This window comes from Oxyura jamaicensis, chromosome 14 (assembly GCF_011077185.1).
Source record: "Oxyura jamaicensis isolate SHBP4307 breed ruddy duck chromosome 14, BPBGC_Ojam_1.0, whole genome shotgun sequence".
NCBI lineage: Eukaryota > Metazoa > Chordata > Aves > Anseriformes > Anatidae > Oxyura > Oxyura jamaicensis.
In genome coordinates, this window is record NC_048906.1 from 12383419 (window position 1) to 12452659 (window position 69241).

Sequence of the window (69241 nt, forward strand, 5' to 3'; positions counted from 1 at the left end):
GGAAAAGGAAGGGTTTTGCTCCCATGGCTATGGAGAAAACCTGAAAACATGATGCTAACATGGTCTGAAGGCTCAGAAACTTTAAGGCATTAAGAAGGAAAAAACCTGAAGAGTCCCGGACTGATTGTACATTCTGGCTTCTTTTTCTTTTTCTTTTTCTTTTTGTTTTTCCTTTTCCTTTTCCTTTTCTTTTCTTTTCTTTTCTTTCCTTTTCTTTTCTTTTCTTTTCTTTTCTTTTCTTTTCTTTTCTTTTCTTTTCTTTTCTTTTCTTTTCTTTTCTTTTCTTTTCTTTTCTTTTCTTTTCTTTTCTTTTCTTTTCTTTTATTCCCTGCACATACAAAGTGTTCATTTGCCACAAACAAGTGTTGCAGAAAGGAACCTCACCTTGGGGTTTGGGTGCCTGGGGTTCCCAGTCCTGGTCCAGGGCTGTGTCAGGGCTGGCTGAAGGAGCTGGATGTGCCTCTGCACCTGTGTGCCCTTAGCGTCAATTTGCCTGTGTACACCTCCTTTTTATTTTTTATTTTTTGGGAAGGAATAATTTCAATCCCCTGCGTTAAAAAGCAAAGAAACAACATTTAAACATGCTAGGAAACCATGTACTTTGGATATCGCTTGATGAGAGATTTAGGTGTATTTCTCAGTCCTGCATCCTGTTTAGAGGAAAACAAGGCTTTCTGAGGAGGAGATATTCAGTTCCTGGTGTTGTAGCATTGGGGAGACTTCTGGATGAAAGATGTGTTTGACCTAGACAACTCCACACGAATATCCCACTGTTAGCAAACCTGTAAAAATCTTGGTAATCCCCTTGATCTGAAACAAATGGGCTCTGCTGCCTAGCGCTGATTTTATTATCAGACACTGCTTAGTATCATCACACGGCTTGGACTCATGCCTAAGACTCCACGTCAAGTCAATCGTGTACTGGCTGGCAAAGGTCTCCGCCTCAGTCTGGATCGGTTCTGGTCCTTGGCACCTCTGTTGCCCCGGGTCTTGCACTGACCGAGGCACAGAGAGCTTGGGCCCAACTCCCTTGTTGTCCCTGCCCCCCTGGGAGCTGGGACCCAAGGTGAGCCTTGGGCATCTGCAGACTGGCCTGACCCTTTGGGCACCTCTGCGTGCTGGAGGCCAGACAGATGCCCGGCTTCCTGCCCGCAGCGTGCACCACAGCCCTGCCAGCAGCACCCCCGAGCCCGTGCTCCCTCCTCAGTCCCTGCAGCAGCTGAACGTAAGATTAGAGCCCCCGGAGACCCCTGGTCCACCACACCAGCCCCAGACGGTTTTGTTTTGATTATACATTTGTTTCCTCCCCCCTGGGAGGGTCTGACACAGCTTTTACCTCTCCGCGCGTCAACGCTTGGCTCCCCCCCGCCACCGCGGATTAGCCCTGACCCCTGCTGAACTCCACCGCCAGCAGAAGTGTCAGCTCCTTTCACTTTCCAGGAGCTTTCCAGCCCCAAACACTGCACAGGGAAGGAGTGTCCTCAGGTCACAAACCTCCCACATCACTTTTTCCGACTTCTTGCTCTCACAAGGAGGCACAGTGGCACGCAGGCAGCCCCTTCTGCCCCGCTCAGCCCCGCTCCAGCACGGCCCCTGCCCGGTCAGCGTGGGTGTGAGCAGGAAAAAAGGCATCTTTAAGGAGGGTTTGCTTAAAAGTTGGGAGAATAGGTGACAATGAGGGGCTGACTGTGACACAGCGTGTCACAGGGGCCAAGGAAAGGAGCCTTCGTGCCAGTACAGAGGGGTTTGCAGCTGCGCTGGTGTGCAGCTTTCCATGGGAGCTGCGCAGCTCCACTCTGGGCAGCAGCTCTGCAGGAGCTCTGAAATTCATGGAAAACCGGTGCACAAAAAAAAAGGAAGATGCGAGGAAAGAGAACGAGCTGGTGCTCATGTGCAGCGTTAACGCCTGTGGGGTTTTCTGCTGCCGCGGGGTGCCGCAGAGGGGCCGTGGCTGAGAGCAGGGAGGGTAAATGCAGCGGCACGCTGACACAGAGAGGGAATGGCACACGCTGAATAGCTGCAGATGTTTGGACGTTGGCAGGGGTTTAGGTGGAGCTGCTGGTACACAGCTCGGTTTGCAGCCGTGAAGGGTGCTGAGGAAAGGCTGCCCCATGTTCACGTGGGGACGGTGGAGGTGGGGGGAACCCTCAGCACAGGTGAGACAAACAGTGGGTGCAGTTCTGTCCTGCCTGGCTGGTGCTGGAGGTGTCACCAGCCTGCTGGGGTCTCACTTGGGCAGCAGCAGATGTTGTGCTTCAGAGCAAAGTTGTGCCAAAATAAGGAGCAGCATCTCTGCGTGCGTCAGCTCAGTGGGCTGTTTGGTCACTGCCTCCGGTCCCAGGTCCTAGGAGCTGCCCGGCTTCTTCCCTAAACTGCAGAGATATTGGGGCTAAGCAGGGTGAATCCAGGCTGAAACGCTCTTAGGGCTGTACTGACCTCACATTTCACCTCGTCCCCACCGGAGGTAGGGCAGGGCCTGGCCAGGCTGCTCAGGCATCCCTGGCTGCAGGGCAGTGGGGTCCTTTGCTGCTGTCCCCAGGGGAGGCACAGGGGCGGTGGGCACAGGGGGGGATAAGGAGGTCTGAACCTGGAGCCTTGGCTCTGCTCTGTGCTTCCAGGTTGGTCTCGCTCCTTCCTGGGTGCCAGCTCTCCAGGACGGGCACAGGTCCCCTGCTTGCTGACGGACACCCCAGACGAGAACTTTGGGACCCACTCTGTGCAGGTTTTGGATTGCTTTGCACCTGCAGGCGTGGGGCTTGCTGCAGGGGCTGCCCAGCAGTGCCCTGCTGCTGCTGTGGCTCCTCGGCCCCGCTGCTTTTGGCCTTTGCCAATGGCACATCCAGCAGCGCCGTGACCATGGCCCACTCTGACGTTTCCCTTTCCCTGTGTTTTTGAGAGACGTATTCATTTCTTTGTTCGGGAGGGAGAAACAAAGGTCACCCCTCGCTAGCAACTCATCAAAGTGAAACAATGGGAAGAGCAGCGACCGGACGGCCGAGGCACTGGCTCTGGGGCCAGCTCCTTGGGGCATGTGTGACGCTGCCTTTGTGGGCGCAGGAGCGGGGCGGCCACCGGTGGGGGGGCATTGCAGGGAGTCCCCCTCCCACAAACGGGTTCAAGGCATCGCTGGAGGACCTCAGTGTGTGTTAGGGCTTTTGTTTGTTTGTTTTGTGAGAGTGTGTGTGTGCACAATGCACATTAGCCCCACTGTCATTAGAAAAAAAAAAAAAAAAAAAGTACTTCATGAAAATTTTCTCCTTGTCCCCTCCCGAGCTTCCCGGCTTTGACCAGTTCTGTTTCCTTCATGTGGGAGGCAGCTGCATTTGTCTCAATAATTGCATTTCCCTGCTGCTATGTACTGCTGAGGACTTGGTGACACAATGAAGATGTGAAGCGTTCCTCTTTCCCAGGCCTGGCACTGGAGGTTTGGCTTCTGGGGACATCCTGGCCTCCCTTCTCTCCAGGATGCCCGTGTGGGGTTTGAAGTCCATCTGGCATTTGCAAGGGAGAAACGCTGCTGGGAGCTGATGGTCGCGCTCGGGACTGATGTGGGGAAGGAGCTGCTGCTCCATGTCTGCGAGGCATCACTTGCCTTGCTGGAGTCCGCTGCCTGTCCCAGTAGGAGGAGGTAATGGGCACCATGTGCACGGGGGACATCTTGTCTGTGCACAGGGGTGCCTGGTGCCTCTACACGACCTTCCTGCTAGGCCTGTTGGCCTCCGGACACCCACACAACCCCGACTGTCCCTGTGCCAAATGCCATCTATCCGGGCTGCCCTTGGGGAGTCACGGTGCTGCACACGGGGGGAGCAGGCAGATGCTGCTGCGGGCCACCATGCAGGTTCCTCACAGGTCCCTGACCATCTTGGCCATGTCCCCAGGGGGCCCTGCCACCTCGCAGCACCCTGGTACCGGACACAAGCATGAGTGGGAGCAGGAGCAGGGGCCCCGAGGGGCTCATCACGGGGGTGGGTGACACCCAGCCGGGGCCTGCAAGGCTTTCGTTATTCCTTAATGATGCATCTGTAAGGAGCTGGCAAAGCCTCTCGAGGCGGATTAGGGCTTTTGCCTGGGAAGGCTGCGCGGCTCCCGGGGCCTGGGCAGCTCCCGGGGCCGGGCAGCTCCCGGCCGCTCTCCCGGGGCCCCGGGGCCGCGCTGCGCTTCCCCGGAGCGCGGGGAGGTGGCAGCAGAGGCCCTGCGAGAGCGGCGAGGGGCACCGGGGGGCTGCCGGGTCCCGGTCCCGGTCCCCTCCGGGGGGCGCCCGGGACGCCCCTGCCCCCGCTGCAGGCGCTTTCGAGGCACCGGAGGCGCTTTTAGGACCGGGCCGGGTTCAGCATCTCGCCCCCTTTGCTTGGCCCGGGGCTGCCTCCCCGGGGCCGGGAGCGGGGAGCGCAGCCCGTGGGGCTGTCAGAGCTGAAGCTGAACCCTGATCCCGGCCTGGCCCGGTGCCCGCAGCCCAGCCAGACCTAAACTGGGTCTGTGCGCTGCCCATGTTTAATGAGGTATTGTGTACGGATGTGTCTGAGTGTGTGTACGCACACGTCCTGGGCTCCGGGTGTCTCACTCAGTGTTTGCATCTGTCTGTTAGCGAGTTCAGGCATCTGGGGCTGTTCCCCGTGCCTGATTGAATATCTGCTCGGGAGCGTGTTTGTGTATCTGGGGAGCTTATCGCCTGCGTCTGTCCGCACGTGGAGGTGTTTGCAGCTGACGGCATTTGCACGCTTGCCGTATTTACACGGTGCCCGTGGGTCACGCTGGGAGCCGCTTTGTCCACCGTGGGGACACGATGATGAGCGACGGGGAGGGGTCCAGCCCCTGCAGCTGGGAGAGGGCCGGCAGGCGGGGAAGGGCCGGCGGCAGGAGGATGGCAGCCACCCGCACATGTGCTGCCCACCCTGTCATCGCCTCCGTGAGGCACGGCTGGAGCTGGCCAGGGGATGTGCCCCCAGCCCTCTCCCTCTGTCATGGAGAGCCAAGCCTGCATGCCGGGAAAATCACCCAGTGGTGGAAACCACCCCCGCTGGAGCACGGCACTCCCTGCTCTGCGCTGTGGCCGCGGGGGTGTTTGGCTGCAGATATTTACCGAGCAATTTGCATTCAATTACAGAAGCCGGAAGGACTGGGAGGATTTTCCTTCTGGTTTTCTCTCAACCGAAGCCAACTTGTCCGAATTACAACCTAGGAAGCATCTCATTAGTGGGAAGTGAGGTCTCCAAAACACAGAGCTCGCGGAAAACTTTCCCCCGAGGGGCAGGGATGCGGGCTGGCCGGAGTACCCGAGGATGAGGGCTCATCTGCATGCCGCTGTCTCTCACCCGTGGTAGTCTTCCCAAGCCAAGCCCTCTCCCATGGCACCTGAGCAGAGAGGAGAGAGGCTTTTTCAGGCTGCCAGCCCATCACGTCACGTCTCCATCTGGCTCAATGGGTACTCTGAAAAAAGTACCCAAAAGTTCTGCCGGGCTGAGGTCTGGCTGTCCCTCCTCCTCCTCCTCCTCCTCCTCCTCCTCCTGCCCACACCTCAACCCAGGCCAGGAGGTGAAGGTCGAGCACGGTGCTGGGGAAGGTGCTGAAAGCGATGCCTTCAGCCTTGTTGACAGCAGGGCTGGAGCTCGGTGAGAGCTGTCATCCCTGGCGGGGGGATTCCCTCACCCAGCCTCTGGGAGGTCTGCATCCCACCGGGACCCACACCCATGGGGGCCGAAGCCTCTGTGTCTGCCTCCCCCAGGGGCTGCCGGGCACCTACGTGGGGCTGGTGGGGCCGTGCCAGAGCTGGGGACCTTGTCGCCATGTCCCCGCAAGGAGACAAAGAGGGGATGGGATGGATGGCAGAGGTGTCTTCTTCCCTGGTTTGAGAACGGGAGAGCTGGCAGCTGTGCCTGGGTTTACTTGGCTGCAAGGCAACTTTCATGCCAATAATGAAATGCCCTTCCAAAAATACTTTCCTGGATAGAACTCATGTGCAATCTGCTGAGCCAGCTTCTTCCAGGGGCTGAGCTTGAGCCGTGGGGGGAGGCACAAATCCATCATCCTCCCACTGACCGTGGTGCTCAGGGGGGCACGTGCTGGCTGATGTGGCTGTTGCTGGCCGTGCCTGTGGGGCACGGAGTGTGCTGACCCTGCTCGCCTGGCCACTGCCTCGTCCTGGCAGACCCCATGGGGCACTGTGGGGACCTGTGCCACCGTGCTGGCTGCTGGTGTCGTGCCCAGGCGCCTGCTGTCCCCCTCCAACCGCCCCACCTGTTCCTGCGCTGCAGCTGGCCCCAAGACCCCCAGTGCTGCCCAGCTGGGCCCCCCCACCAGGCACCGGGAAGGGGCTCCCCCCTTGCTGGGGTCGGAACCGGGCAGCCCTGGACCCCGCAGCATGCAGGGGCTGGGTGACAGCGGCGCCTGGGACAGTGCTGCAGCCCGTCCCAGCTCCTTGCTCCATTTCCTGATGGCTGGAAGGCTGTAGCTGCCATTTCAAGGTTGAGTTTGATGAGTTTCAGCTTCCCAATGGGCAATCTCATGATGACTTTGTCTGCAGATGAGCCCCGCTCCTGCCTCCCACAGCTGTTCCCGGTGCAAGAACCAGGCATGGCACCAGCTCCCCTGAACACTGGCTGAAGGAAAGGCTCAGACGGGGAAAACCAAGCCACCTACACCGGCACAGCTGCCCTGTGCCCCCAGCCCTGGTGGCAGAGGAGCATCTGGGTGCCTGTGCAGCTCTCCTGCTCTTTTCCCTTGACAACACCCAGGAAGGCTGCCTCGGAGCCCCCAGCTCCCCGTGAGGACCCATTCCTCCTGCACACCCGGGGGGGGGGCTTCACAGTGCGGGGACGTGGGGCACGGCTCTCCGCCCCTCAGTAGGATGGAGGGGTCCTGGGGTGCCCGACCCGCTGGGAAGGGAGATGGGACAGCCCCGCGGCTCCCCTCCCCGGCCCCGCCATCCCGTTCGTCACCCCAGCCATTCATCGGGCCAGACAGATGCCCCCAAATAAAGGCCGCCGTGATTGATACCCAAAGACAATAGGGTGGGAGGGGCCAGGCGGGTTCCTCGTGAATAAACATGAGGGTCTTTGGACACAGCTTCCTCTCTTCACAAAATGGGACTGATTGTGTGGCAGGCATTTAAAATTCAGCTGTGGTCGGCCCGTCTTCCAGTGCCCCCCAAACCGCTGAGGTGCTTCATTTATTTAATAATTTCCCCTCCTCCCCCTTTGCGCTCAGTCAGTGACAGACCTGGCTCCTTTCACGCTTTGTCCTCCCTCTTTCTTTCGTTCTTGCTCGCGCTCCCTCTCTCTCTCTTTTTTATCTTCCTTCCTTTTCCTACTCCTTGTTTCTTTCTCTCCCTGGCTTTTGTGCAGGGGGCCGTGACGAATGGCTCAGAAAAGAGGGTGCTGTGAGAAACTGGAGCTGCGCTGGCGGAGTGGGTGGTGAGGACTTGGTGCTGGGGGCGAGGGGGGTCTGCCTGGAGCGGGGCTGGGGGCGGCGGTGGGGGCCAGGGGCTGCGCCGGGGCCTTTCCCTCTGTGCCTTTTGGAAGCCAGGCACCCGGGGCCGAGGGCAGCATGCGGTGGTGCCGGGATGGGGATGTCCCTGTGCCACCCAGCACTGCCACTGGCTCTGTGAGGCTGCTGAGGGGCTGCCCCGCCGTGTCACCTAACGCGGCCTGAAGCAGCGCCAGGGCTGGCACAGCTCCCGAAAATTGGGAGATGCAGGCGGAGTGAGGTTGTGGTGGTTTTGGTGAAGGGCAAAGGATCCGGGACTTGGGCCCTCAGTGTGCTGGGATGGCCTGGCCGAGCAGTGCCGGTGTTCAGAACCTGCACAGGTGGCTTGCTGCAGTCCGTGACAACGTCCCCATGGCTGGCTGCAGCCCTGAGTGGCTGCACACCTCTGAGGGAGCCCCAGGGAGTCTGGGGCTGGTGGCACCACGGGTCCTCCTCCCCGCTGGTGCTCGGGGAGCTGCATGCCGCGTGCTGGGACCACCGTGCCACACACCCCCGGGAGGGCCCGAATGCACGAGGGCGGGGTGTGGGACCCTCCGCACGCCGTGGCACCTTGTACCTGCTCTTGGCACCGTGGCTGGGGTGCTCGTGGACCTGCAGGAGGACCCCTGGCACCGGTCCTGTGCCATGCCCACCGCATCTCAGCTTATCAAGCCATGCCCCAAACACTGAGCGATGCTGAAAGCCCTCAGGGCAGCTCCACCAGCAGCTCCTTGCTGCCCCGCTCCCCTGCCCCGAACCCCCGGCCCCCTGAGCCCGGCACCCACCGCGGCCTGGCCCTGGGATGGTTCCCCCCATCCCGCTGCCCGCGGCGGGGCCTGGCCGGCTGGCAGCCCGCAGGGGCCGGGCCTGGCAGGCTCCAGCAGCGGGAGGGCTCCTGCATTACAATCCGGTACAATCTGTCCCCCTTCCCGCTGCCCAGCGGTAGGGGAGACGGTTACTGTTTAATCCCATTTGACAGCTCTTTCATCATCTGCCTGCCTCCCTCCAGCTTCCCCGTGGTTCCTCCAAGGCTCCTTTGTGGCTGTAATCAAAGCCTGGTGAGTGATGGCTGTTCGGGGGGGAGGGAAGGAAGGGACAGCGGAGGGTGGCTCGCCCGCCCTGAGAGCTGCTGGGGTGGCGGTGGCAGGACCGCAGGGCGCAGGGTGCCTGTGGGTGCTGGCGGTGGGTGCTGGAGCACCCCCAGCGCTGGGAGGCTGGCGGGACGCAGCATCCCCAGCACTGGCAGCTGGGCACCGTTGCCATGCTACTGATGGACCCACACGGCTCCGCAGGGGCTGAGGGAAACGCACTGCTGCTGTATTCGTGCCTCAGAGCCAGGGAATCCCCATCACCACCCGCCTGGCCAGACCCTTCATAAAACCACTGCAGTTTTTGTCGTGGGTTTCAACAGGCATTGCACAGTAGTGCCCCACCTTTGCCTAATTAAACCACTGGGGGGTTTTATTCCCCCACCTGCCACCAGGCATGGCGTCCAGGAGGATGGCCTGGTGCACGCTTCGGGTGCCTCCGGGCCTGCCTGGGCAAACCACGGGGTCTGTACCGAGGCGTCTCCCTGCTCAGGAGCAGCAGAGCTGGGCAGCGTGGGAACGCCCCCCCAAAACGCGCCCCAAGCCCCGACGGACGAGGGAGAGCCGGAGGCAGGGCCCTGCACTTCCCAGGGAGGGAGGCTGCACGCCCGTGGGTTATCGCCTGCATCAGGGCTCGGTGACTGTGCTTCCCAAGAACACATGTTCCCTCGTAAACCCGGGATCCGCTTATCTCAAAGGGCACATCCGACAATTAGCTTATCTGCTGTGAAAGTGAGGAACAGCTTTGGTTATCTGCCTGGCTTCCGCAAGCTGGAAAAAAAAAAAGAAAAGGGGAAAGAGCCCCTGGAAGGACGAGGCACATACGCGGCATCCTATAAATAAAGTGACTGCGCCGTGAGTGTGCTGCAGACGGACTCCATGTGCTTGCAGCGGGGAGCTGGAGATGCCCCCAGGTTTTAAGGACTCTTGGTGCTTCCTGGTGTCAGATCCTGCCTTTGGCTGCTGGCAGCTCTGCCAAACCATTCTCGGGCTGGGTGGCAATTTTTTTTTTTTCAGGGTGGGTTGTGGCCTCCGGTTAAACTCCGGGGGAAAATTTCAGCGAGGGAGGCAGGCTGCTTCCAAGAGTGAGGGCACGGGAAAACAAAGCATTTGTCCTTATTTTGTTTTAAAATTCTGCCTTTGAAGCAAGAGCTTGAAATTTGGCAAGTGGGGAAGGGAGAGAGGCTGAGATTTGTCTTGTGTCCCTGGAATATACTCAAATTTGACCAAGTCAGAACACTTTATTTGGGAAAAAATGCACTTAGTGCAAGCTGGCCGTCGGAGCAGCCCCCGCCCAGAGGTGCGGGTTCCCCTCTGCCAGCTCCCGTGCCGGTGACACCAGGGGACATCAGCCATGGCACGGCCGCTCGCTCGGCTCCTGGCCAGGCTCCTTCACCCCACAGCGTCAGGGCAGCAGTGGCAGGGCTGTTTTGATTCCTTCCCAGATCAATCCTCACCCGCTGGCCTGGCTGAGTGGCACAGGTGCCTCTGGAAAGGGGCTGCCCTCGCCGAGCACCTGGGGCACCAAGCGCAGCCTGCGGCACGGGGATCAGTGACACCGTGGTTTATCAAGGCCCTGATGGGGTCTGCGGGCAGGTGAGCTTCTCTGTGCTCAGCTTCGTTTGGGGTGACCAACGCTGTTTTTCTCTTGTCCCCCAGAAATCCAGCTTGAATCACACGAAGCACAGAGTGTGAGCAGCCCAGCACCACGGTGAAGCCATCCTCCAAGCCGCCAGGCACCGGCGGTGCTGTGCCAGCAGCCCGGCCACCGTGCGGGAGCAGAGCCCTGGCTGTGGGGTGCCGGGGTGCCCCGGGGAGACCCGCGTCGCAGCGCATGGTTGCTACCCCCCAGCACGTTGTCCCCTTCATCCCCATCGGCTGCCACGTGCACGGTGGTGCTGGCAGGGAACGGGGCTTCTCTCCAATGGAGAGGTTGGAGAGGAAGCTGCCGAAAATGCTGGCCACAATTCAGAGCCTGCCTACGGGCTTGGGCGACCACCTGGGCAGTAGCACCCACCTCCCTCCCAGCCCCGCCACCTCCTTCTTGTGCCCTCCTGGTGAGGCTGGCGTGGGGGCGGTGGGCACCTTCCTGCCCATGGTGCCTGCCCAGACACTGCGTCCCTCACCCCGGGGGAAAACGAAGCATTGCCTGAGCTCATCTGCCGCAGTTTATCATCTGAGGAGCTGGTGACCAGATGAGTTGGTGGAGATCCCAGCTTCTCTCCGTCAGGCTCCTTCCTCCTGGAGGCTGGTGCCTGGCTTGGAGGAAGGCTCTTGGTGGCTCTTGGGGCAACTGCTGCCCAGTCACGGCTGCTGCCTGCTCCTCCTGCCCCAGCCCTTTCTCCCCGCTCTCCCCAAAATCTTCATGAAGAAACAAGTATCTTGTTTGCAAGCAAAAACTAGAAATGATTTATATGTTTATAAGCCCAGCTCTGGCTCTCTTTATTTTGGCAAAGGAATTGTTTGCATCTTTTCAGAATTCCTTCACCCAAACCACTCATTAGATATGAATTTCAAAACAGCCAGAGGGAGCGGGTGACTCAGGGGAATTAGCAAATGGCTTCCCAAAGCCTTTTACGTCAAGGCCAGCAGCTCCCTTCCAGACCTTGATGCCAGCGGCCCAGAAGACACACGCTGTCATCCAGCGCTGGGTCAGTGACCCCAAGCCAGTGGGTGCATCTGAGGACCTTGGCCTTCGGTCCCCAGCTGGCAGGTGCCTTCATCACGAGGAACCTTCAGGGAGCAGCCTGAAGAAGAGGGACTGGAAGTGACAGCTCCGTCCCAAAGGTTTCGGCAACCACAAGGACCTCGGCTGCAGGTGCTGGCCGTGGAGCTGGGACATGCCCCCCAGTGTGGGTGCCCAGGGGCACTGGGAGGACATCCGAGGGTCCCCGATGGTGCCAGATCACCGTGGTGCCCGCCTGGCAGCAGGGAAGAAGGCGGCACGTGGTGACAACAGCGGCGATCGCCTGCCTCCGTGTGGCTGTGCCACTCGCGGGTGGCACGGGCACATCCGTGGTGCCCTGGGGGCGCAGGGCACCTGGGGGACACCGGGCAGCTGGGGGTCTGCAGGTCACCTGGGGGGGCTCAGGGACAACCCCATGCAGAGGCAGCCTGGTGCTCGTGGTGTTCCTCCATCCCGTGGTGCCGGGGGGCTCCTGCAGCCGTGGTCCTGGTCCCTGCGCTGCGGGAACCTCTCCTGCTCCCCGGGCTCCGCAGTCCTGCCCCAGCAAACCCGCGCCCTTGTCTTGCAGGCAGAGATGAAAATAAACTCCAGTGAAGGGTCCTTTAACTTTCTCTACTCGAGTGAAAATAAATGCGATTTCCCCGCCACCCGGCCTTGTAAATTCCCCTCACTGTGAAATATCTTCCAGATATAGTAAAGAGACGGCTTTTGGCTATTTTTTTAAACATCTTTAACTGCTGTATATATTTCCAGGGAGACGTAATAAGCGCTACAGCTAATTTATCTGCATGTACTGTAAATATTTTCAGGAGATAGCAGAAAGGATTTCAAACACATGGCTTGGAGGATTGGCACACAGCATATGCTGGGTGGGAAGGACACCTTTAACCCTTCACCTGCCGCTCCCCTTCCCTCCGAGGATGGCCGGCCACCTCCGTGCCCCCTGCGGCGAGGCTCCCTGTGCTGCGCCCTGCTGCACCCGCGGGGCATGGGACTGTCCTCGGGGCAGGGCTGGGGGGGCAGCGGGGAGCTGCTCAGAGCCGTGTCCTCGTGCGAGCCTGTGCCTGGTGTCAGCAGGGAGCTTTGCAAAGCACACATCTCGGTTCAGTGCCTGCTAAGAAGCAATCCCAGCCCTGTGGCACACACAGCCTGTACCGGAGCCGCGGGTCACCGCAGCGGGACAGTCACCCCGTGGAGCTGTTACTGGCTGGCTGGGCAGGCAAACCCACCGTGGGCACCCCTTGCTGCTGCTGCCTGTCCCCAGGAGTGACTTGGGCCAGCCCCGTGGCCCCACAGCCTCCGTCCTGGTGGCTGCAGGTCCCCTTCTGCATCCCCCGACCCCTGCTCCCGTGCACCTGCCTGGTGTGGCTGCGGGGGTGACCTGCGGCTTTCTGCTTGAAACAAAGGAGTTTTTTTTTCCTTAGGCTTGTGATTTGCTCCCAAGCCTCTTTTCTTCATGATGTAATTTAACACAGAGCAAGGACACGGAGTACCTATTGGCTTGGAGCCCACCCTAAAAACCATAAAAAGGAGATAAAAGCCTTTAAATGCTAAGCCCGTCCGAGGAGACAATAAAAGGCAAATGTCTTCCCAGTTTTATGTCTACGTCTTTAGCGTGATTTATGGAGTTTTTGCCATATTCCTTCATGGTTTGTGACTCTTCAAGCTGTTTGACTGTCGTAAAAGGACCATGGAGGCAAACTGCACCCGCTGGAGGCTGCTTGGTCTCCGAGTCCATCCCTGGCCCAAGCTGATCCCACCATGGGGCTGCCGTGCCCTGGCGGGCATGGGGAGAGATTCACCGCCTGCGGAGGGCGACGAGGAAGAGGAGGGCGAAGAGAAAGGGCCCGAATATTTCCATTCAGCCTCCTCGTGATCAGCACGGTTTTGGGGAGAGAACAGCAAAGAGGATCCAGATGGGGAAACCGCAGCTGCTCCCTGCAAGAAGCGCTGTGCTTCCTTTGGGGAAGGGCAAGGGGCAGCTCGGGGCTGCGCGAGGGGCACGGGGCCGGGGGGACCGAGGCCATCGTGCAGCCAGAGCGTGCGGATCTGGAGATCATCAGCCCAGAGGCAGGATGCATGCATGCCTGGTGGGGCAGGGATGTGAAAGCAATAGCTCTCAATAAAACAATGCTTCCCTCCTCTGTTTCTTTCGGAAGCGGAGCTGTGAGCCCGAATGTCCTCGGCTGACTCTGGTGGTATGCCGGCCTCCTCCGAGGGGCGGCACCGTGGGAGCCTTGGGGCCCGGAGCAGCCACGGAGGTCTCGGCTGGGGTGGGAGGACCTGCACCTGACACCCCAGGGTGCTGTGTGACACCGGCTCGGCTCCGTGGGCCTTGCAAGGCACACGTGTCCCCTCCCTGGTGCCACCGTGCGCTGCTGCATGCCACAGGACGCATGCTCAGCACTCGGCTGCATCTCCATTTACTTCACCCAGCAAGAAGAAGGTGTTGGCGCACACCAATAGCACTCCTTTTGTGCCCAGTTCTGAAACCTCTGAGCTCCCAGGTCCAACTTCTGCAGCTCCAAGCAGTGACTTGGGGTCTTCCCAGCTGGTCTGTGGCCGGGACCCCCAGCTCGCCATCAGCCACCTCTCACACCTGCGGCCAGCTGGGAAAACACGCAAGGTGTGACCGCCCGTTTAGGGGGTGCTGGGGGAGCAACGTGGGGGAGTAGAACTCGGGTTGTCCTTAAAAGTCTCTAAAAATATATATTCTTGCCTGTAAAAAAATTAGTAATTTTAAACCGCAGGCAAATGCTTCACATTCCTGAGCAATGCTGCCCTCTGTTTACTGCCCTTATTGTTCTCAATGAGCTGGAACCGTGGAAATGAATATTCGCTCCGACCCCATCCTTCGCCCTGAGAAAGAAAGGAAGAAAGAAAGAAAAGGGGAAAAGAGCTAAAACTGCTGAAGGAAAACAGAGTCATTCTCCCCATGATTGAGTGAAAGAATAACATGGGACCGTGGAAACAGAGCTGCCAGGGCGCAGCAATTGATTTAAAGCGAGCTCTGAATGCTGTCACTGTGGTGCTGCGCACGGCTCGGCCCAGCCGGGGGTGGCTGCTGGGGTCTCCCAGCACGGAGGGGACATGGGGGGTGAGCCACTCGGGGTCACTGGCTGGGGGATCGCAGAGGGAGGAAGATTTAAAGCCCAGCCCGGGGCTTCCTGTTCTTAGGTTATCTCAGGCTGGGGCATTGCTGCAGACCACACAGGCACATGCCGAAATAATTTTTACTGGTTCCGCAATATAACGTGCAGCACATGGGGCCCGGAGCCATGCTGTGCTGACAGGCTGCCTCAGCACGCCAGCACGCCACGGGGCTGCCAGGGCACGGGGCTGCGTGGGGCTGGGCCTGGGCACGCAGGGAGGGCGCGCATCGGGATGCAGCGGGACCTGCAGCGGGATGAGGTGTGGATGTGCATCGGGATTGCGTTAGGATGCACTGGGGATGTGCGTCAGGTGCACTGGGATGCAGCGAGGGCGTGCAGGCTTTGGAACCTTGTCCTGCAGTGGACCAAAGGTTCCCAGGCTGCTGGAGGCCAGGGAGCCAGGAGCCTGCAGGACTCCTCACCTGGTTTTCTCTCCCCAGGTCATGAACCCACTGCCTGAGGGCTGGGAGGAGCACAGAAACCGAAGCTTTGCCCCAGACAGATGGCCCCATTAACCCACGTCCCTGTAGGGACAGGACCAGGCACTGTGGGCACTGGGGGGGGGGTACCAGGGACAGAACAGGGACCCGAGCACGGGACAGGCAGAAAGTGCCTCCCACAGCCCCAGCCCTGCCATGCTGGCACCCCGGGCTGTGGGGTCTTTGTGGGGAGCCCCACGGCCCCAGTGCCCGCTGCCGGCCCCGGCGTGGAGCTTGCTGTGGGGGCAGAGCCGGGGGGCCCTGGGGGTGGGCCCCACGTCACCTGCGCCTTGGGACGAGGGCCACGTGCTGCTGGCAGGGAGATGTCCCCGTCCCCACCGCGCTGCCCCCGTTAATCATCACGTCGAGTAATTGGGTGAGGGACCGAGCCGGCCTGCAGGTGTGGTGAGAGCCGGGGGCCCCACGGCCGTGGGCCGGTGCAGAAAGCTTTCAACTGGAATAGGGTTACCGGCAGGCAGCCCAGCAATGCCAGGGATGCGAGGAATCCCCTACCTGCTTCAAAAGGATGCATTCTTTATCGGCTAATTAAAAAAAGGGCAGTGGGGGGGGGATGAGGACACCGGTGTGCACCTGCTTGGGCAAACACCCGGCCAAGGCGGGGGGCAAGGGAGTGGGCTGGGAGAGACCCAGAGCACAGAGCACCCACACTGGGGATTTATCGGCAGGATTTGTTGTTAAACCCTAGGGATGTCTCCCGAGGGCACTGCGTCCAGCTGGGACATCTCCCTGGCCGTTGTTTTCTCTTTCTCAGGGGTTGTTAAGAAGTGGGAAGGGTGTTTTAAAATCTGGGTTTGGGTCAGAACTGCCTCGGCGGCGAATCCATCTCAGTAGTATTGATCCGGGCAAAATTTCCAGTAGAAAAGAGGAAATTGTTCTCAGAGCTGGTCGGAGGTGAATGAACCTCACTTGGGCATTGGTTGATCCCGCTGAATCCTGCCCTTGCCTTCCCACACAGCACATGGGGAAAGAGCATCCCTGAGCCCTTCACCCCTGAATCTGGATTAAATTAGCTGGTGGCTTCAAAAGTTACATGGCCGGGCAGAGATACCCACACGTACCATCACTGTATAAACCTCATTTTCGTTGGAAACCAAGCCAGAAAAGAGAGAAAGAAAGAAAGAGAGGAAGAAAGAGAGAAAGGAAGGAGGAAGGAGAGAAGGAAAGGAGAAAAAAGGGTGACACGTGGTGGAAACGAGCCATCCGTAAACTGTCAGAGCAGTTTGTACACACAACACAGCCCCGATTTAATGAGATCATTTCACACCTTTAATTAAGTAGGTGCAAATGGGAACGGAGGAGCTGGGGATGGAGGATCCCAGTGGAGTACAAGGTCTGGTGTCTGTGGTGGCTCTGGGGAAGGGGACGGATCCCACAGCGGGTGTGCAGGAGGAACCATGGCACCATGGCCCAGCCCCTACCCGTGGCCAACCCTGGCAGGGGGCACAGGTCGATGCACAGGCAGCAGCGTGTGGCACTTGGGGGCGGCTCCTGGAGCCCTTTTCTCCCAGAGCAGTGGGGCCCCGGTGTAGCCCCTGTGCCTGGGGCTGACACAGCGCCGTGTGCCCGCTGCTCTGCCCTACCCTGCTCCTGGCCATGCCGGCGTGTGGGGATGGCACCGTCCCACCGGCCGCTGGGGACAGGAGCTGGGGACAGACAGATACCCCCTGAGCCTCCTCCCCTGTGCCTCTTTCCTCACTCTTGGCTCAGCCTCCCCTCCGCTCTCCGCCTGGCTCTGCGTGGCCCCGTGCCAGCTGAAAATTAATGTCCCCTCCCCGGGGACATCTCTCGCGCTGGCAGAGCCGCGCTGGCCGTGGCTGCTGGCAGAGCTGGGACCCAGGCAGCAGGGAGGACAGGGGGGCAGGAGGCCCGAGAAGCCCCCCCCAGGGCGGGCAGCTGCACACCCTGGCAGGAGAGGTTCCTCCGGGGGCAGGACGGCAGCACAGCCCTGGCCATGGGCACGCCGTGACCCCTCCCCAGCCCCTGCTGCGGGACCTGGAGCTGAGCCTTGGCAGCGGCCCCGAGCAGCCAGGCAGGGACAGATGGCTCTCGGGCATTTGGGGAAGGGTGTGCGAGCAGGGTGTGTGCGGCACCCTGATGCTCTTTTGGTACCCGCCTTTCCTCGCCGGGGCAGCGCGGCTCCCGGCTTTCCATCACCTCCCGCCCCGCCAGGGGACGTGGGCTGTCCCTGCCGCCCCGCTCCTCACTGCTGCTGGCAGCAGGGCTGGCTGCCCGTCCCCATCAGTGCTCCCCGGGGACAACATACTGCCGCTGCTTGTGCCAGCAACGACGAGGCTGTGCCACCAGCCGCCCCCCCGTGTGTGCAAACACACGCGGCTACGTCCTTGAGGCCGGCACGCCGGCTCCATCCCGGGGACACCTGCTCGTTCCCTGCCAACACGGCACTTGTGCCGGCGGTCTCGGGGCCACCCGGGACTGGGCTGGCAAGTGGCTGGGGACAGCTCTTTCCCAGCTGAGTCTGCAAAGCCACCAGGTGGACGAGAAGCAGTGCCGGTGGCGTGGCCGTCCTTCTGAGCCATCCCCTCCTGCCACCCTGCTTCAGGTGACAAGTCCTGAAGGGACATCTCAGGGTGAGGGCATAGGGACCTCAGCTGTTTCCCCAAGAATAGCTTGAAGCCGAGTGCAGAACCCGGCCAGATTTTGCAGTGTGTTCAGCGCTGTGCAAGCAGCTCACGTGCCCCTTGCTCTGGAGCAAGGGATTTTAACTGAGCACGCTGGAGCTGGGGACCTTCTGCTGGGGGAAAAAACCAGGTTTGGCTAAAACGCCCGTCCTTGGGGACCCCTGCTTTGGTGGCGGCGTGGCACGGGCTGGCAGCCAGCCCCACGCCCCCTGCTCGTCCCTTGCTGGGATCGCTGTGACATCTTCAGATTTTCCGGCAACAACGTGAGAAGCGGAGCTGCCCCCGAGGAGAAAGCAGGGGCGGGGGGAGCAGTAGGAAGAGGGAGGGGGCTCTTCCCCTCCTAATTTCAATAAACTAAATGAAAGGGGTGGAAAATTGGTATTTCATGCAAAACTTGGCAAAGGTTAAACCACTTCCAGATGCTGTCTCAGAAGGTTTTGCTCCAACCTGATCTGTTGCAGATAAAGCTGTAGACGCCCCTGCCAGATATTGTATTACACGCCAGTGGAGTTTCCAAGCGGTGCTGTGATCCAGTCGGCATTTTGGGCTACGTTGTCCCGTAAATGGAACAGGAAGGGCCCGGCAATATCCCCACGGCCACAAGCCTGGCCTGGGGCTACGCCGAGCATCCCTCGGGGGCCTGTGGGGCAGTGGGGTGGCCACGCAGGGGCAGCTTGGTTGAGGCCCCAGAGTAGGGGGCCAGGCACAGGACAGCTACTGCTGGATTTCAAGGTTGGGGAAACTGAGGCATGGCTGGGCCAAGCCTGGAGAGGGGCTGCCAGCCCCACCAGACCGCCTCTCTCTCCGCTCCTCTCCTCGCTGTGCTGGGGCAAGGAGCCTCCGTGGTCAGCGCCGGGCTGGCACACCTGCCCATCGCCAGCGTTCCTGCCCCCTGAGTCTGCTTCCTGCCCCCCCGCCTGCCTTTCGCCCCCGCTGCCTTTCGGCCTCTGCTTGTTTTCTTAGAAGGCGGCTCCTGCACTCACCGAGCCCAACAATTTCCTGCCTGGGCGAGCGCATTCCTCTCCCCCAGTGCAGGTCCCTCCCGCCGCTTCCCCACCTTGGGGCTGGATGCTGCCGCCAGAGGAGCCTGGCCCCGTGTCCTCCCCTGCCCTCCTGCTGCCCTGCCTCAGTTTCCCCAGCCGGCGCCCCTTGCTGCTTGTGGGTACCGTGGGGATGCAGAGCCCTGTGGACTGCGTCAGCCTCCTGCGGAGGTGGGGTGCGCCAGGAGGTGCCCCTGTCCCCCGTGGCGGTGCTGGAGGGGAAGGGATGGCTGAGTGCCGCTGGACCTGGCGACCAGGAGTCCAGCCCCAGCGTTGGCTCGGGGCATGCTGTGGCTGGGGGTTGCATCAGTGCTGGTGGCACCAGGACGTTTCCAGGACACCCTCGGTGTCCCCCTGCCCGTGGCGCTGGAGGGTGAAGCGGCAAGCAGGATGGAGCCGCTGGCAGCAACACGGCGATCCCTGAGGGATGCTCCTGCCCTGACTGGTGACACCTTGCCACTGCACGAGCCGGGAAAGCACTGGAGCAGTGGTGGGAAGGTCACCTAGCACAGCCAGGGTGGCACTGGGGACACCCAGCACAGCAGGGTGCCACCACCTCGTGGCACCCATGTGGGGCTGGTCCTGCTGGGGGTCCTGGGGCAGAGCCCATTGGGGGTCCCCCCAGGAGGCCACCGCCAGGTGCCTGGTGGCCATGGGGAGCAGGCAGCATGTGCGGGGGCCCTGACGGCTGGGGTAGGGCTGGGGGGGTTTGGGGCACGGGTGCACGCAGGGGCCGGATGCGCCCTTCCCTCAGTGCGCTGCCAGCGCAATACCCACCCATGGCCCGAAAAGAAAGAAAAGCCCCAGCTCGCCTGTCAGGAAACCTCAAATCAGGGCCAATGTTTTTGAAAGTTTTTTTTTTTTTTTTTTCCTCCTCTCTCTTTTAACACATCTGCCAATATAATCTGACCTTTTCCAAATAAATAAAGCCCGCGCGCTCCAGCTTTGATCCCGCGCTCCAAATTTTCTATTTACTTAATTGGCCCATCCAAGGTCTGAGCGAGCCGCGGGCCGGCAGCTGCCGCCGCCGCATTCCTGGGGGCTTATCGCCCACCGCTCACCTGGTTGTCATTACCGCGGGGCCGGCTGCGCCCCCGCCACGGCCACCGCGGCCCTGCCCCAGCCACCCTGGGGGCTCCCCGGGACCCTCCCCGCTTCTGGGGTGCCCATACTGGGCGCTGTCCCCGTTCCCCTGCCCCCCGGGGGCCCTGCTGGCCCCATCCCCATTGAGGGTGGGGGCTTTCGGGGGCAGCGCGGGGAGGGATGCTCCTCTGATGGCCAGGCCTGATGCACTGCACTGAGGTGCTTCTGCCTCCGTGCAGATCACAGCGTGGCGATCCTCCCTTCGTTAGGGACCGTAAATATCTCCCCCCGGTAGCAGCAGGGAGTGCAGAGCTCCGTGCCATGTGGGTGCCCAGAAGAGGCCACTCCTGAGCAGCGGCCATCCCTCCTGCACCGAAGAACCGCATGGCAGCGGGGACCAGGCCCTCCTGGGCAGCCCCCCGCTGGGCATCCAGGACGGCTGCGGGTCCACGGGGAGCACCCCTGGGAAGCCGCTGAGGCTGGCAGAGCTGCGGGGCTGGGTGGTGCCAGGGGACTCTCCCAGGAATGGGTTTTCCCCTTGTCCTTCTGCTACACCGCAATGCCAGGGCAGAGGAGGCTGCTAGACCCCGAGCGTGGGAAGCGTGGGGCAGCTCCTGTGCCTCCCACTGTTATTTTTTTTTGGTCCAGGAATAGTAAAGATGTGAAAGAAGGGCTGAAGGCAGACCCGGACATATTTCTTGCTCCTGTGTTTTTCCTCCACAGGCTGGCCAAGCTCGTCCCTGCTCTGAAGAGGCAGAGGCTGCTCTTTCTGCCTTTGGTTTCTCAGCTTCTCCAGGCGCTGAGCACAGGCAGTGAGCACAGGCTGAGCCTTGGGAGAACGCAGCGGGCAAGCGTGCTCGCTGTGCAGAGCTGTACAGGGTGGGCACAGGCACTGTGGCATCCACAGAGCCCCTGGTGGGCTGCTCCTGGCCACAGCAGCCCCCAGCCCCGCGGTGTGGCTCAGCGCGGCCACACGCAGGGGCTGTCAGCGGGAGGGACCGGGCTGGGCTGCGCTGCTGCTTTCTCGTGCTCTCCTTCACCTCTCGACACCCCCAGCTCACCTCTGGTAGATCTGGTTCTGCTTTTCCACATCGTGCCTCGTAATTTGTTAGCTGGGGCAGCTGGTGGACGGAAGGAATGTTGTGCTCCTGAGCAGCCGTGGGATGGCACTGCCGGACACCGCGTCTCGGTGACGGGTGGGGACCGTGGCACAGGGCGATGGGGCCGTGCCCAGGGCCCTGCAGAGGAGCAGCAGGGGCAGAGGGCTCCGGGGCACTGCCTGATGGCTGCCTCCAGCCCTCCAGTGTCACCGCCACCGCCAGCACCTGCTGGGGATTCACAGCGCTTGGAGCACGCCCAGCACGAGGGGACGTCACCCACCGCTGGCTTTCCCCGACATGCTTCCTTCTTCTCCGCACCCGTTCCCCTCCTGCCCAACCGCCTCTGGAGCTGGGATGAGTCCTCGCAGCCCGCTCACACCGCTCCCAGCGGCTCCCTGGGTGACCAGGGGGATTCAATACGAGTGGCCTGTCCATGAGCTCCTTTCTCTGGGGAAGGGAGGCATGACCATGCCCTGTGGCTCCCTGACGTCCACCTGGCCAGATGGCTTCACCTGGGGGCTGAGAAAGCTCTGTGCTGTTCTTGCCGAGCCAGGCCTGCTGCCAGAGATCTCGGATGGCTTCGCTGTCCCAGCTCTCCTGCTGCAGCTGCGTCCTCGGCTCTGTGGAACCTCCCCGGCTGCCTCCTGCGTTGTCTGGCTCTGCCTCGTCCACCCCAGGCAGGCACCGTGAGCTCACCCAGCCCCTGCGGATCCCTCTGCCTGCAGGCTGCTTGCGTCCCAGCAAACATCTCAGCCTGGCAATGCCTCCCGGTGACACCCAGCAAGGCCCCCAAGAAACCTGCCCTTCCTCCAGGGGGATGCCGTGGGCAGCACCCGGAGGCAGTGGGGAGGGAAGGTGGTGTCGGGTGGGATTTCCACGTCTAACATGCTGACATTTCCCAAGTAGAAGCCAGTCACTCAACATCTGGCCGAGAATATTGCATCTTGCTTAAGAGCAACTCCAGATGTTCCCGAGACCTTTTTTTCATTATTTTATTTCTTTCTTTCATTCTTTTCTTCTCCCCCCCCCCCCCCCCCATCCCTCCCAGCCACTCTTGACTCACTAAATCAAGGGAGACAGGCTTTTAACTCTCTGGAAAGAAATAAACGACTCAATGGTGAGATGAAACGAATTCTCTAGAACCGTGTGAGCAGATGTGTGCTGGGGGAGGGCGAGGGGGGGCAAGGTAAGGGAGATCAGGAGAGAGAGGGGCACGTGCACGTGGCGTTCTCTTTGGCATGAGGTGTCCCAGCTGGGGACACCTCGGTCTGATGGCCAGAGGGACGTGCAGCCTGCTCCCGGTGCGCTGGGCTGGTGAAGGCAGGACTTGTGGCTGGAGGGAAATGGGGAAGGGACCAGTTCCTGCTTGGCTGGGTGGACTGATGATCTCTCCAGTGTAATTGGGTCCAGTTCTTACCGCCTGGAAGTGGCTCGGAGCCGAGGAGGTCAAGAGAAGGATGAGTCTGGTATGTCGATGACACTCATCCAAAGAGGTGATTTATCATCACTGATGGGAAGGGGAGAAGGAGCAGCCAAACAGCAAGAAACTGGGGAAAAGAGAAAGTGTGGTGGGAGGAGGGGAGAGGTCAGAGGCGAGAGAGATGAGTAAGAGAAAGGTGGAGGAGGGTGGTGGGAACGTGGAAGGAAGACCCAGAGATACAGAGACATCTGTACATTTCTGTCGTGTTTCTTGACTCCTGCTGAGAATCTGTCCCAGTCGGCCCCACAGCATCGGTACCGACCACGTGTTGTACAGGAAACAGTCTCAGATGCCTCTGATGTCCTAGTCCTCCATCTCTTCAGGTGGAGAACCACTGGCGTGGTGCCTGTTTGCCATTAACCACGCTCTCCCCTCCCGAGCCGTCGGTCCCGGCTCCATCCGTTTGTCAGAGCTGCCTTGCCGAGGCTTGAGAGCTCCCAGGCTCAGCCCTGCCCTGTGGGGCTTTGTACGCTCCCTGCAAGAAGATGGGAGGCTTAAACCATCTACTTTCTTCTCTTCCCACATCTGCAAAGTTACCCTGACAAAAGGCGCTGGGGGAGCACAAGACGGTCTCACCTTGCTGCCTCTCCCCTTCCCTCAGAATTCACAAACCGAGCTGCTGGATGAGCACGGCTGGCAGCCAAGAGAAGCGGTGGCATTCACCTCGGGGAGGCTGGAAACCAACCCAGGAGAGCTCATCTCAGAGAAACGCTCCGCGAGGAGGGAGTTAGGATGTCAGAACCCAGCTCCACGTCAACCGATGCCAAAACCCAACATTGACCCAGGAGCAACCAAGGGCCAAGCACCTCTAAGGCAGGGCTCGGTACCTGGTGCCGACCTGCTCATACTGATGTCTCTGCAAGGCTTTGTGAGGCTGATTCTTTGCCTGGTGAAGGTCAAACCATCAAGCATGAGGAGTGGTTCCTCTTGCTTAGGCTCCCTCATGGCTATGACACAAAGGCTCTGGTTTTTGGGGAGCTGATGCTCGGCATAGCCTGGCAGTCGGGTCTCGGAGAGGCCCGAGGGCTGGAGTCCTGGAAACGAGAACACACACAGAGCTGTGAGGAGAGTTTTCACTGTGCTGTACAGGCTTGAGCCTCATGAAAAACCCTCAGAGACCTTCTGCCTGGTGCTAAGAACCACTCAAAAGATGATAGACAAGGTCCCTTCGGGTCCAAAGAAATGAAAGCCAGCGCCCAGCTAGCAAAGAGCTGATAACACAGTTGTGCTGGGCTTGTTCCTGAACTGAGTCTGGAGCTCCTCAGCATCCAGCCCAGCGATGGCCTCGGGTGGGCTCGTGGGGTCCTGGTGCTGGCTCTGCTGCAGGTGGTCTGCGGCTGCTGGGGAAGTGGCTCTGAGCACTTCCAGGCTTCCTGCCCTGGACCGGGGGTCTTGGCTCCTGGCTCCCAGCTCTGGAGAGCGAGGCTGAGAGGCCATCCTGGCTCTCGGAAGGACCTGCGCTCCGAAATTTTCCAAACAAATCACTTGGATTATTTCTAACTGACGTTTTTTGGAGGGCTTTTCCTCCTGCCGGAAGGGAACGACTTGATTTACTCATTTTTCAAAAATTCCTGGGGAAAGTTCTAGTTTCTGACCACTCCGTGGAAAGCTTCACCCAGCTGAAAGCAGCACCTGCCTTGCTCTGAGCGCTCCCCCAGGACCACGAGCCCAAATCCACCCTACCTGCCCCGGCTGCTCGAGGAACGCACCTTGATGGGAAGAACTGGGCTGCCGGAGCTGAAACCCAGCTGTGTGCTGGTCCCAGGGGGTGGCAGTGATGGGGACAGCCCGGGGACAGCCGTGCCATGGCCCTGCTGGTGGTGCCACGCTGGCTGGAGCTCGGATGGGGATGCAGAGGGCTGGCACCTGTCCGCTCACCGGGAGGGGACAGGGCAGATGTCACCTCTCTGTGAGATTCAGGTGGAAAATATATATTTTCCAACCATTACACTTCACAGAAGGAGCTGTTCATCTACTTAAAATATAGGTGACAAGTACAAAAGGCATTTGGCATTGTAAAGCAGGCCAAATCTTCAGGAGATCGAGGATATATGGTATGCAACCGAGTCCCAGCTTCAATCTGCTTCTACGCTGTAAATTCCAATTACATCATGCCGCCTTGTTTAAATACCGTGAAACCTGGCTCATGCCCTAAGTATGTTTTATATATTGCCACATCCATTTGAAATAGATGGGCAATGTGTTTTACGGCACATGTGCAAATATCTCCGTATTTTTCCATCTGGGGGTTTATGGGATCTTTCAGAAAATTAATAATGGGGCTCGGAGGAAATGTTCGACTCGGAGGCAGTAGCGGAGATTTACGGCCTTCCTGGTGGATGCCAGGGAAAAGTCTGAGAGCACCCGGAGCAGACAAAGGCCCGCGGTTTCGCCAGGCGCTCCCCGAGAGCTAATTTGGCTTAACGGACGGAGGAGCCGGGGGATTTCCCCGTGTGATCCAGCAGGTTGCTGGAGAGGGATTTCTCAGAGGCACAGAGCGCTGGAGCAGGGCTGGGTTGGGAGGCAGGGACCCAGCCCTCAGCCCCAGGGCACAGCACACGGCTGGGCTCCGTGCTGCTCCCGAGGAGGGCTCCGTGGGCAGGAACCCACCCCAGGCACCCCGCAGCCCTGCGGGAACCCCCCGGGCTCCCCAGGCTGCCGCACGTGCTGCTCTGAAACCCCAGCTTTCCTCCAAGCACCCTTCTTCCAGCCTCCCCGGCACCAGCCGCGCTCTGGGAGTGCTGCACCTCCCCAGCCCTCGCGATAAACAAAAGCCGATTATTTCCCCTTGCGTGGGTCCTCTGCGGGGGAAGCAGTGGGTGGTGTTTATTTTGACAGCAGAGAGGCCTGTTCCCCGAGCTTTCTGGGTAGTGCGCGCTGTCCAAGATGAAAACATCGGCCGTTTATTTGAGTCTCGCGCTGGCTGTGTAAATACAGGACTCGCTTCGGCAGATGCCGGCTGGCGGCTCTGCGGAGCGGGGCTGCTCCTCGCGTCCCCCGGGCAGGCAGGGCCACCCGGCCCCGTGCCCCACGGACACGGGCGGGGAGTGCTGGGGACGGCTGCGGCCGTGCTGGAGGGTCAGGGCTGTGTGGGGCGAGGGGTGAGGAACATCCTGCCTCCAACATCCCGGAGCTGGCAGAGCGGGGAGCTGCCCACGGGTCTGCCTGTGCCCACGCAGCCCTGGCTGGGGTGTCCCCGTCCCTGGGGACCACGGGGACTGCTGGTCTCGTTTGCCTCGTCCTCCCCACTGCAGCCGAGGTGGGAAGCCCCGGCGGGGGGAGAGCCGGCGGGTTTCTCCAGATGGTGCCCCGCTGACCCCAGCCGTTCCCCGTCTTTGGCTCTTCCGTAGAAAAACACAGCGCAGGCCAGCTCATCGATTAATCGTTTCCTCATGTTCCCCCCGCACGGCCGCCGTGGGAAGCTGCCTCCCCGTGCCCGGCCTGGAGGGGGGCTCCCCCTTGTTGGGGTTCGCTTCCTGGGGTGGCTGCGCTGCTGCCTGGGGACGGCGCGGGGCGGGCGGTGTGCGGACAGCCCGAGGTGTGCTCAGGAGGCAAAATCGGGGAGGTCGAGGAGGCTTGGGGAGGCCACAAAGCATCGAGTAAGGTGCAGTGCTTGGTGAGGGGGTACAAACCAAGAGCTCAGTGCCGGGGCAGGGCGGACCCGGGGCACCGTGAGCCACGTGCGCTTGTCCCGGTGCCACGGGAGCCCAGCCACCCCTGTGGGTGCTTCCCTGGTGCTCAGCAAGGGGCTGAGCAATGGCCTGACCCCTGCTCAGACACACAGCCCTCGGAGTCCGCCGAGCCCAGCGCTGAGCTGGGCGAGCAGCGGTGGGAGATGCTCTGGGCGTGCATCCGTGCGTCCATCTGTCCGTCTGTCCGCTGCGGCTGGGGCTCAGCTGCCAGCACTCACGCGATCTCTTGTGACTGGAGCTGGCTGGAGAAAATGGAAAAAAAAAAAAAAAAAAAAAGAGCATCGAATTTTCTCGTAGTATTCTCACATTTTGCTTCTTTCCTTGGCCAAATTCCGGGTTTCCATGAAAAAAAAAAAAATGTCCATCAGTGTTCATCAGTGTTTTGAAATGAGAAAAATTTCAACCAGCTGCGAAATTCAGTCCCAGAGCAGGGGAAAGCTTGCAGACTTGGCCTCTCCTGGAGACGGTTTGCCCCAGCTGACTGCAGCAGGCTGGGAGAAGCCCAGCAGTCTGCTTGAAGAAGCTCTCATGAGAAAGGTGCTGGGGCACCTTGGCGCTGGCTGCATTTGCAGATCCTTTACTGAATTCATTCTTTTTTTCTTCAAGAGCTCTTTCGGAAAACACAGATCTTCATCCTGGCGAGGCAGGTGCCCGCTGCAGTATCCCTCGCCCAGGCAAAGCAGGTGGCCACTGGTTCTGTCCAGCACGGCCTCCCCCGCTGCCACCCCAGTCCCCTGGCCCAAGCCACCTCCTGCTCCTGCCCCAGACGGAGCCACCCCAGCCCCGTCCTGCACCGATGCAGCTGGTGTGAGCCAGCCTGCCCTCGTAGCCGCACGGCTGGGGAGGCAGCTCCTCGCTTGACTGCTAATTACCCTTTTTCTTCCCCAACCCCCCTAAAAAAAAAGCAGTTAATCCTACTGGAAATTTGGCTCGATTGTTCTTTGTTTTAACTGTGGCTTGGTTTAAATATTAACATCATGAACAGCAATGAAATAATTACATAAACCATTAATGATTATATAAAAACAATACCTAAATAAAATAAACAGCAAGCGATATCATTAGTATTCCCGCTTTCTTCAATTATGGCTCCTGGAGTAAAAGAGAGGAAGACGGAGCAGCATGCGAAGAGTTTTCCCAGCTGCTTCCCCCCCAAGAGATGCAAAGCGTTCGGGTTTTGGGTAATTCCAGATGCTGCCAGAGAACTGGAGGTGGGTGGGTGGGGGGCTTGGGGAGAGCCCCCTCCCTGCCCAGTGCACTCAGAGAGCAGGAATGCAGTGGCCGGGGCCGCTGTCCCCTCTGGTGACCCAGTCCTGGTGACGTGGGGGAGCTTTTTGGGGTCACTTGTGCACATCATGCCAGGAGCCATGGGGCCTTGGTGCCCCACGGTGTGCCCGCTCCAGGGGCACGAGAAGCAGGGACGAGGCTCTGGCAGCTCTGGAGGAACCTGGGGTTCAGCACAGCCCCGACCTGCAGGGCTGGGTTAGGGGCACGGGGTCACCACAGTCCCCCTGGCTCCGCAGCTCCCACTGAGAAGGCACAGAATTAGGTGGTTGGTGCTTATTAGACCGGTGTTATTAAAATAATAACTATAAAATAATGAAAAACAAACACACGCATCTTGTGTATGTTACGCTATTTGCTGGCTTTTTTTGTACATATTAAACACGGATTTCATAGGGGCCCCAGGTGGTTACCACACCACACACCTCAGCAGCCCCAAAAGGTCAGCAGAGCCCCCCCAAACCTGCACAGGGGTCTCCGAAGGACCCCGTCAGCCTCCTGGGTCTGCCCCATCCAGTCACGGGCTTAAATTATGAACCAGATGGAAATGGGGAGCAAAAAAGTGCGTGGCCACATGAAGGTTTACACGCACACCCCAAAGCAGCCCCAGGCCAAGCACCCGCTGGATCCTGACCTGGGGATACCTCCAGCCACAGCCGGTGCTGCCGGCAGCACCGTGGCGGTGTTGGGCTGCACGGTGCAGGGCCCGCATGCAGAGCCCAGCAGGACGCACACGAGCTACCCTGGCAGACGTCCTGTTTGGTCACCACTGGACGTGGTGGATGAATTGAGGGAAGAGGGTTTTGGGGAGCACGAGCACTTCATGTCTCTTCTGAGGGCTGTATGTGCTCGGAGGATGCATGGCCGTGGAAGAGAGGACCCAAGCAGTCCTCAGAGCACCCCAGGGTGATGCCGAGCCCTGGCTGGGGCTGTATGGGTGACCCCGACAGGAGTCCCACAATGCACAACCAGGGGTGCCTCTGCCCTGGCTCCTGAGCTAGGACAGCAGGGTGCACCAGCCAGGGCAGCAGCTCTGCTTCCAGGGCTCCTTGGTGCAGGCAGTACTGTGAGGAAGAGGAGGGCTGGGTGGCCCATGGAGTTCAAGGGACATCTTGTGGCAGAGACTGATTGTGTGTGACAACCAGAACAAGTGGTACCAGGGACAGGAGGGTCCCCTCAGCTCATCCAGAGCAGGGAAGGAGGCTGTGTGCCAGGAGCGTAGCACAGGGCCAGACCACGCAAGCCCAGGTGGTCCCACGCACCCTCTCTGCTGTCCCAGTTGTGGTTGTGCCCTGAGAGACCACCCCAGCATCCAGGGGTCCTGAAAGATGGCCCCCCGGGGGGAGAGCTGGTTCTGAGCATCTCTGAAAAGCCACTGTTAGCATCTCCAGCAGCTTCAACAAGTACCTAAAGCCTTACTGCGCAAAATCCCTTGTCTTGACCACCTCTGGTCTATGCCAGTCTCATCTGCTGCAGGCTCCAGCACTGCACATCATCCGTGGGACGGGGAGTTTGCTCAACACGCGATGGGCTCAGAAGTGTGAAACATCCTCTGAACACATTGGAATATCGCAGTGTGGGCTACAACACCTCGCTGAGCCGTTCAGTGTTCCTAAACAAGCAAGGCAAGGTCTGCAGTGAAATCAGTATCTACTGTCAGATCAACTATTATTTCCACGCATGTTTATTATGCCAAGACCACTACAACCTCAACATGGGAAGAAACTGATGTCTGTTTGAACTGGAGACTAATACAGTATGAAGAAGAAATAAAAGCTTATTGAGGTCGGACAGCAAAAGCTCTTCTCTCTTCCTGCTGCTCTGCCTCGCACACCTCCTCGGCCAGCCCTGGACACAGCCTTGCTTCCCAGGAGAACACACAGTCAGGCCAGCCCTTGAAGATGCACACCGAGGCTGGCAGTCACTTGGTGTCAGCTCAACAGAAATGGGTGGAATTAGCCCAGCTGGTACCGGCTGAGGACATCTGTCCATAGACCTGGGTGGTGCATGGTCCAGATGCTGGCTCTGGGCAGCCTGTCCTCTCTGCCCTGGGTCCTGCTGGCAGGGCAGGTGATGGGCAAGGGGGGAGAAGCTGAGCGTCTCCAGGTCTTTCGTTTTGGGTCACCTGGACCATGCACCAGGAGAGGCGATGTCTGTGCCCTGCTCCCTGGTGAGCACGGCTTTGTGGGACTTTTGCCACCAACCCTCCGACAGGGCTGGCTTGCCCCAGGGCACTGCAGCTTTGCGTCGGTCCTGCCCTGGGAGGCACCTCTCCGTGTAAACCTGAGGTCCTGGAGAATCAGACCTTGAGAAAGGTCTTCCCAGTGGAGCTCCTGGGGCTGGCCTCTGCAGCGTGGGGCGGCCTCCACCCGTTCAGTCCATACGTGCAGCGGGATGATGGAGCAGTCTGATCTCCTAGTGCTACTGCATGAGAAAAGGGGCATGGAGAGCTGGCAGCAGAGTGTTTCCAGCGAGCAAGGAAGAGGCAGGCCCTGGGCACCGGAGGAGGGAGAGCCACGAGCTCAGACAGCAACATCTGTCAGAAGACTTTTATCAAGGAAAAAATGAGACTAGGACAGGAGATCGAGGAACAGCATGCCCGGAGCAAGAAACCAACCTCTTCAAGCTCCTTCAGGCAACAGGCACCTGTGCGAACCCCCTCCGCTTTGCTCCTCATTACAGGTTTGTCGTTACTGCATTACTTTTAATACACTCTTAGAGAAGAAGACCCACACACACACACCCACGCGTGCACACGCACACTCAAAGGGGACCGTTGCCAAAATATACACTATAGACAGAAGAGTCCGTTCACACTATATATATGTACAGAGTCTCTGAGTGCAGCCTGGCAGTGCGCAGCCAGGCTGGGGCTGGGGCACGGGGCGGGCAGGAAGCCCTCAGGGCTTCACGCACTTCCCTTTCTTCTCCCGCCGCTGCAGTTTCCGAAGGCGGCGGGTCCAGGCGTCCCGCCACTGGATGACCAGGCTGTTCTTGTCGGCCATCAGTCCCGGCCGGTCGGTGGAGTTTTCACTGATCCCCATGACCAGGTACTTCTTACTGATCTGGATCTTGGGACACTTGCAGGACAGGTCCTTCAGGTGGATCCACAGGAAGTTGTCGCCGCGCTTGACCCGCTCGTCGCGGCACTTGTAGACGGAGAGGATGTTGATGGTGAACTTGGCCCAGTTGGCCACCGTCTCCATCTCCAAGATGTTCACTTGGACCACTGAGGGGAAAGAGGGAGAGGCAGGGTGACAGGGACGCGCTGCCGTGGGTGAAGGGGAGCTGCCCGTCCCCTGGGGAGCAGGAGGGGGCCCTTACCGTAATCCTTCTTGCAGTACTTCTTCATGTTAATCTTGTAGTTGCCTTTGGCTGGTTTGCAGTAGGAGTCGCAGTCTGCAGAGGAGAAGCAGAGGGGTAAGTGTGAGGGTGTGCAGTGCAGCACCGTGCATGGGGTCCTGTCCCACCACGGAGGAAGGGGACTTGGAGGTGACACGGCAGGAGCCAGCCTGGGGGGGTTCCCCAAGACTGTGAGCCAGGCCTGGGACTCTGCTAACAGGGGGGACCCCGAGCCTCACTGCACCCCCATGGCTCACACGGACCGAGGAGAGCCCCGCGGAAGCCCCCAAACCGCAGCACTAAAGCCCCAGCAGCTGGGAAGTGAAACCACCTCGGGCAAGCAGTGTCCCCTTCTGTGCCAACACTGCCGGCGTCCTGCACGATAAATCAGCTCCGGGGTGGTGGAGGGAGAGTGGGAGGCAAGAGGGGGTGGAAAGACCCCAAGGGAACATCTGACTGCAGACCAAGGGACCTGGATCATGATCCTCAGGGGCAATTCAGTGCTCAGGGGCCGGCACCGCTGGAAGCGTCCCCATGGGCAGCTCCCTCAGAGACCCGCTCTCTGTGGGGCTCCAAAGCCCCCAGAAGGATTTGGGGACAGGGGGAGCCAGCAGGCAAGGTCACTGCCAGCTGCCCTCTGACCGGACACGGCAGGGAAAGACACCACCACGCTGTCCTCCTGTCCTCCCTGCATGCACAGGAGCAGAGAGCATCCCTCCCTTCCGCAGCATCCCTTCCTGCTGCTCCCCGGGCTCCGGGAGAGGCTCATGTCCTCATTGAGGTTTTTTTTTTTTTTTTTTTTTTTTTTTTTTTTCTCTGCATTTCTAAAGGCCCCAGATTTGCATCTCAAGCAGAGGGAGGGCAGGCCAGGAATGCCTCTCTCCTTCTCCCCAAAGGCTTTGATCCAACAATCGCCCGAAGCAGCCCAGTTCTCCTCCTTTCTTTGCCCCTGCCATCTTCCTTTGAACATCTCAATTTGTCTCTTTCCTAATGGCATGTTTTTCTAAGCCCATCTTTCTTCCTTTCTCTCCCAGGTTCTCTGTCCGGCTTGGCAGAGCCGGCCCCAGCCCCGGGACGGGCGGGCAGCCTCTGAGCTCTCTTTGTCTGCGGGTTGCCACAGCGATGGCTCGGGATGGAGGCGGGGGGCGAGGGGGGGGGGGGAAACAGCAGCACCCGGTGCCAAGGGCAGGAAGGGGGAAGAGGGAAGAAAGAAGCCCAGAAGCACAAACTCGTCCCGAGCTCTGCTGCTCCCCGTTCTGCCCGGCTCTCTTTCACCGGGCACTTTGTGCCGCCTGGTCCAAATTTGTCAGTGATAGAAGGGGCTCAGCACGGAGCTGATTCCTGGCGGGGGGGGGGGGCAGCCCTGCTTTTCGGCTCAGGCCCCACTGCCGAGCGTGTCACCATGTCACCCCTGCTGCACCGCCCTGCTGCTGGGCTGGCACGGCCGCCCTGTCCCCGTCCCTGTCCCCGTCCCGGCAGTTTGCCCCAGTCCCCAGCACCGTGGGTGCAGAGAACAGCCAGGATCACCTGCCCTCTAGAGCCTTTCTGTACCAGCATGACTTTTGAATGCCACGAGCTGTAAAGTCATCTGTGGGGGCAGAAAAGACATTTTGTGGATTGGAGAGATTTTTTTTTCTTTTTTTTTTTTTTTTGAAGATATCAGAAGGGTTCCAAGGGAAAAGAGGGGGACATAAAAAAAAAAAGGAAGGAGGAGCAGCAGCAGGAGTGATTAATAGCAGCATTCTTCTTGCAGCTCAACAGAGCGCCCGGAGTCGTGGCCGCATCCCTGCCCGCGAGCCCAGTGCAGGGACAGAGCTGAGGCCATGGGTGGCTGTGGGGACAGGCCCCAGGGGCACGGCACGCTGCGGCTGGCGGCATGCAGCATCTTCAGAGAGGGCCACACTTTTAGGTGCCTCTGAAGAGAAAACCCCGCTGGGGCCGCTTTCAGCTCCTTGCAAATCTGGCTAGAGCTGCCTGAGCCAAGCTGCGTTCTCGCAAGGACACGCAGGACCATATGGGCTCGCAGTCTCCCCCGCTGCTGGAGACGGGGCTGGGAGCTGAGCCACGGCAGCAGCCAGCCAGCGCCACACAATGCAGGGCCAGGCGGCGAAAGCAGGCGGCCGCGGGGCACGGAAACCCCACTGGGTCCGGCCCCGGCCACGGCCCTGCCACGGGTCTGCAGCCGCTGGCTCCTGGGCAGAGGAGGGTGGCAGGGACCGGAGCGGCCGGCAGCATCCAGCAGCAGGATGGATGCCGGATCGGTCCTGAGCTGACCTCGTGGGGTGATGATGCACCAGGGGGGGGACATGGTGCGCTGGGAGGTGATGAGCTGAGGGACAGCCTTGGCCAACCTGCCAGACCCCCAGCCCTCCCCTGGCTCTGTGTGCAGGAACAAAGGAGAGGGATAAAAGAAGAAAAACAATAACTGCCCTGGGCTCCTGCTCATGATTAACATCATAAAACTGTGATTCTGAAGAGCCAGAAATGGTATGTGAAATTAACAATTTGGGATTTTCTGGGGACATTTAACCTCAGCTTTATGCTGAGGAACATTTCTCAAATAGAAAACCAATTGCTGCTCAATTTATGTTAGAAACTTGGGAAAAAAACTAAGACGACCAAGTAACTCGAGGCGTTTACTCCCCTTCCTTGCCTCTGCACGCAGGACCCCCTTCCCACACGTGGGCTGGGTGCAGGGGACAGAAATGACCATGCCAGGGGTGCCAGGTAGGGTCTCAGCCCCATGCCCCCCACCAGGACAAGACCATGGACCACAGTGGGCCCCATCCTCCCATTCTCTGTGGGGACATCCACCACCAGGGCATGGGTTAGTGCTCTTCCCACGGCATGCTCTCCATGATGGCAAAAGTGCCAGGAGAACCTGCTATCAGGGGTTCTGCTATCGCAGCTAGTGGAGAAGCTGCTTTCACGGGCACCTCCCTTGTCCCAGAGCATCCCTCACCTTCCCATCTCCCCTGCAGCCCTCCCCTGTGTGGTGTTACACGTGCTACAAGGATGCAGAAAAATCCATTTTAACCCCAACATCTGCCCCAAGCAGCCAGACCTCCCCTCCCAACCACCTCCTGCCCCCCTCTCTGCCATGTCCAAGGCATGCGGAGGGGCCGGGGGTAGCAGAGGCTGTGAACGTGTACCCACAGCCCTTGAGATGCTGCTGCAGCCCTGGGACATGCCAATTCCCCATCGAGGTACCGCTGCAGCCCTGGCACAGCCCCCAGCCCCAGCCGGCAGGCAGGGGCGATGTGACCCACATCCCATCCCATCCCACGCCTGCGCGGGGGGAAGGCACGAGAGGCGGTGGGTTTGCACATCTGGTTTACTTCGCCTCGCCTCGAAAAAAGAAGGAATATTTTGTTTTAAGAGAGATGTAACTTAATTAGGTGTTACGGCTACAAATCTTTTACTGCTGACTTTGAATTCCTTTAAAGACCTGTTTTGCACTCCACTAGTTTTGTTAATTCTGCTAACGGGGAACAAGGTTTTTATTTTTTTTTCACTAAGTGGAAAATATTTTAGAATAATAACAATAAAAATTACAAGAAATGGACGCAGGACGTTTTGCTGCAGAGCGAATCTGCGCTTGGGCAGGGATCAAAGCCGGACCTCAGCGGCTGTGAGGGCCCGGGGAATGCGATGCAGGCGATGGGATGACAACGTCAACGCAAAGCCCAGATGCGAGCAGGGCCAGCACCCGGTGGGGGGGGGACGCACCTGAGCCCCGAACAATGCCCCCCTGTTCCTGCGGGCGGCCGCAGCCTGGCACACCTGCTGCTGAGCTGGGGAGGGGAGCGGGCTCCAGGGCTCCGGGGGGGCAGAGCAGGGGGGGTGCGGGCAGCGGGCAGGGTGTTGGGTGCATTGCCCTGGCCAGCCCCTGGCTGTGTCTGATCCCCCCCCCGAGCAGGTCCTGTAGGACCCAGGCTGGGTCCCTGGAGAAGGCTTGAGGCTAAGTGAACTACTTTGCATTAAAGATATTTGAGCCAGAAGGCAGAAATCTTAAAACAACAAAGCCACAGATAAAACTACAGGCTGTTTAACACAGAGCTGCTCTGCTAAAACAACGTAAATACCAGGGTCACTATCAAGTGGTATTTATTTTTCTGCAGCTGAAAGTATCAGACAAAATTCTAAGAATATTCCTACTTCTACAGCACTGGAGGGGAGTCACCTTGATTAACTCTGCTCTGCGTGTCACTCTCTGTTTGCAATAAAACTGTACAAATCCCCTCCTTTTCCCAAAGCCCCGTCTCCAGTGTTCCCAGTTCCCAGTCAGGATCTCCATGGCCAAAAAGCAAAACAAGCCAGAGAACAGCCTTGACTTCACTTCCCACCAACATCCATGCCAAAACCAGAGGAAAGGAAAGAGAAATGCCTGTGTCCAGCCCCTTTCTGTGGGGACTGAGTGGAGAGGAGACCCCAAAGGTCCTGGGTGCACCTCCTGGGCCCTGCAGGAGCCAGGCACAGCCCATGCGGTGCCAGCCCCGCTGCTCACCGCCCGAGGAGCAGATATGCCAGGGTGATGGGGGGGATGGCTGGGCTGTGCAGGGGGTACTGGGGAAGGGGAGAAGACCCCATTATTCCATTGTCCTGCGAGCTGGGGGACCAGCTCAGACCTGGAGAGCTTCTCCATTTCTGGACAGCGCATGTCCCATGTCACCATGTCCCTGGGGAGACTCAGCAGCCCGTGCTCTGCATGGGGCTCCTGAGCCAGCCCATGGCCACTCCACAGGCTGGTGAGGGCAGCGATGCCCTGACAGCTGCTCCCTGTGTTGGCAACCCTCATATTGAGTCAGAACCTCCTGTGCTTCAGTTTGTGCCCCTTGCCTCTTGTCCTTTGACTGGGCACAACTGAGAAGAGACCGGCTCCATCCTCTCGACACCCTCCCCTCAGATATTTATACACACTGATGAGGTCTCCCCTCAGTCTTCTCTTTTCCAGGCTAAACAGGCCCAGTTCTCCCAGCCTGTCTTCATACGACAGTCCCCTGATCATCTTCGTAGCCCTTTCCCTTCCCAGAAGGGACACAGAAACCCCTTCCCTGGGAAAGCCCTGGCAGGTCAGTTGGTCCCGTTCTAGAAATACATAGGATTTCCAATCAATTTTTTCACTAAAGGCAAGGCAGTGGCTGGCACAGGGGGTTTGGAGAGCTGTCTTGGCACTCTTGCTGGGTGTCTGGAGGGAGCAGAGGGGGCAGAGAGGGGGATGTCCCTGGGAAGGGCTGGGGGCAGGGGGTGCAGAACACTTACCCGCAGGTGCCTCTGTGCTGGTCACCAGGGAGGTTGGGTTGATGGCAGGGATCTCTGGAAGAGAAAAGGGGAAGATGTCTTAAAGAAAGGGCTCCCCAGCCCTGAGGGACTAGCCCAGGGAAGCTGCCCCCTCCCAGCCCAGCCTGGGGCAGCCCCTCTTGTCAGTGCCCCTGGGTGGGACCTGCCCTGCATGGGACCTTCCAGCCCTGGCCACTTTGCCGAGGTACTTTAGGTCTGTCTGGAGCCAGGGAAGGCTCTGGGGATGAAACGCAGGCAAGGGCCACCCGCAAGCATGGTGCAGAGGGGATTTGGTGGATCACCTCTGGGGAGCTCGCTCAGAGAGACAAAGGATTGGGTGAGCCTGACCTGAATATCACAGGCCATAAAATACCCCTGGAGATACCCAAACCAAGCTTAATAAATTGGGACAAGCTGAGATACTGACACTGCAACCCCAAGAGCCTTGAAATGCTGCTGTGTAGGGGATGGATAGTTTAACCCCTGCTGCCACCTCCAACAGTGCTAGTGGGTGCTGCAGGGAGACATGCTGTTCCTTGGGGTAGAAGCAGATCCACTGAAGAACAGTGCTTTTATGGTAGCTTCAGCACACTCAGGACCTGACCATGCCCAGCTGTGGGTGCAGGTGGAAAGCACAAACCCCAGGGGCTCTCCTGGCCACCGTGCCTCGGCAGGCACCCCAGCCCGATGGGGGACTCACTGATGCAGGGGGCCACGGGCGAGCGGCTCTGCTGGAAGCCCTTGGCGCAGCGGTTGCAGGTGAGGCCGGTCACGCCATCCTTGCACGGGCACTGCCCCGTCGTCTGGTTGCAGGTCTTGCCGGCGGCACCGACCGGGTGGCAGTCACAGGCTGGGTGGGAGAAGGAGGAGAGGCTCTGGTTACGCGGGAGGACACTGTCCCTACAACTTTCCACCACAGCCTCTCCAGGGGACAAGCCACACCTGACCCGGGTGGAAGTTCGTTTTCCACCCTCAGGATGGATCTGAGGTGGCCCACCGTCACACCACAGGCTCGTAAGGACCCACCAGGGCTTGTCCACGAGGAGGGATGTGGGAAGGAGAAGACAACACTCAGTCAGGAGAGAGCCCTCCTATCTGCCAGCCCAGGGCTGGTGTGGCTATGAGCTGGAGGAGGTTATCTTGGCCTCCATCAGTGTAAGAGTTGAACGTGATTCCAAAGCAAAACAAAAACATCTCCCCCCGCCTGCCCCCGCAGCCCCTCGATGTTATCGTTTCCCTAATTTTCACCAGATGGGGCTGGTCACAGCACCACGGCACGGCTCCCCGGGCTTCTCCTGCACGGTGAGAAACGAGAGCAAGCGGCCTCTAATGGGGACCAGATGTGGTGCTTCTTATCAGATCCTGGCTGGGGCTGGAAACGGACGTGTTTCTGACAAGGATATTTTGGGGGCTCAGCTGTGATAACAAATGGCAGCGAGCGAGAGGGCCTCGGCGTGACGTGGGGAACACAGGGCCTTTCTTCAGCCACAGCCTGTGCTCCTGCCGGGGCAGCCGGAGCCACCAGCACCTCCACGGGTGCCATGGGCTTCTCCAGCCTCGTCAGCGTGCTCCAGCCCTGCGGGGTGAGATGCAAAGCCAGCAGCAAAGTGCTGGGGTCGGGCCCGGCCGGCCTGAAAAGGAGCATGGTGCTTGGCAGCTCTCCGTCCCTCGCACGCGGCCTGCAGGTTCCTCCGCGCTGGCTCTGCGGGGTCTCGGAGGACACAGGTGCCCTTGACGAGCTGGCAGGTATGGCTGCTCCTGGAGAACGGCCACCACTTTGTCTCTCTTCAAGCAGCAAAGATTTGAATATCTGTCAGCGAGGCTGGGCACGGAGCGCCGACTTCTCTCACCAGCACCTGGCACAGCCCTGCTGCCCGAGAAGGGCCGTGGCTGCCAGGTGAGCGTGGGCATGGCCGCAGGCATTACGGTTCTGCCGCGCACACAGAGAGAGACGGTCCGTGCCCTAGAAAATTTACGGCTCAAGGCATGTGTCCAGCAAGGATTTATGTAAGTGCTTAGCTTCACACGTTGTGGATAATCTCCCCGGCTTCGGCAGTGTATTCCTGGTGTAAAGTTTAAGTACATCCATAAATCTCAGCTCAATCAGGATCCAATTCATCTAGTGGGATCCTCCTTGTGCTGTGAGGAGGCTTCCAGTGACTTGACCTTTTACTTGGATCAGCAATCAAGCCAGCTTTGTGCATCCCATGACCACAAGAGACGGCTCTGTCCCAGAAGATTCCCTTGGGAGATGAGTTTTGCCGGACAAGCCCCAGGCTCTGGCCCTTGCTGTGCCCCCAGCCCACCATTTCCCGTGGTCCCATGAGGGCTGACTGCTGCTTCCAGCTACAGGGACAGCCCCGTCCCCGTCCTGTGCTGCTGGCTTTGTGCCTGCTGCCCACGCACTGACCGTGCTGGGTGCCAGGATCCAGCCCATGGTACTTGAATGGCGGAGGGAGTCACTAGCCTGGGGCTTAAGTCATTGAGCTCTATTTGCCAGAAAGCATGTCTTGCACCTAATATTGCGGGTATTTTTGCTTCATAAGGCTTAGCTGCTGCTGCTTCACCGGTTTTCATTGGAGAAAGCTCACGTTTTACAACTTTGTTTAAATTACGGGGATTAATGCACAGCCATTCTTTATTTGACTTTTCAATTACCACCACTGGATTAATCCTGCAGGTTCTGCGTTTTCCATCCTCCCAGCTTTTCTGCGTCGTGGCATCCAGCAGTGAGGCTGGCTGCTGGTGGCTGGAGGCCGGAGCGATGCTCGCCCCTGCTCGCCCCCAGCTCGCTGGCCGGAGGCCAAGAGCTCCACTTGTGTGCTGTGGGAGGTGCAGGGGTGTGAAATCTGCGCTGAATATTTTTGTGCCCATCTTCAAAACCTGGGCAGGCATTGCATCCTAGCAGAGACAAACTGTTTGGACAGTTATTTAATGAAAGCATTTGGGTTTGTTGAAATCTATTGTAATGGTTACTGGTCCCTGGGCTAGCATTTCAAGATCTGAATATGAGCCGAGCTTCATTCCAGTGTTTTCCTTCTCTGGGCTGCTCAGCTGCTGCCCTGGACCAGCACTGCAGTGCATGTGAGGACCTTTGCTCAAAGCTCTGTGCTGCAAGGAAAAGCCTCCTCGCAGCCTCCAGCTCTGCGCGTGCTTTCCAAATGTGATCTCACAGACCTTGCTTTTCCTTCTCCTTTCCTTCGCAGAAGGATGGCTACTCTGAGCTGCAGGTACACAGCGCATCTTTGGCAAAAATGAGCTTAAACCATCCTGTCGCAGCTCCACTGCACGAGGCTGGCAGACCCTGGAGGATACGAGTTCTGTGCCAAGGAGCTCCTGATCCACGCCGCTCCACTCCTGCGTGCGCACGAGGAAGGGGGTGAAATGCTCTCTGCTTTGCAAGGGAGGGACAGTCGGAGGAACAGAAGCATGAAGGATTTTATTACTAACTTGGATACTTGGGGCAGAGCCAGGAGCTGGCTCTACGGAGCCAGGGCACTGCTCTACTGCAAGATCCTCCTCAACATATGCCCCGTAGCGGGGGACGGGCTTTGTGCACATGTTCATCTGGCTGGGCTGAGCCTCTGCAGCATTTCAAAACCACTCGCGAGCCCTGCCAGCCCTCAGGAAGTGGCACGCACGGCCTCGGCTGGCAGGAGCCTGCCTCTGGCTTGGCACAGGACCCACGGGAGGGGTTTTCTCTGCAAGGGGGGCCCTGCCGCAGCCCCCCCCAGTCCTCAGCAAAGCCGGTGGCTTTGCTTGCTGGCTGGGTGAGGCAGGGTACCGCTGTCCCCTGACTGATGCCTGCACACGGCAATGCTCGGGTCTCAGCCAGGAGAGAAAATGCTTCTACCTCCTCCTGTGGCTTAGTTATTACGGCCATAAACTGGCCGGGCACTCAGAGCCCTCGTGCACCTGTGCACACGTACATCCCCATGGCTGGAGGGCACTTCCCACAGCTCCAAGCACCGCAGGAGGACTGGGACATTCCCCTGGAGCCCTGGCATGGGACAGCCTCTACGGGAGGCTATGTGCAGACAGAGGGGAAGCGCTCCACAAACCTGCACCCAGCTCTCACACCCACACATCAAGGCTGGGCCATGCTCAGCTGCCTTCCTGTCTCCAGCATCTAGCCAAATCCTGCTTCTTTAACCTTTTTTTTTTTTTTATTATTATTATTATTTTTATTTTTTTTTATTTTTTCTCTAAGTGCTCTCTTCCCTGGTTGGAACAGAAAAGGGGAGCACAGTGCACAGGAGAGGGTGGTGCTGGGGACCCCAGCCCCAACAGGGAGGGAAATGCCTGCAAGGCTTCCACTTTACTTGGGATTTTATCAGACAATTATGGTCAAAAAGCTGGAAGGAGACGGAGACCAGGGAGGCAGAAACCCTTCCTTTGGTGGGGAGGACCATTCCTGCCCACAAAGGATGCTCAGCGAGGTGTGGCAGAGGCAGTTCTGCCGCCCTGGTGCCCGTCGGGGTGAGCCATGCCTGCCCCAAAGTCCCTTTACTTGAGCAGCCCCATGCTGAAATCATGGTTTCCCCAGCCCAGCTGCCCAAAGCTCCTCTTGCTGCCACAGGGGCTGCAGGGACTGGTATGGAGCAGGAGCGAATGCAGCCCCATCCACAACCCGGGTGGGAGGAGCGCGCACGTGTGCGCCGGGCGTGGGGGAGAGCAGCCGGGCTGGGGGGGCTTCGCCGCGGCTCTGGTTCAGGCAGCCCCCTCCCTGCCCCTCCGGAGGAAATGACTCAGGGCTTTTCCACGAAACCGCAGGCTGACAAGCTTGCCGCCTGCCTGGCTGCTCCTGCACACAGAGATCGCTTGCCTGGGATGTGGGGGGCACCCCCAGGGATGGGGATGCTGAGCGCAGTGCTGGCATGGGGGAAAGCCTGACGGAAAGGGTGATAGTGCTGAAGCAGGAGCTGGGTCTGCTGCCATCCGTCTCGTCCTGCAGCTGCTCAGTCATGGCCTCGGTCAGTGCCACGATTTTTCTGCAAAGGAGCTGAATTTCTGGAATAATGGGACACTGCTGGCAGCGGGTAAACTGGGGGCTGTCCCCAGTGGGGACCCTCGGGGTGTGCCCAGTGCTCCCCAGGAGCAGGGCGCAGCCTGTGCTGGGGTGATACAGACGCTCGGGATGTGCAGCTTGCCCTGTCTCCTCCTCTTCCTCTCTCCCTCTGTTACCTGGAGGATGCTGGCACCTGGCATGGCTTTGGGACCTGGCTGCCACTTGGCATGAGCCCTGCCAGCAGGAAACCCTCGTGGCCCGGGGGCTCAGAAGTTGTTGTCCAAAAGCCCCGGAGAGAACAAGGCTGGGGAAAAGCCAGGGCAGCTCACGCAGCATGGGCGATGAAAGGGTTTTACCTGTGGCATCCCTGGATGCATCCCGGCCCCAAATGAGCCCAACCTACAAATGGCACCAGTGCACCAGGGAGGGGAGCCCTGCGAGCCAAATTCTTCACTTCTGCGGCCACAAGGCTGCTGCCCAACACCAGCTCCAGCAGCCATGTAGGCCCTACATAAACACACACAGACCTGGCCAGCGCTCGCCTGCTCTGAGGGTGCTTCATAAGCCAGGGAAGGCACCGTCCCCGTGACACCCTCCCTGTCCCCAGCACACGCAGGGAAGCAGCTTCCAGTGCTATCTGCACGGCACAGTGCTGGTGCCAGAGGGGAAGCCGCACTCCCTTCCGGGAGATACTTGCAATCTCAGCTGGAAAAAAAGGGATCAGGGGTTAGTTCCTGGCCTCAGAGAAGCCATGGCAGAGCCTGCTGGTGGGGCCAGCGTGTCGGCCTGCGTGCCAGCAGTCCAGGGGGACGGTCAAGGTGTTTTGTCATCCAATGGTCTCTGGTGAAACCATTGTTTGGAGGCTCTGCAGAGGAAGGAGGATGGACAGAGAGATAAGGCAGGCCAGATGGGAGAGGAGAGGTTTGGGTTTGGCACGGGCCAGGATCTGCGAGGCCAGGCTGCCTCTCTCTGGCTTGGATCAGCGTGGCTCCGGGCTGGCTCAGGGACAAGCCACCCTGCCCATCGGTGCCTGGGCTGTGCTGCTCAGCACCCCTGAATCAGGCCCAGAGAGCCACTGCATCACCAACACCCACACCACGGGGCCCTGCAGTGCAGCAGGGAGATGGAAATCACCACCAGCATCACCCCGGCCATCCGAAGGTGAGGAAGCACTGCACACCCTTCAGTGAAACAGCCTGAAGGCATCCACACGTATCCTACCGCCAAGACTATGTTGGTGTCAGAGACCAAATCCCAGCAAGTCCCAGCACACCTCCTCCAGCGCCTGCCCAGCTCAGCATCTCTCCAACACTGACCACCAGCGGCTGTACCCGCAGCCACAACAGGGCCAAGAGATCAGACCCTCACGGGGTCGGGGGCTCCCCTGAGCCGCCTGCCCCTGCAGGCCATCCTCCCCATCCCCTGGGAGTCTGGGAGCCTGCAGAGATGCTCGGCTCGAAGCCATTCCCTGCCCGGTGCCCCCGGGGAGGCAGAGACGCCCTGGCTCACCTTTGCAGGCCTTGCGGTCCGTGATGGACTTGCTGAGGTCGCGGTAGAAGCCCTCCTTGCAGTAGTGGCAGTGGCGCCCGGCGGTGTTGTGCCGGCAGTTGAGGCAGACCCCTCCGCTCTTCCTGCCCGACAGCTTGTACAGCTCCATGTTGAAGCGGCAGCGCCGCGCGTGCAGGTTGCAGTTGCAGGCTGCAAGGGAAGGGGAGGGTGAGGCAGAGGCGCAGGGAGGTGCAGCCCGTCCTCGCCCGGTGCGCCGAGGGAGGCAGCTTGCTTCAGTGCTCCTGTGCGCCCCGTGCCCTGAGTTGGGACCCCGCCGGATGGTCCCCAGAACCTGTCCCTGCAGGTGCTTGGCCCTCTCCATCCCCACAGAAATGCTGGCATGGCTTTTATCCGGTGGGGTCCCACTTCCTAAGAGCTGGGACTGGCTGTCTGCTAGGATGCTGCTGTGCCAGCCCTGCCTGAGAATCCAAACGGGGCGCTGGGAGAGGTGGCCGACCCCACGTGCGTGGCACGGACCCCCACGATGTGGCTCCGTGTGCCACGCATGGGAGCAGCTCTGCATGTTGCCGGGCAGGAGGAGCAAACACAGCCCAAACCCGCGGGGAGGAGGTGGCGGCAGGGCTGACCAAAACTTTGGAGCCCACCAGTCGGGCTCCCCCTGGTCCCCGGCTGGGCCACAGAGGTGGGGAGCAGGGGGAGCCGGACTCGGCACAGCCGGCCCCAACGTGCTGTCCAGATGTGCAGCATCCACCGCCCCACGGGGCCGGGGCTGGGAGGTCAGCGCGGAGACGGGGCACATGCAGGGACGGAGCACGGGGGCGACTCAGCTGAAGGCGGGACGGAGGCAGGGGTGCAACAGGGCAGGGGGTGTCCAGCAGCACCAGCTGGGCACCTGCAGCCCCGCTGTCCCCTCTTTCTGTCCCTGTGGGCGGCAGCCCCCGCTGCAGCGCGCTGCCCCCTCCCCAGCAGCCAGAGCCCAGCCGCGCCGCAGACCACCCTCCTCGTGCCGCGCTGCTGCAGCACAGCGCGGAGCAGCGCCGGGTGCCAGCCTCAGCACCAGCAGCAGAGCCCCCAGGCTGCTTTTTGTGAGGGCTCTGCCCTGCGTGCACACGCGCGTGCACACAGGAGCCCAAGTAGCCACACGCACGCACAGGCATGTGCATGCAGAGGTGCACGAGCACAGGCACACGCACGCTCATGTGCACGTTGAGATGCACGTGTGCACACATCCAGCAGCACAAGCATGTGCACGCCTGTGCATGCTCACACAAGCACACTTGCACACTTGCGTGCATGCACGGATGCTTGCACGTGCCTCCCCCCCGCCCCCAGGAGCACGCTGATGTGAACACACACACGTTATTTCTTTCATTAGCCGCAGGAACCATGAAGAACCAACTCCCCCCCTCCTCCGCCCGATTCCACGTGTGTGAGATAAAAAGGAAAATCAGTGCCAGTTCCTGTTTAACACTCTCACAAAAAGATAATGGGAACAAGATTTCCTTCAGCGAAACGTGGCGCCCGCCCCCAGCCCCCTCCCCGCGCTGGTAAATTGAGGCTGGGTGAGAGTTTTTCCAGGCGTACTGTGAAATTCATTAACATGTCAGCCCAGATTTAACTGCTGGGCCTGCTTGTCGTTTGTGTGAAGTTTCCCCCGCTCACCCCCCCGGGGCCGCCTGCCCACCACACCGCCGGGAGCACGCTGAGAGCTTCAGCCCGTGCAGATCAAACGGCCGCCGGCCGCCTCGCCCCCCACCCTGCTTGCCCGGCCAGAGACCGTGCGGGAGCAGAGCGGCAGCAAACCGCAGCCTGGGAGCCCTCTTGGAGGCTTCAAGGAGTCGAGCAAAAGCCTGTTCCCAGCCTCGGCACAGCCCTGCACACTCAGCTCCCCCGAGTTATGAGATTAGCGTAAAAATCACACGGCAGGCACAAAAGCAACACTTCGGCGAGGCGGAAGGTGCCTTTTGGGGCTTGTGCCTTCTGAGGTCACTTTGTTTTCGCCCCAGTGCTGGTGAGAAGCGGACGCTTTTGAAGCAAATTGTCACGCGTGGCTGGATGCCGGGGTGCGACACTTGAAGAAAGCGGCAACGTGGCTGGGTGGCGGGGGTGCTGCTGGCTTGGTGGGGATGCGGCTGCACCAGGGATGTGGTCTGCAGGGGAGCAGTTCTGGGGGTAAAAGGACCTCGTCCTTGCCGTGCTCCACTCCAGGAAGGAAGCGCGGTGGGGTGGCGGCTCTGCTACCCACCGTGCAGGGTCAGGGCTCTGCCCCCACAAGCTCCCTGCACGCTCTGGGGAAGCGGAGGGGATGTGAGGGGTGGCAGAAGAGGAAGGTCAGGTAAATGATTCGCCACTCTCTGCCCGTTTAATTGGTGATGGAGTAACTGGCCCGGCCTTTCTGTGTCACGGCTGGCACAGCCAGGGGCTGGCTCGCTGCCTGGCTGCCCTGCTGGCACGTCCCCCCCCAGCCCCAGGGCCACCGCTCTGCAGCCACGGGGCAGCACGGCTGCGGTGGCACTGCCAGCATGGGGGGGGAGCACCAAGAGCTGCCCTGAGGGCACGGGGGTGGCAGGGGCTGTGCGGGGGGCTCAGTACGGAGATTTGGCTGGGCTTGGCCACACCAGGATGGGGACGGGGGCACAGCACCGCACCCCGGTGACAGGCACCCGGCACTGATCGGAGCAGACGGGTCCCCCCCTCGTACTCGGCTAAAAGCTTGTGCTGTTCCTCAGCACTGACTTGGTTGCAAGCTCTGTCTGTCTCCTGTTAATCACTAATTAAAGGCTTGAATGTTCCCTGCTGTTTGGGGTATTAATAAGATTTTAATTGCACAGTTTGGGGCTAATTACGTGGTAGCTCGCTTCCGCCCTTGTACAGTATGCCCAATTAAACAATCATATGATCAATTAAACAATCACAAGATCTAATAATTTGCAATAATAGACTAATTAAACGCCAACACCTTGCAATAGAGCAGCCTCCTGTCCTCCTTTTGATGGTTTTGAACCTCTGCCCGGGCCCCAGCCTCCCCGCCACCTCCTCCTCTCCCCAGTGGGAGCCAACAGCGGAGCCCAGGGTGGGGGGCATGGGGCTGGGAACCTGGCTGGGGGGCACAGCACAGGCAGCAGGCACGTGGTGGGTGCTGGTGCTGTGGGGCATGAGGGGGCTGGCCGCCCCCACGAGCTCCCTGGGAATAATTAGTTCACGGAGCTGGCTCAGCGAAACCCTAGACCGGCCGCCGCTGCCAACCCGCAGCGGATTCGAGCTACGCCCCTGCTTTGGCTGGAGGGGCGCCCAGCCAGGAGGCAAGGCTGCACCTCGCCCCCGGGAGGGGGATCGGGGCCAGGGGAGCCCCTCTGCCCTCCCACTGCCCACACACGGGCAGGGAAGAGCCCTCCCCATGGGGCTGGGGACAGGGACGGGGACAGGACTGGGTTCCTGGAGAAGCAGCTCGGGGAAGCGCTCGGGGAGAGGGGCCGGGGGCTTGTGGCTGGGCTGCAAGGAAGCAGGAGGAGAGGAGGAATCCCAGAGCAGGGAGGGGACGAGGCTGAGCCACCCCAGTCCGTCCCAGGAGCGGGGCACACGAGTGCTGATCCCCTGCACCGCAGCCTAGACGCCTGGTCCCTGCTTGTGGCACCGGTGTGAAACAGCCCAGGCCAGGGTGGCTTAAAAAGGGGATTTATCGGGGAATTTTGCATCAGGAGCACTGAGATAAAAACAAGAAAGAAAATATACATGGGGAGGGGGCAGAGGAGATGGGTGAAGCACAGGGAAGCCTGCGAATTCCACCACCACTTTGGAGGCTGGCATTTTGGGCACTGACATCCTGGACTGATGCCCTCATCCCCCAGGCACGCTGCTGCCTGGCCCGAAGCGAAAGGACCGAGGTCCTCCCAGGACCGTGCAGCCCCTTCCCACGGAGCCCCGGATCAAAGTGAGCCCCGAGCATTGTCCCTGTGCTCCGTGGGGTGGATCCTGCTCGTGGAGCAAGGTCTCCCCTTTGTGCCGCGGCAGTGACAATGGGAACAAGAGCTCCAAGCATTACCAGCGAGTGGATCAATTACTTCCAGTGGCTGCCTTGCACTAATCTGCTCCCCCCTGCCTTGGGGACAGCCTCCTGACCAGGGGACCGGGCTCCTGGTGGCAGCGGGGACCAGGAGCAGGGGGAGGTGGCGCAGGTCTACCAGAGTAACGCCGAGGCATCACCTGGGGGGCTCTGCATGCCAGTGCCCCTGCTGCCGCCTGCCCCTTTGCAGAGTTATTCCATGCCAGGCACCGGGAGAGGTGGATCATGCCCAGGGGACGATGGCACTGCTCTGCAGACAGCCCACGTGGCAGGCACGGGGCCGTGCACCCTGCGGCACGGGGCTGGTGCCTCGCCCTTTGGCCAAGCTGCCGTGTCCCTCTCGTCAGCCTGGATGCGACATCCCCAGATCCATTCTCCAAAGTGCTGTCCCCCCCCCCCACTGCAACCAGGCGGCACGGCGGCACCCCCCTCCCCACCAACGCCGCAGGACCACAATGGGGCACGCTCTGCGCCAGATCCCAGGCTGCGAGGACTGTTCTTCCTCCGCACTTCCCGGCGCCAGCCACCAGCAGAAATCCTCGTGAAATAAGAAAAGCGCAATCCACGGGAACCCCGCGGGCCTCCCCGAAACAAGCAGCCACCTGCCTAGGCCTCCGTCCTCCCACGAAAACGGGGGCTACGTCAGCCTCTGTGCAAGCCCCCAGCCCAGCAGGGAGGGGTTCTCCCGGGTCTGGTGATTTGTGCCCAGCCCCAGACGCGTGCGTGGCCATCCCAGCGTCACAGCGTGGAGCAGGACGGCTGCTCGTCCCCAGCCCAGAGCAGCACAGAGCCCTCCATCCCTGCCCCTCTGACAGCCGGGGGATGCCAGGCTCCAGGCACACCTTCCTCCTCCTCCTCTTCCTCCCCCTTGTCCCGGCGTGTCCTTCGCCACCACAGGGCAGAGTGGGGCCGGGGCGCCGGACGGAGTCAGAAACCCCGCGGTCTGGGCCGAGCAAAGGGAACTTCCCGGGCGGCCTCTCCTTTTAATTGGTGCTAATTGCTGCGTCTGTTCGTGCTGGCTGGGGAGATGTCATTGTTGAAAGGCACAGAGGGGAAGGCTCGGGGAGCTAATCCAGCTTTCAGCCGCTAAGCCCTTCGGAGGCGTGTGATGGAGAAGCTCTTTCAGGTCCCTTCAGAGAGGGCACAAAGCCCGAGAGGGGAAAGGGAGAAAGAAGGGGATCGAATCAACAGGAAAAAACACTTTCACACGCAGCTTGGCTACGGGCCTTTGTGTGTGGGGCTTGTCAGGGTGTCTTGAAGGGACCGCTCTGCGCCCCCACCTCCTCCCTGCCTTTCTTTTCTCTCCTTCGATTATCTTTTCAGCCCCATCTGCCAAAACGGAGACCTGGCTGGGGGCGGGGAGGGCTGCAGCAGGGATGTGCAGGAGCAAAGCCTCACATGGGACCCCCTGCCCCGGCCAAGGATGGCCGGGAGCTTTGCTAGTGCTCCCCCAGCCCCAGAGCCTTCCCCCGTGTCTCAGGCCGGGGTCTGCTCCAGTTTAAGCCCCCCGGAGCTGGCAGAGCCTCCTCTGCTCGGCTGCGTCACTCGAACAGGGGACACGGTGCCGACGATGCGCCCCGGGATCCCACGACTCCAGACACCGGGGTCAGGGCTGGGGTCCTCCTTTTGGCCCCCACCTGAGCCGTCCCCAGCCACACCTACAGGCACTGAGGGCAGGGTGCGGGGCAGAGGCGGTTTCCAAGTTTTGCTCCAAAACTCGTCTTTCTGAGACAAACGGGGAAGCGCCGGAGCTGACACATTCCCACAGGGCATGAGGTGTTTTTAAAGCATCAGCTCGGACACTTGATTTGCCTCGACTGCCTTTTTAGCCATTCTCAGAAGAAATCCTCTGCGACACATACGTATTTAAGCCGACAGCTGGGACCTCAACAAGACATCGATCACAAATACTAACAAGTCCCTCTGACCTCTGGCACATCCAGTGAGCCTTTCAGGGACTGATGGATGGTATGGCTTCCCTTGTCCCCATCCTCCTGCCACCCCCTGGGACCTGGGCTCCGGTCCAGGCAGAGTGAGAAGTTGTTCCCCCCTCTCCCAGGGCTTTGAGGGGCTCTGGCATCCCTCACCCTGCACAGAATAGGACAAAAGGCAAAAGCCTCCACGGAAATCCTATAGAAAAAGATTTGAGAGTGGGGCAGGAAAACAATGTGGGTTCAATAGTTGCGAAAAGTTTCCGTAGGTTACAAGTGTCTTTGACTCACATAAACCTTCTTAAGGCGAGATGAGCTAAAACCACTGCACACAGCACCGTGCCAGACCAAGTGAGAAGGATAGCAGGCTGAAATGGGGTAGCTCAGATATTTCCTTAACCCCTGCTGGGTGGAGAAACCCAGCTGCTGCCTGCTCCCAACCCATGCAGGTGACCTCCTTGGTTCCCCCGGGGACGAGCAGCTCGCTGCCCAAGGCAAACACCCCTTGCCGACACAGCTCATCACACTGCACGATCCCCGCGTGTGCCCACGTGCCAAAAAAACGCCGTGGTGCCTTTGGAGGGTTTGGGTGCGGGTAGCCAAGCAGCAGAGCAGAGGCAGCAGAGGCTCAAGCCCGTGCCGGGCTCGCACGCTCAGCCCCACGGCCACATCCCTCGGGTGCTCAGGGGTCCCGGCCCCGGGAGGGGGACGCAGCACGGTGGCGGCGGGGGGGCGGGGGGGGTCACTTACCCAGGCACTCGTTGGCCTCACGGGCGCTGGCCCGCTGCCAGGGCCGGTCGTAGTGGAAGGGCTTGCAGCGGTCGCACTCGGGCCCCTCGGTGTTGTGCTTGCAGTCGCACACCAGCTTCTGCTCCTTGTCCTTGACGCAGCGCGAGGCGTGCCCGTTGCACTTGCAGCGCCCGCCGACCTGCAGCTCGCCCACCGCGTAGTAGTAGGGGGCCGCGCCGGTGCCCCCCTCCTCCTCGCCAGCCTCGCGGCCCCCCAGCTCCCGGAACTGGTGGGGGCGGCTGAAAACCACCCTGATGTCGGTGGCCGTCACCCAGTCCTGCAGCACGGGGCTGCTGTCGAAGTCCTGGGCGGAGGGCCGCCCGTCGAGGGTGCTGAAGGCGATGAGGCCCCCGGTGAGCGGGTAGAGGTCGGTGAGGCCGTCGGTGCAGAGGGCCTCCTGCTCGTTCTGCTTGGTGACGGTGGCTTTGCTGGGCTTGCCGTAGATCTTGCGGCACTGGGAGGAGTAGTACTGGTAGGGCACCCACGTCTTGCCGTAGTCCATGGACTTGAAGATGGCGGTGGACTCGGGCCGGGGCGAGCAGAACTGGAGGCTGACGTAGACCACCTCGAACTTCTTGCCGAGGGAGAGGGTGAGGGTGACGTTGTGGGGTGAGTGGTGCAGGGTCTCCGAGCGCCAGCACGTCATGTTGGAGGCGGTGTTGAGGTCGGTCAGGTAGGCGGGCGGGTGGGCTTTGCGGGGGTCGGAGGCATTGCAGTGCCGCGTCGGGGGCTTCCCGCAGGTGCTAGAGGCGTGCACCTCCTTCCCGAAGGCTGCGTTGACGAACTCAGGGATGCAGCGGCGAGGAGCTCCGCTCTCATCATAGCAGGGGTCCGGGGGGGTCTGCTGGGCCACGAACGGATTCACCGCCTGGGAGAGGCGCAGCATGCTGGTGGTGAGGAGCAGGCGCAGGAGCTGCAGGACCTCCATCCTCCCGGGGCCAGGGGAGCGGCTCCTCCCTGGGACGAGAGCACACGGAGTGAATCGCAACCTGGGGCAGGGGGCCGGGGGGCCGGGGGGCCGGGGATGTGCCTGACACCCAGACCCCTCGACTTGTGCCCATTCCCACCCCGTGCCGACCCACGGAGCATCTGGGGAGCGGGGCAGGGAGGTGGTTAGCTCGTGGTGCCTTATTTACAGCATCAGAATGAGGAGGTCAAAACCAGTTTCCAGACCTTTCCTGTAAAAAACACCTCCCGGGTCTCAGGCAGGGCGGGGATGTTCACACCTGCCTGTGGCTATCAGGCTTTCGTGCACAGCCCTGAATGCACAAGGTGATGCCCCCGAGCTGAAGCAGATTGACTCCGACAGCAGGACCATGGAGATGGGAATTAGCCCTGCGACGCTGTCACAGCTGGCTGAGGCCACAACCCTACACCTCTTTGCCTTCCTGTGACCTGCAGCATCAGGCGTCTCTCTTGCCTCTGACCCCGAGAGGTTTACGAGCCAGTAGCCCTCTAAATCACACCGCCACGCACCCACAGCTTTCCCACTGGCAAGAGGTCACTCTTGCTGCCTCTTCCCCACAGGAACAGCCCTCACCGTGGCACGGCCAGGGGAAGACACCCCTTACCCCCCCAAACCCAGCCCCTGCACCCCTCAGCACAGCACCGCAGGGCCTGGGGGAATGCGTTGTGCCAAACTGCTAACGGGGGATCCTCCTCCCTGCCCAGCCCAGCTGCCAGCGCCGATGCCTGGCTCCGACCCGGCCGGAGGGAGCGGGGAAGGCGATGGCAGCCTGTCCCCAGAGACCTCCCCAGCACGGCCAGCCCTGCGCTCTGCTCCCCCCGCTGCTGATGCCAGGGCAGGTTTCTGCTGCCGAAAATCAGCAGCTGCCTTCGTGGCCTGCATCACCCCAGCAGGCACATCCTCTGTGCTCTGGAGAGCCTTTCGGGGACGCCCCTGCATGTGGCTCGGTGGCCGGGCACCCAGCAGAGTGCAGGACAAGGGATACCGTCCCCGGGGTGCCCGGGGCACCGGGAACCCCCTGCTCCAAAAGCAAAGTGTGTGGGCGAGCACTGTGGGAGCAGAGTTGGGCCTGGGGCCCCTTCCAGAAAGCAGATTCTTAAACCATGCCCGAGACCATGCCCAAAGGCAGGTTCCTGTGGGCAGCAGGGACGTGGCTGTCACTGCAGTGGACACACTGTGCCACCCGGTGTGCTGCAAGCACTGCTGCACCGGGCTGCAGCCGGGGCATACCCGTCTCACCCCAAACCCTCTTCTCCCCAGGCAGACTGCGATGGGAATATGACCGAGTGTCACCACCCCGACCCAGAGCGATCCACCTGCAGCTCCTGTCCAGGGGGCATCCCTGCTGCTGGCAGCACACCCGCAGTGCCCGGTGAGCAGGGCCTGGCGAGTGGTGACACCAGGAGATCAAGGACTTGCCGACAGCAGGGACAGAAATGGAGCACGGGTGGCACTGCCAGCGCCCCACTGCCTTCAGCCAGGTTTGCACCACGCATGGCAGGTGAGCACCCTTGTGTGCCTAGGCTTTCAAAAAAAAAAACACCTTTCCAATCAGGGAATAAAGAGAAAAACTCCCCTGGAGGTTCAAAACCAACTATTCCCCCCTGCAAACTTTGTGTTACAGAGGGCAGGAAGCAAGCCAGGTGCTCCCCGAGTGCTGAACTGCAGCTGCACCTCGTTTCAAGCCCTCTGGTGCAGGAGGTCAGCCCGTCTGTCTGCCCGCCCCCTGCACCAGCACCACGCCATTTGGCAGCCTAGTCTGCGGGTATCGCCTGCGTGCGAGGGACAATGGTGAGAGCCTGGTTCTTCCTCGCAGCCCTGCCTCATCGGGACCCCCTGTGGGAAAAGCTCGGAGCAGGGGAGGAGAGCAGAAAGCCCTGGTGGTGATGCCCCAGCAGCCAGGAGGTGCATCCAGCTGCCCAGGGCAGCTCCGGTGGCACCCTCCGGACCCTGCCCAGGGACGTCTCCTCCACCCGCAGCCGCATCCTGCTCGGCGCCCCCAGATGCAGCCTGAAAAATGCTCAGAAACCACCCAAACCTCCAGCGTGTAATAACCACGCTGTCGGCTGGGAGCCGGCAGCAGAAGCTGTGGGAATGAGCCCAAAGGCTGCTGCTGGGAGGAGGCCAGCCACAGACACGGATCCACTGTTGCCGGTGGGGGCCGGGTCCCATTCCCCCCCGTCCTGCGCCCCTGCACCCGACGGCAGCCAGGGGACGAGGTGGAGGTGCTCAGCCTCAGTGCTGGGTTAGCAGTGCCTCTGGGGCGTATCGGGGGTACTGGGGAATGGGAGATCATCCTGCACAACCTCCCAGCCACCGACACCCATGGAGAGAGGCTTTCCCTCCCGTGCTCTGTGGTTTGGTGCCCAAATTTTGGGGCTCTGCTGGGGAGGAGCCGCTCGGGAGCCAAGGCTCCGGCGTTTGCCGAGTGGCGTGTCGGCGCTGCGGAGGCACCGCGTGAATGGAAATCATTATCATCCTCGAGACCACACACATGCACACACACGCTCCGTGCACAGCTCACCCCATTATCCTGCTGAAAGAGAGCCGGGGCCGGTGGTCTCCGCGGGCCTCACCTCCGTATCGGAGAGGAGGGCAGCTGCAATCTGCTCCCTTTTATGCATATTCAGCGTGACCCCTGGGCTGCCGGCAAGCTGCCAGGGAGGCCCGGCGGTGGGTATTTGTCTCCCAGCCCCACCTGCCCCCCTTCCAGTTCCCATCTTCAGCGCCTCTGGTCCGAACCAAGTGGAGACACCGCTCCCTGAGCGAAGGAGAAGGCGCTGAGCCAGCCCCAGGCACGTCGGCAGCACCGCTGACCCCGCGCCGGACCCGCTGGTATCTGACAGACGGACCCCAAGGCAAGGAGAGCCCTGCGGGTCAGGGTGCCCTGGCATCTTCCAGCTGGGCGGTGACAGCAAGGCTGTGGCCGGTGGCCACCAGCTCGCGGCCACTGCCATGGGCTGGCAGGAGCGCAGCGGCGCAGGGCTCGCCCTCCCCGAGGAAGCGGCCGCCACCCCAGCTGCCGCCGCCGCGCTCCTCCCCAGCAGCGGCTGCATTTTTGAGGTGGGCGATTTCCTCACTTCTCTGTTTGGGGAATGCTAATAGCTGTGCGGTTTGGAAGGAAGTCCCGATGCCTTAACACTCAGAAGTGCTTTTCGCTTTAAAAATTAGCTACTACGTACAGCACCTCCACACCCCTTCGCCCCGGAGCAGCCGCATCTGGAGGCGCTGGCGGAGGCTCCCTGCCACCCCAGCCCTGCCCTGGGCTCCCCGGGGTGCTGCTGCCACCCTGCCACCTCCCTGGGAGGCACCACGCCACCAGCCGCGCTGCGTTCGGGTGCAGACCCGAGCTCTCGGTGCCTATCGGTCCTGTTCGGAACACCGAATGCCCAAAGGCAGGTGCAGCAGGTGAGCCAGGACGAGAGGAGCAAACTTCCCCAAATCCCGACCCCGCTGCCTGCACCAGGCCCAGGGTCAGCGCGGAGCAGCGGCAGCTTTGCGGAGGTAATTACGGGATTAAGTGGAACAGCACGGGGAGGGGAGGGAAGGGGGTTATTAGTCAGATTTGATCCCGGGACCTTTGCGGCACTACAACAGCCTTCTCCAATTAAAGCAGCGGGGGAAGCCGCGAGCGGCCCGAGTGACGGCCGGCCGCACGCTGCAGCCCGGCCACCACAGCGGGCCGCGGCGTGTCACTCGCAAATCCCCTCGAGGGCACGTTGGAGGCCTGAGTCATGAGCTGAAAAATGTCGCTTCAGCCAGGGCGGGCACATGCTGTGGTGGAGCTGAAGCGCAGGGGAAGGGGCTCCCTTCTGCCGGGGCCCTGCACGGTGTGCCACAAGCACGGTGCTGGGCTCACCCGGCCCTCCCGGGGAGAACGTGGGCCTTGGTTTGGTCAGGGGATGCTCGGTCCCTCCCGGTTGGCAGCACTGAAAGCATCCCTGCGGTGTGACACGGCCACGGAGCAGGGGGCAGGAGACACCTCAGCAGGACCCGAGGGACCCGAGCAGATGAGGGGGATCCAGCCAAGTGAGGATGTGGGGGCTCGGTCCAAAGCATTCAGATAGGGCCAATCCACACGGCCAGCTCATCCCTGAGCTGTGCTGGCCTCGGCAGAGCCCCAACAAAGCTGTGCTGCCTGGCTCAGGTGCCTGCAGAGCTGAAAGCTGATGTGCTCAGACAGCACTCAGGAAAGCTGAAAATGGGCACAAGCCACCAGAGCACGTCCCTTAAACGGGATGTAGCTGCTACCAGCACTTGTGCATTGCCGCCTCGTTATGAGCCCCTGCTAATGACAGCATCCCCGCTCCCTGGCTGCGCGTGCCGCAGGGGCAACCCATGGAGGGGCTGCCCCTGCCCCACAGCCAGGGGAGCCGCCAGGCCCCGGGCTCCTTGCCCACCCCTCGGTGCCCACCCGCCGAGCCGGTGCCAGCTGGGGGGCTTTGGGCCCTCCCAACGAGAGGAATGCGTCAGGACCAAACCGGGCTCTGGACACGGATAAATCGTTCCATGTGTCGCTGGGCTGAAAACACAACCGAGAAATATTTAAAATGAAAGGAAAAACCCCACGCAGCCAAGGCGCTGGGACTGAGCTCGGCTTTCCGGCAGGAAGGAACGAGGCGGAGGCGAGCGTGTGGCGCTGGGGAGAGGCCGGGGACGCGGGCGCTGGGGTGGCAGCGGCGGAGCCGTCGCGCTCCCAGCCCACACCAGACACGGCCGATGGCTCCTGCGCGGCCCTCACGGCACTGCGGGGGCGCCTCGTGTTCCTGCCTGAGCCCCCTCTCCGTCCATTTCTGAGTTAAATGCCAGGAGGCTATAAGCGCGTAGGTACCCACATCTGCTCTCACTCGCGGAGCCGGGCGCTCTGTGCAGCCCCTCGGGCTTTCGGCCTGTGCTCCGCAAAGTATGTGCGACTCGTGGGCAATTACGAGGCGGCGTGTTCCCGAGGCAGGCACTCACGGTGATAGATATTGCAATGCACTCTGGCAGGCCGGAGAGAGCATTACACAAGCCATATGATACTCCAGCGGTGCCAGGAGACGCATACAAATTACACTGCATGCAGGAAAGGATGGGCCAGATTCTGACCTCAGCCCCTCTGGCATCAGACAGAAGCAGCTCCATTCAGACCAGGCCAAACAAGACGTAAGCGACTCCATTCAAATTTACACTGGCATACCTGTGGTCAGCATCTGGCCTGGCTTGAATTAACTTCGGCCTGACATTACAAAAGGGTGAAACGGAGCCCAGATTTCCTAGGTTATCGAAAACAAAAGGAGAAATCCACCCAGAACCAAACCGTCGCGAGGCCGCTCAGACATGTGCGTGAAGTTGTCAAAGACGGGATGCTCGGAGGCATCACCCGCTCCTGGTCAGGTAGCTTCCCCCCGGGAGGATGGGCCGGGGCTGTGCAAAGCGCCGCAGCCTCCCTGGGGTGCCCTGAGCCAGCTTCACTCCCTGACAGCCCCGAGCGGAGCCGCTGCTCTCCCCAGCAGCGAGATTTACGCACGGCGGTGTCCGCACAGTGTGGAGCTGAGCCCATCTCGCTGCGACATTCGGTTTGTTGCACTGCTGGGCGAGGGCTTCCCCACGGTGCCAGCCGGAGATCTCCTCCCCGGCCAACACAATGGATCCAGGAGATCCGCAGCCTTGCAGGAGCAAAAAGCTGCCTCGACGCTGCCCTGTTGATTAACCCCCGCCACCACTCGGCTGGTTGCTTTCCGTGGCCCTAATCCCATCCCAGCCCCCGAGCCCCCTTGCACATTCCTGCCGTGCCGCTCGCTCCGTCACGCGCTGCCGGGAGAGCCCTCGGTGGGCAGGGGCTGCCCCCCGCTGCGCCCAGCGGGGGCACGGGACCGGCGGCCCCATCGCAGGAGCCCTCGTGGCTTCTGCCCCTTCCCACTCCATATGGGAATAAAGCGATCTGGTTTCCATAACGTCCCTTGTTGCCTTTTCATAACATGCCGGGCACAGATGTTGAAAATAGTCTGGATGAATATTTAAAATGGTATTCAGAGATGACAACATTTGGCCAGCTTTGAAAGATCTCTCACATCGGGTACGGGATGGCTCACGACAACGGGGCCGGAAACACACTGCACTCTAACATCTCGTTTTTTCTCCCTGGCTATTGGTACAATATTTCATGCCCCTGGTGTCACACAGCCTGTTACTGCTTGAGTGCCAGCCAAGTCTGCAGCATTTGGAAGAGGCTGTCACGTACGTTTTTAACATCACGGGGCAAAGCGGAATATGGAAAATCTGTCGCATTTCCATACCGAGCGCAAGTGTCCTGCGCAGGCTCGGGGAGGGGCTCATGGGGGCACAAAATAATTGCTTCCTTATGGAGCAGGGCCTGGCTAAGAGGGTGGGGGAACAGAAGATGGGGGTGCTGCGAGCACCCTCGGCACAGTTGGCTGCTTCTTTGGCAAAGGAAGACCGAGCCATTCCGGCACACGAGCGCATGTCCCAGGGCCTGCACTGCTGCTCGCCTCCTCCTGGGGACCCTGCTCTGCCCCGTACCTCCTCCGGCTGCTGCCCAAAAGGGGCCTCTGCAGCAGGCCCTGGCCCAAGCCTCAGGTGCCAGTGCCCGAGGGGCAGCACCAGCACCGCTTGGCTCGGGCTCTGGGGCCTCCTGACATTCTGCAGGGCTCCTCATCGCAGGCCACAGTGCACTCAGCTGCATCCCCAGGCCTGGATCCTTCTCTCCCAGGCTGCAAACTCACCTTGGCTGCTTCCAAAGCCAGCACTGCACCTGTCCTCTCCTTGACAGAGACCTACCTCGCCTTCCTCCTCCTGCTTGCGCCCACCGGCACCTCTGCCGTGGGGCTGGGACCCCTGCAGCCCACCGTGCACCCAGCACTGGGACTGCAGGACCTCCTGTCCCCTCGCCAGCTCGCTCCTCCGGGCGGTCAGAAAAGCACAGCAGCTCCCTCTGTTTTATAGAGGGAATACTGCACAAAATAAAGGTGCCCACCATCCATAGAGCCACCTTGAAGGGAACGATTGAAGCACGGCTCAGGCCACTTCCCTACTGCACTGGTTACAGGGAACGCCGATCCCTCGGAGAGCGGGAGGATTTGTGGCTTGTGGGGGAGCAGAAGGACGGGTGTCATTTCCAGCCGTCCGGGGTTTGCATGTCCAGGTCTGGCCTCAGTATCATCTGAGCCCGACTACGGGTCCCACAGCCTGGCTCTTGTCTCATCTACAACCTGGACACATCCACTTGCAAGCTCACCCCAGTCAGCTGAATGCACACACGGGCACTGCCCCGCTGCCCGGCGGGACCTCCGTGTTGCCCCTGCTCCTGCCCAGGGCCTTCCTTACCCACCCAGCTCGTGGGCATGGTGAGAGCCGGGCTGTGCGGGACTGCTGAGCACCACATCCCGCAGCACGGCAGTTAGTCCTTCCCCCGGTAAAGGTCTTTCCATCCGCCCACTCTCCGGCAGGATGGGGAAGCCAGGGGAGGGACAGCATTTTGAAGAAATGAGGGTTCAGCAGTATCTCCGAGGCAGAAAGTCAAACACAGCCGGGCTTCCTATCTCCTCTCCCTGCCCCATGTCCTGCTCACACACACCCCATCCGAGGGCAGCCACGGTCCGGGGCCGGTACAGGGTGCGGGGTGCCGAGGGGGGGGGGGTCTCACACAGCCTGGGGCTGCCCTCAAAGCGAGGGGGCTGAGCGGGGCAGCGCTCCTCGGGGGGAAGGCACCCCAAAGGCACAGGGGTGCCCCGGAGGTGGCCGCACCGGGATGGGGCAAAGCCGAGGTGTGGGGCCGCGTTGTGCCCGCGGGGGGCTGCGGGGCGGGCACCGCACGCGTGCCCCGTGCCCCCCTCCCGGGGCTGGCACCGCGGCAGCCTGGCTCGGCTCCCGCACCGGCGACGGAGCCCCCCCGGCAGCTCCGCAGTGGGGCTTCGTGCAGCGCCGCGCACCCCCCCTGGCCCCCCGCCCAGGGCAGCGGCAGCGAGCGGGGCCGAGCCGAGCCGGGCCGGGACAAAGCGCCCGGAGCTTTGAGCCCGGAGCTCGGGCCGTGCCCAGCGGCGGGAGGCACCCCCCCGGCTCCGTCCCGTTTTTTGGCGAGCCCGGAGCCCGGCTCGAAAGGATGAAACGGGAAAAAAAAGGGCGGGTGGGGGGAGGTTGGGGGGGTGGAGGGGGGGGGGGGGGGGAGGGGGGAATAAAAGGGAGCGGGGGAGGGAGCGGTGGGAAGGGAAGCTGCTCGGCGGGGCCCGCCGTGCCGGGAAGTTGGAGGAGCAGCTTACCGCGGCCGGGCAGGTAGCGGGCTCGGTCCGGCGGCAGGTCCGGGGCCGCGGCGGCGAGAGGAGCCGGGGCCGCCGCAGCAGCGCGGGCGGTAGGGAGCGGGGGCCGCTCCCCCTTCCCTTGGCTGATGGCAACAGGAAAAAAAAAAAAAAAAAAGAAAGAAAAGAAAAAGGAGAGGGGTAGGAAAAAAATAAAGAAAAAGCAATAATAACAATTCGCCAGGAAATAAAAAGAGAGAAAGCAAAATAAAGAGAAATAGTGCCAAGCGGGAGTGCTGCTCCGGCGGTGCGGGCGGGTCCCCAGCGCCCGCCCGCTCCGCCGCACTGCCCGTGTCTGCTCCGGCTGCGGGAGGCGGCGGGGAAGGAGGGAAGGGAGAAAACGAGAGGAAAGGGGAAAAAAATAATTAAAAAAATAATCTAGAAGTGGAGAAACTGAGCCCCGGCCGCTGCCTGGAAGCGGAGTAAAAAGGCTCCAATAAATCCCGGGTTGAAAAGAAGGGAAAAGTCACCTCCCCGAGGAAATCAGAAGCAGATTTCGAGCCATTTAATCACATGCAGGGAGGTGTGTGTGCGTGTGTGCGCCGCCCGCCGCGCCGCTGCCAGCCCTGCCTCCGCCCTCCCGCGGCCGCGGCCGCCCCGCCGGGAGCGCAGCGCAGCGCAGCGGGCCGGGAAGGGGCCGGGCGGGGAGCGGAGCGGGCAGGGGAGAGAAGGGAGCGGAAGGGAAGGGAAGGGAAAGGAAGAGAAGAAAAGGGAAGGGAAGAGAAGGGAAGGAGCGCAGCGCCCTCCCCGTCGGGGCACCGAGCCGCTTGCCGCCCGGCCCGAAGCGGGGCAGGTGGGAGGCAGCGCTGCCTGCCCCCCCGGAGCCCTCCCCGCTGCCCTGAGCCTGGGAGCGGGCTGTGCCCGAGCTGTGCCCATCGCCGGGCCCTGCTCGTCGTGCCCTCCGGCCCAGCTGAGAGCGGGGAGCGGGCAGCCCCAGCAGCCGAGGGCTCGGCTGGTGCCGCAAGGAAGGTGGCTGCTAATCCTTCCCCTGCTTCCCAGAGCAAAAGAAAAGAGGGATTTACCAGGCGGGGAGCAGCCCCCTCTTACAGGATCGGCTCCATCCCGTGATGCGGGGGCTTTTCACGTGTTGCTGCACCAAGGCTGGACTTGGCCTGCGATGCTCTGTCAGGAGGCAGGCGAAACGTGGGCATCTCCAGTGCCCGGGACAGCTGCCCCCAGGCTTCCCTGGGAGCTGCCTGCCCCCAGCCAGCCCAGGGCCACCTGCGTTCAAGCTGGCTCCAGGAGTCCTAGGGGGGGGGAAGGTGAAACGACTTAATCAGCATTTGTGTGAGGCAGTGGAGGGGAGCAGAAAACCCGGATCTGGATCTCCCCGCTTTGCTGCCCCTCTGCAGCACAGTCCCCAGGCTCAGCCCCACATCCCACCCGCAGATGTCCTTGCAGCGAAGGCAAGGGCTTGAGGAGAGAGCACGGGAGGTGGAGGGGAGGGCAAGGTGCCAACGCGGCACTGGAGCTGCCCACCCGCTGCATTCAGGGCACGGACCACCTGTGCAAGCCCCCCTCACCCCCCCAGCCCTCCTCACCCGCTCCCGCAGGACCTGGTTAGCCACATCCTGTTGCTTCGGGGAAGCAGGTTGCAGGGTTGCTCTCCCCTGCTGGGCTGGCAGATGCTTGCTGGAGGAGGAGACCCCAGCTGGCCACAAGGCCCAAGGGAAATGCCGTTTGCAGCTCGCAGCCTCGATGCGCAAAATGCATTTCCCCAGCTCCAGTGGCAGGGACAGGCATAAACAAGGGGAAAGCCACCAGGTGACAGGGAAGAGGAGAGCTGGGAGATGGACGGGGAAATTCGGAGCTCCTGATGTCAGATGCAATGGGTGTTTTGTAGCTCTATCATCTCTTTCAAGCATTTTGACAGCCAGGAGGCCAAGCCACAAGCTGCAGATACTGGAGGGGGAGGTAAATGCAGGGCCTCACGTTTGCCTCGCACGTGGGCCAGATGTGAGCACGGTGCAGAGCGAGGCCCGTGATTGTCAGGAAAGTGCAGGACTTTGTGCGTGGGCCTGGAAGCAGAGTGGGATGGGATGGGCAAGGAAAGGGGGCGGAAGGGGGTACAGCTCCAAGATCCTGTGGTGCCACAAAGCTGGAATTGTCCCAGTGACTGACCTGGGGGCATTTTCCCCACCAGAAAGCACGGGGACTATCACGAACATGAGCCATGATGCTGAGCCAGCCTGGCCTGGTTGCCACAGGGTGGTGCTGAGCTGGGGGCTGCATCATCTCCCACAGTCTCAGCACTACTGTTTCCACGCTCAGAGGGAGATGTCAAACCCCCTTGTCTTGGGTCTCACAAGTGACATTGGAGGGACTGGCCACCGTATGGGGAGTCTTGGAACTGGCATAAACAGACTTCTCATCAGCAAGAGCTCAGCTGAGAAAGACAGAACCTGGCTCCCCATTTCCACTGTTCCCCCTTTCCACCACCTCTTGCCAGCAACGAGCAAGGAGCTCAAGAGAAAAATGTGGATCTGCGCTTGGCAAACGAGGTGCTGAGGATGTCACCAGGGGCTGGACATTTGCTGTAGCAGGAGCTGGACCCTGCTGGGTGCCGGTGTCTGTCCCTCAGCATCCCAGTGTCACCGTGGGCAGGGGACCCACCAGCATAGTGGTGCCCCCCACACAGTGCTACCCCCTGCACAGACAGGCAGGCAGGAGGGCTGGGACGAGAAGCGGGTGAAGGCAGCGCGTTGTCCCCAACACCCTGCTGCCTGCGGGGACCTCTGCCCCCCAAATTTCACTGCTCTTGCTCTGCGTGGGCATCCAGCCCCTGCTCCCCGCGCTGGCCCGGTGGGACTGCCTGGTGCCAGGCAGGCTTCCCGCTTGGCGAGGGGCTGCTGGGGGGACAGGGGCACGCACAGGCTGCCGGAGCAGTCCCTGCGGCTGTGCTCGGGGCAGGCATCCCGCACCCGGGCCCCGGCAGCCGGGGAACCTGCAGCGGGAGCGAGCAGCGGGGGGGGGCTCCGGGGCTGGCGGCGATGCGCGGCGCTCGCTTGCCCCCTGCTGGTGCCGGCCGTGCCGGGACCTCCCCCCCCCCCCGACCCCCCCGGCCCGGCACGCCGAAGCCCCCCTCAGCTCTCTCCGTTGCGCTTATCAGCAGGCTCCTGGCGCTCCTTTCACTTCCCCGAGTCCGCCGTTAACCGCTAAGAAAGGAAGAGGTTCGCTGCCGCTCGTCCTGCTGCTGCTCCCAGCGGACTGGTGCCCCAGCGAGCGAGAGAAGAGCATCCCGGTTTAGTCGCCAGCTTGTCCTCGGGGTGGTTCCACAGTCCTCACGCTTCCCTCCTTTTTGTTCCATTTACTGTCTGAAGGAGGTTTCTGTTCCATTTACTGCCTTTCGCCTGCCTCCTCCGCTGGGCTGCCAGTCTCCTGGCAGAGACACCTCCCCTCCCACGCTGTGTTCGGAGCCTGTCCCCACACCTGGTCTCTTCTGGAGTGCGAGGCACCCTGCTGTCCCCAGGAACAGACGTGCGGTCTGCCTGGGGCACTGCGGAGAGGTGCAAACACCCCGCGGAAGGAGGGGAATGCACCTTCGCCTCCACCTTCGGTCTCATGGGCCTCCCCCTTCCCGCTGAGGGGGGGATGTTGAGTGTCTGGGGCTTGGCTCTCATTTATCCGCAAAGTGTTTGAGCACTGCCACAAATCCCTGTTTTCAAGCATGAGAAGAAAAGAGAAGCAGACCCTGGTGGGCAAAGGAATTTGAAAAGTGTGCAGCGAACGCAGCTTGGGAAAAAGGAACCACGTGCAACATCGCTGCAAAGTGCAGCACGTAACAGCCCTGCGAAATGATGCTGTATGGATTTTTCCCTGCTCGGAGGATGCTGTGCATCAACATAAGCACGGGTCAGGCCTCCCGAGGAGTGCTGCAGGAGGAGGGGGTTAGGCCAGGATGGAGGTGCAGGGAGGCAGGCAACACCCCAAACACACTTTTTTGTCCCCAGCTCGCAGCAGCTCCACAGCCCTCTTCCAGCGTGTCCCCAGCCCCGTGTTATCTCCCATGCCTGCCCTTGCCCTGTGACAAGAGACTCGTGTCCCTGCTCACAGTGCCAGCCGTGGTGAGGACGTGGTGAGGACATGGGCCATGCTGAGCGTAACGAGCACGTCCTGCTTCACCGCCACTCCCAGACCTGGCCAGAAGCTGTTGGCGTGGGTCAGCAGCAAGCACAACATTATTTCCCTGCCTCTTTCCCTCTCTCTTCAGCTTCCTGAGCTTTTCCCCCAGCCGGTCCCTTTGCAGCCGAGCCGAGGCTCGTTCCCCACCGCGGGCGAGCGGTGCGTGCTGCTGCCAGGCCCGCTGCGGCCCCGCCGCAGCCAGGAGATGGAGCCGTCTCCCCGCCGTCGGCAGCCGAGGCCTCGCAGCACCGGGAGAGGCTCCGGCTGCCTGGGCACGGTCCCGCCACCGCACCGGGATGCTCGTTCCCCCGGGACTCTTGCGGTTCGACTCGTGCTGTGGGCAGCAGCACGGCTGCAGAGGGACGGAGCTGCACGGGCTCTCGAACGCATCCACACACACTGGCCCCCAAACGCTGTCAGCAGGCCTGGAGTCAGCAGCAAACCTTGGCTTCAGCACAAGGAGCAAGAGGTCTTTTAATGAACCTCGGCGCCTCCAGGTGCTGGGGACCCCCTCCTGGCTGCTTGCACTGCCCAGCCCCACACAGGTGCCCACCAGCCTCGCACAGGAGGAGCAGGGCGATGTCCTCCTGCCTCGTGCTTTGGAGCCTTAGCAGTGCTGGAGGAGCGGGTGTCCACCACAGAAGGTGGCTGCTGGTGTCGCCGTCAGAGCACCATACGTTCCTGGTGCTGCACCAGCAACGAGGGGAAGAGGTCTCCCGGCTGTGAAGCTCCTGGTGCAGCTCCACGCAGAAGCCCTGCTGTCTCTGCGACACGGGCTGGTGGCTGTGCTGCACCACCAGCCTGCCTGGTGGGGGGGCCTTGCCCTGTCCCTGGGTGTCAGTGGGGTCCACGTGGCAGCGAGGAGGCACTGACTCGTGTCCCCGGAGCCGTAGGGCCAGCTGCTTCCCCGCTGCCACCACGGGCAGGCCCTGTGTGTGTGTCTCCATCAGCAGCCCACGGCTCCAGAGCCTGAGCGGTGGGGAGCAGCGGCGTGGTGTGAACAACCCCTGGGTTTTGAAGTGCTGGTGGGATTTCAGCGCCTGCTTGGGAGGGCTGGCAAACAGGCAGGCCTCAGGGGGCAGTCCCTGGGGGGATGCAGGAGGAGGGTGAGCACCTGCTCAAGCCTTGTAGGAGCAGCAGCTTCACGTGGAGCGTGTGCCGGTGGCAGCGGGGTGCAGCTCGGTGCTCCCAGAAGCAGGCTGTGCAGGAGGGCTGTGCGGCCACCTCCCCAGCACGGTCCTGAGGTGCGACGCCCCTCACCGTGGCACCTGCACTGGCCGGTGCCTCCCCATCCCAGCGTGGTGCCCGGAGTGCTCCTGGTGGGGTTGGCGCTGCTGGTTACTGCTGGCTCCGGGGTGCTGCTCCAGGAGGTCCCCGTCCGCGAGCGTGGGGCCGAGCCGCCACCGCGGTACAGCCCAGAGGGGTCTCGTGGGGTGGCTGCGTGGCAGCGAGCAGGCGGCGCTGCCGGCCCTGTTCAGCGGCTGCGAGGCTTCGTTTGGATCTGTCCCGGGAACAAGTCCGCCTGGGAGGTGCTGGGGGTGCCCTGCCAGCAGTCCCAGGAGCTGGGGGAGCAGGGCTCCCCGGGGAAGGGCCGGGGTGATGGGGAAGAAGGGAAGGACCGGGGTGGGTGGGAGAGGAGGCAGGAGAGGGGGAGGCAAGGTGGGAGGGGAAGGAGGGGAAAGATCAGAGGAAAGCGGAGCATGAGGGGGGGAGAGAAGAAAGACGGGTTGGGGGGAAGAGAGACACACACATAGAGACAGAGAGTTTTGTAACAACTTAAATTCATTCCAGACAATGTCCAAGGAGCCCTGGCAGCACGGGTTGAAACAAACCCTGCCTTTGATTTTATGAGTTCATTATATGTTGTTTGGGACAGTGATTCACGCGTCTTGGCTGCTTCACATTTTCCCTTGTGTCACAAATGAAGAGGGGACCACGAGATGGATTCTTTGGGTGGAAAATATTCCCTCAATTGTTAGGTAGACGTCTCCGTGCCACACAGAGGTCCCAGGAGAGTGGTCTCCTGGGCTGCCCGAGCTCTCCGCGCAGCACACACAACCTCCAGCCCCGTGCCCAGCCCTGCGGCTCCGTAACGTTTAAAGGGAAAGCTCTGGGGGCAGGAGCAGGCGAGAAGGTGCCTGGTGGTGGCCACCTATGTTCTGCACCCTCGCTTTGTGTGAGGCACTGGGTGGGCCACGGACCAGTGACCTGGGAGAGCCTGGGCTCACTGGGGAGGAGAGGCAGCCACCGACACTGTCCGATGGCTTGTGGGAGCATGGTTTCAGAGGCCGTCTCTCCCAAGGGTGAGAAAGGCTGGCTCCAGCCCCCCGGGACATCTCCTCAGGGTCAAAATACAGCTCTGCGGTCTCTTTGCCATGCTGGGTGGCTCCTCACTCCTGTCCCCACCCCGGGAGCGTTGCCGCCCCTGGTGATTGCTGCCTGAAGGTGCGAGGCACTGGATGAGCTCCAGGGAAAACCATTCCGGAACGGGTCGGTGGCTTTCCCTGATCGTTTTGGTTGGATATATTCGCAAACCTAATATAGGCCCTGGTCAGAAAAATAACAAATCCTGCCCGAGCCAACGCCAAAGTTTGCATTGGAGCTGATTGAAAAACACCAATGACTTGGTTGGGCATTGTTACTATTTTTAGCTGCCTGTGTCATTTCAGGTTTCCAGCAAAGTGAGAGGAAAAAAATGCACTGATTTTTAAAACATGTTGTTGGTAGAGAAAATAAAGGCCTCGGAAACTGAACACCAAAAGCTGTTTGCCCAGCATTTTCTGGTTTTGATTTATAATTTCTCTCCCAAACCCAGGCAAAGTTCAGCAAAATCTCTCACGTTGACCAGAAAACCATTTCTCAGTTCTAGCCTGAGCCCGGGGAAACGACAGTACTACCAACCCCAACAGCCACGGAGCGGGCTGCAGAGCTTCCCATGCTGGTGTAGCCCATACTGGCCGGCATGAAGGTGACGCGGAGAGCCACACGCTGCTCATTGGGCAGCTTTGCTGGTCTGTTTTAAGTCTTTGAGAAGCAAGAGGGTGGTGTTGCAGTTTGAAGAAGATTGAGCGATGCCCAGGAAGGAAAAGTGCCGTGTGGAGGTGATGCGTTGGGCTCGGGGAGCGCGGGCATCCCTCCTGCTCTTCCTTGGGTATCGCTGAACCAGAGCCCAAGAGTGGCTGGAGCTCTGGAGCGTGTGTTTGGTCTCTGAAGAAGCAAAGAAGAAACGAAGTCCTGGACCAAGGACTGTTAGCCCTGCCCTTCAGCCACAGAGATGCCCTGCTCCAAATGAGTCCCAGAGCCCAAACTGCTCCAGGCCCCCTTCTTCCCCCCAGCAGGGCTAAGTCCTGCAGGGAGTCTCTTCTGAGGATAAAGTGCAGCCTTTATTCTGCTGGGGTTGCAGGCCATCATCTTTCCTTAGCGCAAGCTTCACTTCAGGAAAATGAGGGTTTCTTGGTTTGAATGTTGTTGTTTTTAAAGAGAATTCTTAGGAAAAACACTCGTTGAGATGGATCGGCTCATTTTCAAAGTTATCCTGGGGCAAAAGACAGAGGGTGTGGGCTGCGATACACACCCACATCTGTACAATAAGGAAGGCAACAGCGCAAAGCAAAAACAATTGCATGAAAAGCTTTCCAACAACAAAGTTTGCAAACCCACAGAGCCCAGGCTATTTCTTGTGGTCGGTGGGTAAGAGTTCCCAGATAATGGGGCCTGACAATGGAACAATGGGGGCCGAAAGACGCAGCTCATGATTAGGAGTTATATAACAGCGGCTGGCATTTATTAATAACACTCGTGTTGTGCTTTATTTTCTTAGTTAGCACTTTTCAGGTTCAGAGCACTTCACAACCCCTGGCTATTCCAGTTTCGATGCTCGGCATGAGGTGACTAGGAGGAAACGTTGGCCCGTAGCAGTAGGAACACCCTTTGTGCGTACTTCTGGTTTAAACCTTAAAGGGGAAAAAGGGGAAGCAGAAACGATGGGCTTGCACTGGCTATTTGGGACCTCTCCTGTTCCCCACAATGCGTGGCATAGGACCACAAAGAAACGTCGCTGGGAAATCAGGGTTCTCCTGTTATGGCCTCTACAGAACATTGATGTTTTCAAAGCGCTGCTCTTCCTGGAGAGCGAGCAAAGCTTGAACCTTGGTTGGGACCAGGAGTATGCTTGGGACGTTCCCAAATGGGGACCAGCCCCGGACGAGCAGCCCACAGCCAGCCTGCAGTGATGTCTTTCTGCCTCTTGGCACGGCTTCAGGAGCAGGAGGGAGATGTCCTGCTGGAACAAAGACAACCCTGGTGGCTGCCTACCACGTCTTGGGGACGTGCAGACTGAAGCAGCGACCATGGCTGCTCTTCGAGGACCTGCTCGGTGCAGACCGGGCCAGGCTGGAGGCGTTCTTCCCCCAGCACGCACGGGACCTTGACGCAGAGCAAGAGTCATTCTGTCCGGCGCAGGGGATGAGCGGCGCAGTCTGAACAGGTTGTCTCCTTCTGGTCTGGGTAGGCTATTTATTGCTCCTCTGACTGTTGCTCGTGGTATGTGCTGACCGCTCAGCCTGCTCATGAAAAACAAGAGAATTCCCGTCCAAGCTCTGGTGCCAAGCAGGCAGCGACAGTTTTCTTCTGAGCAGGCCTGGGAACCTCTTCTCAGCCCTGAGCAGCAGATGTCTCACAGCAGCCCAAACCTGGGAGAGCTGTAGCCTGGGACCAGGCCTTGGACTCAGACACCCAAACAGAAGGTCCCTGGGCTTGTGCAAAAGCAGAACAAGCACAGATGTGGGCGAAACCTGCCCATGTGTGTGCAGGTGAGAACGAAGGCGTCCTCCTGGCCGCCAGCTTTACTCCTAGCCAGGAAGCATTGGAGAGCTGCAGATCCCCACACTACAGCACTTTGCAAGGAGAAGGTTGGAGCTAGAGCAAGGGCTGGGACCTTGTGCTTTGCTCCGCTGGTTATTGAATGCACATGCTCCGGCACGCAGACCTGAAGCATTGGAGGTTCACACTTGTAGCAGTTACCCTAACAGGAAAGGCTCGGGGAAAGTAAACCAAACCAAGGATGAAGATCCACCCTAGGGACAGCCGTGTGACCAGCCCCGGGGTGTCCTGGGGTGGTGCCCATGCGGTCCTGGCAGCAGTTCTCAAATTGCTGGGCTGTGATCCTGAAGTGTAATTCCCAGAGCGTGCTGAGCAGCAGCCAAGCTGATGCATCCCGTAAGGAGGAAATCTCATTCGTCGGTGTGACTGACATCTTCACATCTCCAGGCAAGCGCTTGAGGTAGCAGATACTGTGACACTGCTTCTGTTTCACCGGGGGTCTCAGAGGCTCCGTCAGCATCCGGAGCACGCCTGACCCACCCCTGGCTGGGGGAAACCTGGGGGCACGGCCAGCCACCACGCCTTGGTGGGGAGCAAAATAACTACAAAATAAGTGCCCGCTGCGCTCTGAGTGCCAGAAGCAGACCCCGCCATCTGCCGGCCGGCAGCTTATCAGCTCGTTTTGGTTACAGGTGTTAGGAAAGGAAAAGGCGAGGAGACCCCCGCAGCCGAGGCATCGCACATCTCCTCCGCCCTTTGCTGCCTGCATGCCAAACGGGGCGTGAGATGGAGGCAGAGGGATGTTGGCTGCTGGCCATCCTCTGGGACCCGGCCAAGGGGACGAGCAGGGCTGGCGCTGGGTGTCACAGGTGACACACGGAGCCTCTCGAGCCCCCACCTCAAGATATCTGTCCCCACAATCTCATCTGCAGACCGGCTGGGACAGATGTGGCTGCCTCTGCCTGACTGCAGGTGGAGCAGGCTGAGGTGAGATGGGCTCAGTGAGACGGAGATGATGAGAGTCATTCCAGGACTTCTGAACCAAGACCTACTCATGCCCTTGGTGGCTGAGTTTGGAGTCGTGACTCCAGCTTCAAAGAGAGCAGGCATAAAAGGTCAGAGTTTTGTTCTGTTCCTCTAACACGAGACCTATAGCTAGGAATTACTAACACTGCAGTTCTTCGAGGCAGAAAAATCATTTTTGCTATGCGTCCTGAAATTCTGCCCAGAAAGGGTTTAATTACAAAGAGTTTTCTTTGGGGAAAAAGCAAAACAAAAACAAACCCCAGCACAACACATACTGACTCAAGCAAGTTGATGAGGAATAAAACATCCTCCTTGTAGTTATTGGGAAAGAATCACATCCACCATCCAGCCTAGAAGGACCTTTTGGTTCTTTTTTGCCTTAAGTCTCTGCCACCATATTAGCACCATCCCCTGAACATCCAGAATTTTGGTGTTTTTTGTTTGTTTGTTTGTTTTTGTTTGTGTTTGGTGTTAATTTTTGTTTGCTCTTTAGGTTTAAAATGGATCAAAGGTTTTGGGGTTGTCTGAAGGAAACCCCTGGAATGCCTCATCATTATTATTATTTTTTTTTTTTCTACAATTTAATTTGGTTGTAAATTGAACAGGTAGACAAATAATATAGGTCCAGGGCAAGTCTGGTCTGAAGAAGTCTCCTGTCAACAGTAATTGCAGTTCCTAGGACTGTTTCTTTCCAGTATGGGTCTTGGTGACTGTCTTCTGTGCCTTCACAATTCCAACTGAGGTACATTTAACAGTATGGCTCCAGCTTGAAGTCATCTGGCTCCAGAAGCACCTACTTAGGGACCTCTTTTCTTGTATTTCTTGATCAGCTTTTCTGGATTGTAGGGTTTCACCCTGTTGGAGGCAGTTATTTTTGGGCC

The 69241-nt window shown here is 60.3% G+C and overlaps 1 protein-coding gene and 1 long non-coding RNA gene across 2 annotated transcripts; one reads left to right on the plus strand and one right to left on the minus strand.

The window, feature by feature from the left end:
* The first annotated feature begins 7172 nt into the window (after positions 1 to 7172).
* On the plus strand, positions 7173 to 10264 carry LOC118174586. The gene is made up of 3 exons (XR_004754701.1): positions 7173 to 7412; positions 8444 to 8522; positions 10212 to 10264. It is a non-coding gene; the product is annotated as an uncharacterized LOC118174586 (long non-coding RNA).
* An 18610-nt stretch (positions 10265 to 28874) lies between these two features.
* NTN3 (netrin 3) lies at positions 28875 to 58854 on the minus strand (the record flags this gene model as incomplete). Its single annotated transcript, XM_035339954.1, has 7 exons — positions 28875 to 30437; positions 30533 to 30607; positions 35813 to 35866; positions 36531 to 36680; positions 42348 to 42536; positions 49092 to 50087; positions 58356 to 58854. Coding segments are annotated over 7 exons (2292 nt in total), but the record flags the coding sequence as incomplete, so codon positions are not given.
* Positions 58855 to 69241: the final 10387 nt, after the last annotated feature.